General features: G+C 45.0%; 2 long non-coding RNA genes across 2 annotated transcripts; both read right to left on the reverse strand.

Annotated features, from left to right (window-relative positions):
• Positions 1 to 21,221: 21,221 nt before the first annotated feature.
• Positions 21,222 to 24,969, reverse strand: LOC123064254 (uncharacterized). The gene is made up of 3 exons (XR_006430651.1): positions 24,697 to 24,969; positions 21,762 to 21,884; positions 21,222 to 21,270 (listed from the first exon to the last, which is right to left on the reverse strand). It is a non-coding gene; the product is annotated as an uncharacterized lncRNA (long non-coding RNA).
• Positions 24,970 to 56,753: 31,784 nt separating this feature from the next.
• LOC123064255 (uncharacterized) lies at positions 56,754 to 57,306 on the reverse strand. The gene is made up of 3 exons (XR_006430652.1): positions 57,165 to 57,306; positions 56,952 to 57,089; positions 56,754 to 56,859 (listed from the first exon to the last, which is right to left on the reverse strand). It is a non-coding gene; the product is annotated as an uncharacterized lncRNA (long non-coding RNA).
• Positions 57,307 to 72,089: the final 14,783 nt, after the last annotated feature.

Consider the following 72,089-nt stretch of genomic DNA (forward strand, 5'->3'; position numbering starts at 1 on the left):
TTGTCATTAGCGGCTTGGGTTGGCACACGGTCCTAAGCTACTGTAGCATGGACCCAAGCCCCAGAATTCGAAATATTATTATTCTCTCCAACCTTGTCGGTACTGCTCATCTTGCATGTTGTTTTATAATATTTCCTTTATATCAAATTGCACGGTCTCTCTACATTGATATTTAACCTGCTGGCTATCTTTTAATGCTCAAATGGTTGATGATTTCCCTTTTTTTATGTATGCTAGGGATATTCATGTTGTCAACACATTAAAAAACCTTTTCCTATAAGCGTATCCAACACAAAGAAGAAAAAAAAGATAAAAAGATCTTCCCTAGTTAGGAAAAAGATTCATGGTACAGAAGATGCGTCTCGGGAAAGAGCTTCCCTACTTAGAAAACATACAGTTATCAGCTCAAAGATATTCATCAAAATTTCTTGCCTGAACCAGGAAGCAAGACATGCGAATTTACAATGGTGTGTGTTTTCTATACATGCTTTTTGCTATATTTGGTTCCAGACAACCCGAGTGTGGGGCCACTCTAGGGGTGCATAACGAGGCACGTTAAAAAGTTTGCCATGGTATCAATGTACTGGTAGTATTTTATTCCTTGATGAGTCTTCGCATGCAATAGATTTTGTAGAGCTGGGCATGTTTAGCAATTGTTGATGATTCCCGCCGTACTTTGTGAAGGGTAAGTGACACATATCCCAAGAAATGTTATTTGAGATGGACGGTACCAAGTGTAGGTGCGATCGAACCATGATGCTGAGCAACATTTTTGGGGTCAGGACAGGATCGCCATCCTCGTGAAGATGTGAGGTCTCAGATTGGAATTAGGAAGCTGCATAAGAGACGAGGAACAACCCTGACGACGGAACGAGAGTGGCTGCGTGTGTGTGGGCTAACCCTAGCTGCGTGCATGGGCTAGCTTGCTGGCTGTGTGCTCATGGTGGGGGCCCTGCAACTTGGGGACCCGGCCAGCCGCCCCCTGCCCCCCAGCCCATCCCCTCAGGGCCGGCTCTGTGAGTAGGGTGTCCGTGTGTACATTCATGTGGTTGAGTGCATGTGCGTGTATTTTTTTGCATGGTAATACGTGTCTCATTCATATTATAAAGATTAAAGTACAAGTTACGTAAGGACCGACATGATAAAACTGAAAAAATAGCAGAACATCTCTGAACTTGACACCAACACCTGTCACCTGTCTCCGGCACCACCATAGCAGCCACCGAAGAAAACAATAACGGATCACCTCCTCACTCGAGCTGGACGCGGCTCCATCGCTGATATGCAGCTTAGCGGACCTCCAAGGTGGCTCACCAAAAGTGAAGCCATTGCCGTTGAACGAATCAGACCAGGGCAACAACCCGGACACGCCATCAAACTTTAGATCTGGCACCCCACCACGACTAAGACGCCGAAGGAGGAAACCATATCTGCCATCCACAAACCACGAACCCAGCACACGTTCCATCTTCCATATGCCGTCGATGCAGATCACAATCTACATCCGTTCTTGGACTACCTCCCAAGCTCCACAATGACGCTGGAGCAAAGCACCATCGCAACGGCGGAGTCCGGGGACACAGGTCCACCACGAGGATGCCACCGCCGCCACGCCATCCTTGCTTGATCAGGCTGTTTCCAAATTCATCCCCAATCGTAGGACCGATGGCCTTGTCAGGGATGGATCCCCTCCGAAGCCAAGACGATGAACAGCCTAAAACCTAGACTACGAGAGAGTAAAACGATCCAAGACGATGAACAGCCTAAAACCTAGACTACGAGAGAGTAAAACGATCCACATGCGTGGATCCGGCGACCCCCCTCACCACCGACGACCGAAGTCGACGGCGTAAGGGAGCCGCCAGAGGACGGTGCTAGAAGATTGTCCTCCTGGCGGCGGCTAGGGTTCGAGCCGCCAGGACCAAGAGGAAAAGCTACATGTGCGTGTATATAAGCATCAACTTTTGTATTGTGTTCAAAAAATACGTGACTATGTGCCTTGAATTATTCGAATAGAATTAAAATTAATAAGATTTTGATACAAAATACATTGTGAAAATATCTACTAAATTATGAGCCCACCTATTCAGGTTTATAGGAGTACATAAATTCCTCCCTCCGTTAGATGTTGGTTCTCCGGTGAACGTATCCGAGTTTATTATCAAGTTAAAGCATAAGATTTATTTTTGTCTCACGGATTTATGAATGTGACATGCTACAATCAAACCATCTCTCATCACCAGTGAGCCTGTTTATCTGGTTCTATGCTAGTGATTTTCGTCGTTCTTTTGACAAAAAAAATTTAATTGCCAATAGTCAACCCAAACAATAAAAGGAGATGGTTGTCTATTTTGCAGGGCTCGGAATTTCCGGAGATATCGAAGTGAAATTCTGCAGGAAAACAAAATAATAAGAAAGACACTGGCATAGTATTTTGGCGGGACGCTTCGGGACATATTAGTGGGAAATTTTAGCGGGACATTTTCATTTTGTGCATAACTTTCTATTCTAAAAAAGTGTTAGAACACACTTATACCACATATGCTACACAAAACATTACTAGTGGGCATGTATATGGAAATAATATAGTTCACGCCAGTTTTAAGTTCTTTGGTGTTTAATAACTATAAATGTTACTATTAGTTTAATATGAAATACATATATAGTATCCATATGTTGTCCACTTGTTACTGAACCCACTATAACTAATTCTATAGAAGTTTATATAAATATGCTTACCTAATCATATACTAGAAACTACATTTCAAGTATTTATTCGATCATACGCTTTAGATATCTCAACCATGATAAAGAATAGATGAACACACACGCAAACAACAAAATATTCTCCATATAGTTTAGCAATTTTTCAGAAAATATCTCAAAGACGCTTCTCTATTACAAAATACAGTTTAAAGCTGTCATAATGCAAGTGTGCTTAATGATACACATAAAAATCCATGCAAAAAAACAATTGCATAAAAATAGAAATAACTAATATTAAGGAATAAGTTTGCATCATCAAATATGAAAAAAAATGAACTATAGTGATCAATATTTTCGCATAATAGAACTAAGTTATCCAAAAGTATAAAAAATTACTATAATTGTTTTACAATAACCAATTTCAAAATTAACTTCAACAATATAAAATAACAAACTTAAATTACCATATACACAGTACAAATTCTTGTCACATTCATGGGTGGATATCTGGCGAGCCCTCGGCCCTGTCGGGGCAACTTGATGCTATTTTGGTTTGATTTGACTTGAAACACGCGCACGTAGAGGCGGAGGGTATCGACTAAAATGAAATGCTTTTGCACGCCATCCCCCCAAGGATATTCCTCCCTCCAGCCGGTCACGTGCTAGGCAATCCTCCGCCCAAAAGTACACACCCAAAGCCCACACACTTTCTTCCGGTTTCCTTTTAACCGTCCCAAAACTCTACCACCCACCATTTCAAAATAAAGTAAACATCTCTTTACTGTGGACAGGTAGAAGCCAGACCTACGTAGCTTGGCAGTGGTACCCCTTGATTTGATCGACCTCTCGGATTTGAACACTTTACTACAATATATTCAAATACGCCATTTTTCTTGGTTATCAAACCACTCAAATAAAAGAGGGAATATCTCTCACATCTCACGCTTCTCCTGGTGTTGTCGTCTAATGTACAGCAGACGGACCGACAAAACAAGAAAAGCAGGAGCTCTGCAGTAATAAATAGGAGTACAAAGCTAAAGCTGACTTGCTTTTTCTATTGTTTTACTGGAGTTTCCCTTTCTATGCTCCTATATTTGAACTCCTATTTATAACTACCTTGGATCGCTGCGGGAGTAAGAGGAGGGCGCTGGACAGCCCGCCCGCGACGAGGCGCGACACGGAGAGGCGGGGCAGATGAAGGGACACCCTCATGCTCGATGTCCTCGATTTCCAGGAGGTGGACGCCGACGCGGGAGGCCAGGTATGCCTGGAGCGCCACGGACTTGACCTGCTCCCGCGGGAACCGCTGCTGCATCCACGCCTGCTCTGAGTACCTCTGGCTGGGGATGGCGCCATAGCCCAGCACAGCCTCAGTGGTCCTCTCGATGCACGCCTTGCGCAGGCCCATCGCCGCCTTGATGTTGAAGGCGCGCGCGACACAGAGGCGGCAGGTCTCGCGAAGGAGGCACCGGTCGGACACCACGTGATTACCGACGAAGGTGACGGCGGGATGAGCCATGAAGCACCGGAGGCTGTTCGGGAGGAGACCGGCCTTGGCGACCATGAACACGAGGCAGCGATGGACAACCCACAGCTAGACGGTGGCCGGCGGGAGGTGACGTCCCCCATTCCCGTGGCCGCGCGAGGACCTGCTGAGGGCAAGGCTGGCCACGTGGCGGCCAGACTGGACCACCTGATCGTTGAGGAGCTTGGTCCTCCGGATCCACCGCCGTGCGTCACTCCCACTGGCGGTGACGACCATGCTCAGCTCTTTCTCGCCCACGCGCACGGTGCAGCTCTGCCTTGCGGTCGTGGCACGCCAAAGGCTAGCCGTCATGGTGGCGCTACGACCATGATCCTTGGCTGGCTAGCGTTGGACAGAAAGGGGAGAAGAGAGTGGGTCTGTTGTTTCTACGGGGTGGGATTTGGTGGCCTTTTATAGTTCTTGTAGGGAGGAGGGGTGGGTTTGGGTTTGGTCTACGGGAAGGAAGTGCTTTTGCATGCCTTCCCCCGAGGATATCCCTCCCTCCAGCTGGTCACGTGCACGGTGATCCTCCACCCAAAAGTACACACCCAAAGCCCACACACTTTCTTCTGGTTTCCTTTTGACCGTCCCAAAACTCTACCGCTCACCATTTCGAAACAAAGTAAACCTCTCTTTACTGTGGAAGGGTAGAAGCTAGACCTACGTAGCCTGGCAGTGCTACCCCTTGATTTTTGACCGACCTCTCGGATTTGAACACTTTGCTACAATATTTTCAAATCCACCATTTTCCTTAGTTATCAAAAATCACTCAAATAAAAGAGGGAATATCTCTTGCGTCTCATGCTTCTCCTGCTGGTGTCGTCTAATGTACAGCAAACAAACCGACGAAACAAGGAAAGCAGGAGCTCTGTAGTAATAAATAGGAGTACAAAGCTAAAGCTGACTTGCTTTTTCCACTGTTTTACCGGAGTTGCCCTTTCCGTGCTCCTATATTTGAACTCCTATTTATTACTACCTTGGATCGCTGTGGGAGTAAGAGGAGGGCGCTGGACAGCCCGCCCATGATGAGGCGTGATGCGGAGAGGAGGGGCAGAAGACACTAGTAGAAAACAGGGCATTTGTCCCGGTTCGTAAGGGCCTTTAGTCCCGGTTCATGAACCGGGACTAAAGGGTCATTACTAATGCCTCCCCCATTTAGTCCCGGTTCTAACACGAATCAGGACTAAAGGTCGCGGCCACGTGGAGCTCCACCTTTAGTCCCGGGACTAAAGGAAATTTTATGATTATTTTTTTTTGAATTTTTTTTGAAATTTTTTTATTTTCAAATTTCTGAATTATTTTAACCTCTAATCCCTAATCACCACCCCTCATCACTGCTCAATTTATCCTCTAATCTCTAATCACCCATCATCATTCCAAATCATCTAACTTCCCGAACGGTCACCCATCCTCCCACTCCCCCAACCTGAGCACGCTTAACTTCCGGGTTCTATTCTCCCTCGTTTCCAAGTCTGCACTTGTTGTTTTCCTGACAATAGTAAGATGTCAATGCTATTAACCCTCAGGAATTTTGCTTGAGCATGAAGTGACACATTTCACTGTTTGAGTTTGAAACTATTGTTTTAAAAAACAATAATTATTTAGTAACACTAATATTTCTTGAATAATTAGTTTGACCATTGTTTGACCACACTTTGACCAGATTTGACCAAAATTCAAAATAACTAAAATAATTATTTAGTAACACTAATATTCTAGAATAATTAGTTTGACCATTGTTTGACCACAGTTTAAATTTTTTTCGATTTTTTCCACTCTAGATCTTAAAAGCCCCGTAACTTTTTTTCTGTTAGGTTTTTGAGGATTTTGAAAATGTTTAACGGGGTTCCCCCCCTTAAATTTGGATGTAACTTTTCGAGTAGATGATTTTTCATATAAAAAACTTTTTCATCCGAGTTAGTATGCAAAAGTTATGCCCATTTTACTAAATTCTAGAGAGATTTTGCAAATAAAGTCGAGATTCACATTTGCAAATTTTCCCAACAACTAGACCACATATCACATGGGAAACTTATTTTTTTTTATTTTTTTGACATTTTCATCATTTTCTTTTATATTTTTTAAAACTGAAAAGGCGATCCACCGGGGGGTGGAGTTTGAAAATGGGACCTTTAGTACCGGTTCGTGCCATGAACCGGTACTAATGCCTCAAACCCCATTAGTACTGGTTGGTGGCTCAAACCAGGACTAAAGGTCTAACCTTTAGTACCGGTTGGTGCCACGAACCGGTACTAGTGGGCATCGCACCCTTTAGTCCCGGTTCGTGGCACCAACCGGGACTAAAAGGTCCAGACGAACCGGGACGAATGGCCCACGTGGCCCCTGGGCGCACGAACCGGGACTAATGCCCCCATTAGTCCCGGTTCTAGACTGAACCGGGACTAATGGGCTAACCCGACCTGGACCAAAGCCCTCTTTTCTACTAGTGTGAAGGGCCGCCCCCGCTCTCGACGTCATCGATGTCGAGGAGGTGGACGCCGACGCGAGAGGCCAGGTATGCCTGGAGCACCGCAGACTTGACCTGCTCCCGTGGGAACCGCTGCTGCATCCACGCCTCCTCTAAGTACCTCTGCCTGGGGACGGCGCCATAGCCCGGCAGAGCCTCGGCGGTCCTCTCGATGGACGCCTTGCGCAGGCCCATCGCCGCCTTGATGTTGAAGGCGCGCGCGACACGGAGGCAACAGGTCTCGCGAAGGAGGCGTTGGTCGGACACCACGTGATTACCAGGGAAGGTGACGGTGGGATGAGCCATGAAGCGTCGAAGGCTGTTCGGGAGGAACCGGCCTTGGCGACCATGAACACAAGGCAGCGATGGCCAGCGCACAACTGGATGGTGGCCGGTGGGAGGTGACATCCCGCGTCCTCGTGGCCGCGCGGGGGCCTGTTGAGGGCGAGGCCGACCACGAGGCGGCCAGACTGGACCGCCTGGTCGTTGAGGAGCTTGGTCCTCCGGATCCACCACCGGGCGTCACTCCCGCTGGCAGTGACGACAGCGCTCCGCTTGTCCTCACCCATGCACATGTCATAGCTTCGCCTTGTGGTTGTGGCACGCCGGAGGCGAGCCGTGATGGTGGCGCTACGACCATGATCCATGGTTGGCTGGCGTTGGAGAGGAAGGGAAGAAGAGAGCGGGTCTGGGGTTTCTGCGGGGTGGGATTTGGGGGCCTTTTATGGTTCTTGTAGGGAGAAGGAAGAGGGAGGAGGGTGTGGGTTTGGGTTTGGGCTACGGGAAGGAAATGCTTTTGCATGCCTTCCTCCCGAGGATATCCCTCCCTCTAGCCGGTCACATGCACGGCGATCCTCCGTCCAAAAGTACATACCCAAAGCCCACACACTTTCTTCCAGTTTCCTTTTGACCGTCCCAAAACTCTACCGCCCACCATTCCAAAATAAAGTAAACCTCTCTTTACTGTGGACAGGTAGAAGCCAGACCTACGTAGCCTGGCAGTGCTACCCCTTGATTTGACCGACCTCTCGGATTTGAACACTTTGCTACAATATTTTCAACTCCGCAATTTTCCTTAGTTATCAAATCACTTAAATAAAGAGGGGATATCTCTCATGTCTCATGCTTCTCCTGCTGTTAATGTACAGCGGATAGACCGACGAAACAAGTAAAGCAGGAGCTCTGCAGTAATAAATACGAGTATAAAGCTAAATCTGACTTGCTTTTTCCACTGTTTTACTGGAGTTGCCCTTTTCGTGGTCCTATATTTGAACGTGCTCCTCTTGTCAGTTGATAGCTTGGCAGGCGCGAAAAGTAGGGCAACCTCTTGTTGGTTGATAGCTTGCCTGGCACCACAATGGTAGCTTGATGTTTCCACACAAAACTGAAGTGCTCTGAGATCACATAAGATACATAATATAAGATTACAAATATTCATGGCCTGGAGATAATGAACGATTAGATTCACAATTAAAACACTAGTATAATGGAGCAACAACCAGAAAAGGTCTAGCCTACATGGATAAAGAAGAAATAGTTACGTCTGTAGCATTTACTTGACACCTACAAGATATGTTCAGCTACTACTTTTCTTTGAAAGAATATGCATGACCCTGTGCATGTATAACTTTGCATTGTGCATCAGTTCTTCAGCTTGATGCTCAGTTTGTACATACAACTCAAGAAAAACTTTGCACAAAATTGATTACCATGGTCAACATAACCTTCTTAAGCTTGATGGGCAAATCAAAATTCATGTAGTTGCATTTTGCAGGACCCAGGTTGTTAGTTCAAATCAAAGATATAGTGGCAGGCCTCACAAATGGATTCTATATGGAGAGCAAGAGGCAGTGGAAACCACAGTGTAGTCTAATCCATATATCCAGGAAAAAAATAGAGTAAAATGGATTCAACTATAGCCTACAGATAGAAAGGATAGAAGTGTGAACAAAGGGCATGTGCGGCAGTAGGACGACCACACATAATTCTTTTGGCCGGAATTGGCAACACAGATAACCATGGGGCCTCATTTCTAGAAAAATATCAACTATTATAATGCTAGATCTTAGTAGCAACAATGGAATATATACTTCTATATCAGAGACCTAATTTGCTAATTATGAATCAATGCACTTCTAAACTCTTCTAGCCCTTAACAACAGTTTCAGTGGTTGTGCTTTATTGTTTGGAGCATATACATTACTATATATGCTTTTTTAGCAACATAAACAATCAGAGACATGCAACAATGGTACACACACATAATAAAGTAAAAATCCTAAGAAAAGAAAGAAAAATGTGAGGCTCACCTTGCTGATGTAGATTGACGTTACTTGGGAAGGCAGTAGATGCAGGCATGGAGGAGGATGTTGGGATATAATCCTCCAACAACAAAGGCCTATGGAAGATGTGGTGCACTGGCAGAGATCTCATCTTCCTCATTCATCTCTGTCTCTCCTTCCTCCTCTTCCTGCTGGTTGTCAACTGCGGTGGCACATGACAGTCAGCACCACCAAGGAAGTACGCAAAGTAAACACTGGAACTACTGAAAACTGTGGCGGCACATTACAGTTAGCACCACAAAGGTTCCAGGTCTCATAAAAAACACTTCATTATTAATATGATGCTTCAATTTTCTCTTAACTCTCTCACATTACCAAAATGATGACTTGCAGGAGCTGAAAGTATTGAAACTCTTACACCTATGGAAATAGCGCCGCACGAAGGCGAGTCAGGTAGCAGCAAGGAGAAACAAGGCAGCAGTGTAGCGATGTACTCTTCTGGCCTCCCTTGCTCTTCCATAATTTCAAGGCGACCTCCTCAGTTGCCCCTCCCAAGCTACAGGGCACACACATAGATAGAGTTCTTGTGAGGAAACAAAACAGGGATATTACTGCAACATTAAGCCCAACTAAAGTAAGAAATCTTTCTTATATATAAATTAATCCATACTCATTTCTGACACACTTAATCGGGTTTTGAGCTTACTATAATGCAGATGTAAATTAATTATCCTAATGCAGGAGGGAAAATCCTTCTGTTTTGACGACAACAAATATTCTCACATGTAATTTATTATGAACATGAATCATATAAGACAAGACCCTGAAGTGAACTATCCTTGGGCTCATGAAAATAATTGTGAATACTAAATCTGCTGCGCAGTATAAAAGAATCCAGTCATTACTAAGTTTGTTGCAACTCATTTAAGGAAAAATGAAGCCTCAAGTCACATTGTTCTTGCTTGCCTACAATTGTTGTTATCCCTTTCAGCCCTTCAGCTTTATATCCTCACTTGTTGTTACTTCACTAATAAGAATTTAAAGTCGGAACTCTGACCTGGCTGTAGGAAGATTACTCTTGCATGTTCTGTTCGTAGAGGCTGGGGAAAAGTAAATTATACAATTATGGGAAGTTTACAAAAGACCATGCTAAAAGCGGCTTCACAATTTGTGTTGTCAGCATATTTTTTTTGTCAAGCCTGAATAAAACTCACACACCAAATATACATTTTGGACATTAGGGTGATTATAAAAGAAGAAAACAACATTTGGTACATGGTAATGCTTATTACGAAAGAAAAGTAGAAAGATAAATGCACCCCACTTGTAGGATTGAGTTAGCAACTAACCATCACTACGTACCACGAGCTCATACAGTATGTCTTTATACCATGGAAGCCATGCCATCGAAATAAAATTAATTATGACACTTAAGATATTAATCTATTAAAACAAATAGTCTTTGACATAAAGACAACTCAAATCAAAAGAAAGCAGGGTAAATAGTTTCAATACAAAAAGTGATATAAAATATAAAGAAATTTTAGGTTCATTCATGTTATCCGAAGCCAAAATGTCCCAGCCAAAGAGTAGTTGTACCGGCAGAACAAACATACCAGGGTTTCTTTTTTTGGAACAAAGCAGTAAAGTGCCCATGGCTAGGAACCCACAAGAACAAACAACCAAACACAATACTACTATTCATATAGTCGCTATTGCTGCAATAGAATGAGCAAAATTTGTCAATGTTCTTTCTCTTGACGAAAAAACAGGATGTTTGCATTATAGAATAAGATGAAACAGTGATAAATTAGTTGTAGCCCAACTGAGCATAGAGATTCATGCATTGGAGGATAATGCTCCAGAGAAATTGTGTAGTTTCCAGACCAGCAGGCAGAAGACCATGTCTCCGATTGTGCTCGGTGAATCCGGACCTCGGGCAGGTTGTTAATGGACGCCATTGGCATATGCTGTTGGTGGCCTCAATCTCGAAGTGTCCACTGCATTGTTGGAAACGTGACATGCACCCTCACCCATGTGTACAACGAGTTGGGCCGAGTCCTACGGCGCCCGCGCTCCCGCGCACGTCGCCTCCGCCCACCTAGTCACGATCGGCATTATCCTCGGATCAGTTGTAACAGTAGACTAGGACTCCTCGAGGTTTCCCGTGTATATAAACTCTTGTAACCCTGCGATGATGAATACACACAGAGTCCTTCATCCTCTTACTTGGTATCAGCTTCTCTCGATCCTCCCTACTTCCGCCATGAGCATCCGCCGCCCCCTTCGCCGCACTCGTTCGTTCGGGGACGCCGATGCCGTCTTCATCCTGCCGGAAGTCGCCCCCAACCCCGAGCCGGCTGCACCGGCTGCCGCCCAACCGGTGCCGCCCGCCGCTCCGGCGCCCCTGTCGCCGAATGCCCGCGCCATGCGCCGGGCCCATGCTGCTCCCATGGTGCCCCCGGTGGTGCCACCTCTCCACGCCGTGCGTCCTCACTCTGCGGCGCTTGCGCTCCGTCCGCCCTAGGTTCCCCCTGCGCCTCTCCCGTCGATGCATCATATTAACATCGCTTCGTACATCCCCTTCAAGCTTTCGCTCGACTCCGGGAATTATTCCAAGTGGCGTCACCTCTTCTGGTACGTGCTCTGCAAATACCGCGTCGAGGAGCACGTCCTGGAGGAAGCCGAGCCGCTGCACGAGGACGCCACCTGGCGTAACGACGACATCACGATCGTCATGTGGGTGTACGGGACGATCTCCGACGACCTCTACGACACCATCCAGACGCCGGACGCCACGGCGTATCATCTCTGGCAGCAACTCGAGGTGTTCTTCCGCGACAACGCCGCCGGCCGCGCCGTGCACATCGGCGCCGACTTCCGTGCGACGGTGCAGGGCGACATGACAATCGCCCTACTGTCGCCGCCTCCAGCAGCTCGCCTCCGCCATGGCCGACGTGGGCGAACCGGTCACGGACCGGGCACTCACTTTGCAGCTCGTCCGCGGGCTCAGTCACCGTTTCCACGTCATGGCGACGCTCCTGCCGATGCAGCAGCCCTTCCCCACGTTCCTTCAGGCGCGGTCGAGGCTGCTCCTCGAGGAGATCGGCATCGCGGAGCGCGAGCGGGCCACGGGCGCCACTGCCCTCGCCGTCGGCCATGGTGGGTCCTCCTCGTCCGGCGGCGCACCGGGCGGTGATCGCGCGCCCCCTCCCGTGCCGTCCGACAAGGGCAAGTCTCCCGTCCCCAGCGGGGGCTCGGGGAGCCCGTCTGGTGATCGTCAGCGCGGCGGGCGCGGTCGCGGCCGCGGGCGTGGCCGTGGGCATCCCGGGGCGTCCTCCAGCTCCAACGGCGGGCGCGGTCAGCAGGCGCAGCAGCCTAGGATGGGCTACTTTGCGCCCTTCGGTGCCCCGCTGCCAACTCCGCAGCAGTGGCGCGCAACCTGGACGCCGCCCAACGCCACGGGAGTTCTCGGCCCCCGCCCCGGCGCTCCCCACCAAGCCTACCCCGTCGTCGGCTCGTCCTCCTCCGCCCCTCAGTGGGATCAGCAGGCGCTGCTTGCCATCCAGTTCGCCAACATGCACGTGCAGCAGCCGCCCTCCGGGTCCGAGTGGTACATGGACACCGGAGCAACCTCGCACATAGCTGGGACGTCAGGTACCCTCACCACTGTCTCCCCTACATCGCGTTATTGTCCATCTAGCATTACTGTTGGCAATGGTTCTGTGCTTCCTGTCGTTGCATGCGGTTCCACCTCTCTTCCCCCCTTTCATCTCACTGACATACTTATCTCGCCTGGCATTATACAAAACCTTATTTCCATTCGCCGTTTTACCCGTGATAATTGGTGTATTGTGGCTTTTGACCCCTTTGGCTTCTCTGTGAAGGACATGGCAACGGGGAAGGTCCTCATGAGGTCCAGTAGTTTCTTCCGAATAATAATGGCGGCTCTCGGGCGTTCTCTGTTTCAAGCAATGGCGACTTGTGGCACTTACGGCTTGGCCACCCCAGTCGTGTTTCCCTTTCCATTTTAGCTTCAAACTTTCTTGATTCATGTAATAATCACTCTCAAGGTTCTCCTGTGTGTGAATCTTGTAAAATTGGCAAGCAACCACGTTTACCTTTTGCTCGTTCTACTTCTCGTACCACTGCACCCTTCCAGCTTATTCATTGTGATTTATGGACGTCTCCTGTGTGTAGTTTTTCCGGTTATCAGTATTACCTTATTGTGCTTGATGATTACACACATTTTTCTTGGGCTTTTCCTCTACGCAACAAAAGTGATACCGCTGCCACGCTACAACGTTTCTTCTCATACGTCCTCACCCAATATAACCTCTCTATCAAATGTGTGCAGTGCGACAACGGCGGGGAATTTCTTTCCCACTCCCTACGCGACTACTTCTCTCACCTTGGCGTCTCCTTCCGCCTCTCCTGCCCTCATACATCGCCGCAAAACGGCAAGGCCGAACGGCTCTTGCGCACCACTAACGATGTTCTACGCATGCTACTCATCCACGCTCATATGCCGCCTGAGTACTGGGTCGAAGCTCTTCACACTGCTAACCACCTCATCAACCGTCGCCCTTCCTCCGCTGTCAATCAGCTCACGCCATATTTTCTTCTTCATGGTCATCACCCTACCTACGATCATTTGCGTGTGTTCGGGTGCTTGTGTTTCCCCAACCTCACCCACCTAGCTCCCCACAAGCTCGCCCCACGCTCCACTCCCTGCGTGCACCTTGGCTACCCGCTAGAACACAAGGGCTACCGCTGCCTCGACCTCCGTACCCGGCGCGGTTACATCTCACGACACGTCGTCTTCGATGAAGGCAAATTTCCCTTCGCCACCCACGAGCCCACAGCTACGCCAGCCACACCAGATCCCGCTCGCCCCTGCCAAACCCGATCCTACCTACCTCGTACAATCCACCCTATGCAGTTGCGGGATCCGCACCGCCGATTCCTGTGCCGCGCCCCACCCCCGCACCACCTGGCCCCGCGCCTTATCCGCCTCACGCCAACCCCGCCGCACCACCTGGCCCATCCACACCACGCGGTACCCCTCGCTCTGCGCCCCGAATCGCTCATGTCGTTGTCCTGTCTCCTCCTGCGCCGCGCCTCCCCTCGGATCACGCGCCTAGCCCAGCCCCACCACTTCCCACTCCTGCCCGTCCGCCCGGATCTTCCTCGGGCGCCGCGCCAGCCAGTCCCGCCGCGCCAGCTCCACCTCGTCTACCCCCACGGGCCGTCCGGGTACAGCCACCCGAGAACTTGCACCCCATGCACACACGTTCAAAATCCGTTTTTTCTCTCCCAAAGCAGCACGTTAGTCTCTCCGTCACCACGCCCATCAGCCCCATTCCCTCTTCCTACCGCGCTGCACTTAAGGATCCGAACTGGGCCGCTGCTATGCTTGATGAATATAATGCGCTGTTGCGGAATGACACTTGGTCATTGGTCTCTCGTCCTGCAGGTGCTAACGTGGTGAGCGGCAAATGGATTTTTGGGCACAAGTTCAACACGGATGGCTCCTTGGCACGGTACAAGGCGCGCTGGGTGCTTCGCGGCTTCACCCAACAGGCCGGGGTCGACTACGGCGAGACGTTCAGTCCCGTCGTGAAGCCGGCCACTGTTCGCGTCATCCTCAGCCTTGCCACCAGCAGCTCGTGGCCTATACATCAACTCGACGTCAAGAATGCCTTCCTCCATGGGCATCTCGCCGAGACGGTGTACAGCATGCAACCTGCCGGCTTCGTCGACGCGGCGCGCCCCCGAGACGTGTGTCGTCTCCACCGGTCGCTCTACGGGCTCAAGCAAGCCCCGAGGGCGTGGTTCTCGCGGTTCACTTCGTACCTCTCCACCCTCAGGTTCCAGGCCTCCAAGGCAGACTCCTCCCTTTTTTCGCTTCATCGCGGTACTGACACGGCATATCTACTCCTTTACGTAGATGATATTATCCTCACTGCCAGCACTCCCGCCTTTCTCCAGGCCATCATCGCTTCTCTGCACTGTGAGTTTTCTATGACAGACATGGCTTCGCTCCACCACTTCCTCGGCATAAATGTCCACCATACTTCTAGTGGTCTCCACCTCTCCCAGGAGCAGTATGCGCTCGAGATCTTGGATCGCGTCGGCATGCTCAATTGCAAACCTGTCTCCACCCCGTCGACACCACCTCCAAACTATCTGCCACCGACGGGCCCGCTTTCCATGATCCATCCCTCTACTGCAGTCTCGCCGGTGCCCTCCAGTACCTTACACTCTCTCGGCCGGACTTGTCTTATGCCGTGCAACAGTGTTGTCTATTCATGCATGATCCCGGGGATGCTCATTATCAGATGGTGAAGCGGATCCTCCGCTATGTTCGCGGGACAACTCACCTCGGCCTGCACTTCTTCCGCTCCGCCACGACTAACCTGACGGCGTACTCGGATGCGGACTGGGCGGGGTGCCCGGACACCCGCAAGTCCACATCCGGGTTTGCGGTGTACCTCGGCTCCAACCTCGTCAGCTGGTCCTCGAAGCGCCAGACCACCGTCTCCCGGTCCAGCGCGGAGGCCGAGTACAGGGGCATCGCCAACGCTGTCGCCGAGGCGTCCTGGCTGCGCCAACTCCTCGCCGAACTTCGCCGACCGCCATCGCGCGCCACCGTCGTCTACTGCGACAACATCTCCGCCATGTACATGTCGAGCAATCCCGTTCAGCACCAGCGGACGAAGCACATCGAGATCGACCTGCACTTTGTACGGGAGCGTGTCTCTCTCGGCGAGGTGCGTGTCCTGCATGTGCCGACCACGTCGCAGTTCGCCGATGTCTTCACCAAGGGGCTGCCCACGAGCGTGTTCGTCGACTTCCGCTCCAGCCTCAACGTTGGCGAATACCACGCTTCGGCTGCCGGGGGGGGGGGGGGTGTTGGAAACGTGACATGCACACCCATGTGTACAACGAGTTGGGCCGAGTCCTACGGCGCCCGCGCTCCCGCGCACGTCGCCTCCGCCCACGTAGTCACGATTGGCATTATCCTCGGATCAGTTGTAACAGTAGACTAGGACTCCTCGAGGTTTCCCGTGTATATAAACTCTTGTAACCCTGCGATGATGAATACACACAGAGTCCTTCATCCTCTTACTTGCATTCACCTGTGTCCAGAGAGACATGGCACTGTCGGACAAATGCAACAGTGTGTAGGAACCAAAGGCATGTTGGGGAAAGTTCAGCAGACCTCATGCTGCAGCTAAGCGACTTTGTACCGCGGAACAAAACTGCAAAGTGGTGTTGTACCAACCTGGGTTCTGATATTGTGGTCCAAATGAATCAGCAAGGGTCCAATCAGAAGCTAACATCCTTTATAGGTTCCGGTACTGACCACGAAAAGAAAAACTGGAAATTTTACTCCGGCTCAGTATAGTGCCGGGCCATCAACATTTTGCATCAAATAGCAAAGAATCCTATAGATACATATATCAGGAAGTTCTTCTAATCTAGTAACATAATCTAATAATTAACATATTAACAACACTATTGCTTGAAGGGTCCAATCAGAAGCTCCTAATTATTTTAGTCCGCCAGGCAATTTTTCTGTGTTGCAATCTTCAAGCATATTTTGTAACCAGATTATTCATTGATAATGAGAAAGAAGAACTACCTGAGTAGCTGAGAGGAGAGTTTGTATACACTAAAATCCGAATGGCTTACCTACGCAAGAAGAAGTGGTCACTACAAAAGATAGAGGGAGCTCAAGGGGAGCAGCAGAGGCAACTGTGCGCAGTATTATCGAGCGTTAACTATAAAGATAGAGGGAGCTCATGATCTCATCGCCGCGCTTTCTTCTGAAGAGCACGTCGCATGCAATACCTGTTCATCTCTCATCAGGGTAACCAGTAAAATGGAGCGTGAGATGGTATTTTCCTCATCTCTCCGGTCATGACCATATAGGGTCGCATGCCGTGCTCATGATCGCATGCCTCCCTTCGGAAGGGTATGTCTCGTGCAAGACCCTGTTTGCCATCTTGTGAAACCTGTAAAATGGAGCAGGAGACGACATGTTTGTCGTCTCAACGGACATGGCCATATGAGGCTGCTTATTGTGCTCATAATCTCATCGCATCCTCTTACAAGACCTGTTCGTCTCCAGCATATGACCTGTTCATCGGTGGCGATAAAAAAAATACAGGAAATCATATACCTATCAGCACCTTGGGAATGACGTGGAGGAGATTGCCTCCATGAATCTAGAAAAATATTTGTGTGTAGAGGAGGAAGAAGGGCTTAGCAAGATCGAATAGAATGGCTATTGTTTTGGGTACGGGCTAGTGATAGAATTGTGTAGGGCGTGGCCGTCTTGGCCCTCGCTTTCTCCTCTGCGTAGCCCCGGGGGCGGCCGCCGCCGCCGCCGCGCGCGTGTGTGAGCAGCCTGGCGGCCGGCTGTGCGTGTGTGTGCGTGAGCAGCCTGACGGCCGGGTGTGTGCCTGTCCCCTCCTCCCGTAGATGGATGGATGTGTATAGGGATCCTCTAGGGCAAAGCAGCCGAAGGGTTAGATGGAGGCAATCCATCGGCCCGTTGGCGAGCTAGCATCTCCCGTGCGTCAGTTCCTTTCTTTTCGCTGGACTCAGCTACATGCAATGCTTATCCCAACATCCAGCTTTACTTACTTACTAGTAGAGTGCCCGTGCGTTGCCACGGGCTCTTGAAAAAATTTACAAGAGTTACCTGTTAAATTTCACATGCACAAACAATATAACACAAACACAATTACTGAATAATTGAAGTCCATTTTACAATGAAAATTGATACCAAAAAGAAAGACTAACGACATTTATCACATGCCTCGTAGATGGTCTGGAGCAAGCATGCAATATATGTAAGCATTTATCACTTGTAGTCAACATTTAGATTATATATATATATATATATATATATATATATATACGATATTATATTTCGTTGCAATTATTAATTACAAAGTTTATGTAGTTGGTCTTACACCATCATGTAAGAACATATCATCTTTCAAAAGGCATTCCAAATCGTCCGTTGATAATAAGATGTCCACGAACAAGGTTTTCTTGGGGGCAGACATGATTGATTCGATGACTGAAATATCTCTAGGGGTACAAACATAGTCTGTCGACGTCATAAAAAAGTGAGCCAACTTAGACAATAAAATGAGCCAAATTAGTTGAATACAGAAGGCAATTTCACAAAGAAAATATTGATAATAACATCAAAGAAATACCTTGTGCGATAACATTTAAATTGGCATCTTTTTTTGTTTGTTATGAGATATCACCGCTTCGACATCATTATGTTGTAAAAAACTCGATGAATTTATTGTCCCTTTCAGCAACTTCGCATCGGAACCCTCAATGGATTCTTTTTGTGCATATCCAAAGTCCATATCCATGTCTCCTATATTCTGGAGAAACAATAATATACAAAAATATACCTTTCGTATTTGCATGTACAATATACATACCGAGGAAGGTTAGCTATATGCACCTCTTCTCGTGGTGTTTCAGTGCGGTCTGTCATCGTTACATCAGTGCATATGTCGGAACCCATCACTTTGTATTTACGATGAAATATATATGATCAAATATAAATGATATTTTCTACTGCATAATACTCCCTCCTATTTTTTTAGTCTACGCATAACTCACATCACGCATACCAAGGAGACCTACTTGTAAAAAAATTTTGGACGAAATTGCCCCAGTGCTAGTTGAATTGCAGCGACCAGGAAAGCTAGGAAGCTATGATCACCGGAGCCAGTTATTGGCCCGTCCTCCTCGTTTCCTCTGCATGGCTGTTATTGGCCCATTCTCCTTTGCATGCGCCGTATGCGCGGTCAGTAATTAATGCACAGGAGGAAGTAGCGTTGCATGCGGGGCTGAAGTTTAGGATAGACTTGGAAGAAACCGCTACAAATCAGGATCGCGCATAGTATTGCGGAAAAAACAAGAAAAACTTATGCGCAGAGTAAAAGGGATCGGAGGAGTATAATCATATATAATATCTGGAAAAAATAAAAGTGAAACTGACACAACTATTTTCTCTATAAAAAAACATAGTTGACATTATTAAGAAAATATGTTGATTAAATATTTGTACTAACACAAAATTTGGGGAAAACAACAAACTGTAATGTTCATATATAAGTAAATAGTCATATGAAAATTATTTAAATTATTAATATAGGCCATGGAAAATTGTCCAACAAAAGTAAAAAAATATGCAAACAAACCTTCTTCAACCAAGTATATTTGTTTTTTCTCTCAATTTTATTGTGATACCCTTAGTATATGAAAGGTAATTATAAAATATATTTATTTTTATGAACCATATTTTATTTATATATATATATATATATATATACATTTTTGTTTCTGTGAGGTATGTATACTTTTAATATCTATTTTTTGTCATAAATTCCCACACATGCGAGTTTAGAATTTCTATCGTTGAGCAAAATTTTCACACAAGGCCCAAATTAGATATCCCCTAAAAAATAACTATAAAAGAAATTACCTTATCCACAGTATATACTTTTTGAGGGATTACAATATACCTGGACAAATTGGCCGGGCCCGGCCCGGCCAGGATTACACGGGCCAGGCACGACACTTCCCAGCCAGGCACGCGTGCTGGCCTCCCCGGCCCAGGCACGGCAAAGCTGCCTCACGGGCCGGCTCGACGGCCCACCTGGCACTCTGGCCTCTGGGCTCACTGGCCACCCCTCGCCTTTTCCCCTTCCCCCACCGCATCCCAACCCTAACCCCACTCACTCACCACTCTCCCCTCCACTCACTCACTTCCTCTCGCACTTTACCCTCCCCCGCCGCATCGCCGCGTGCCTCGACGAGCCGGCCCGCGTGACTCCGCCCGCCAACCGCCGATCTGTCACATGTCGCGGCAGATATTGGGGCTCACTCACCGGTCCTCTCCACTCACCCACCACCTCTCGCCCTCTCCCCTCCCCCCACCGCATCGCCGCGCGAGTCGCCGAGCCCGCATCTGCGCGACTCCGCCCGCCGACCACCGCATCAGTCCCATGCCGCGGCCGGTCTTATGGCTCATTCACCTCTCTTCTCCACTCTCTCCAACATCTCGGCCATCTCCCCTCCCCCCGCTGCATCGCCGCGTGCGTCAACCGTGCGACTCTGCCCACCGACCAACGCATCGGTGCGGCTAGGGGCTCCGATGAGCTGTGTGCGGCGCGACCAACGAGGACGGGCGCAGCGAGCTTACTGAAACGGGCGTCGGTGCTCGGTCTGGTCCCGTTCCCCTCGCATCCGCGGCGGTGTTCGTCTCCGGCGAGGTGGTAGGTGGATCCGAAGCGCGGAGGGGGGAATCGCTGGGAGGTGGAGGAAGGACGAAAAAAAACCATGATAGGTGGGACAAAAATTAACCGTAGAACGGAAACTACCAACTGAGACATTAGGAGTAGAGATAAACTCTATAAAAATCAATGAAAAAATTAGCGCGTTATAACAACATAGGAGCAGCCTTAAAATACGCTATTAGCATGCTATATCGCACTATGGCATTCTATTAGAGAGGCAGTGTACATTGATTTATGTAGGTAGACAATTCTATAGTGTGCTATTAGCGGTGCTTTTTTCAGTGAAAAATACATTACAAATATATTAGTAGTAGACTCAAGGAAGCATCAATACATTTGTCAACATGCATTCCCTTGAATGGTAGCTTAACAACCCATCACAAAATGGTAGTTACGGAAGATGTATGCAAGAGGAGACGACAACATGTAATCAATTTAAAACACAAGTATAAGAATTATACTCTGCTTTAGTGCAAGCCATTCAAAAAGCATACTTGATTCAAGTTTGGATATGAGAACACCGTGACAAAAAGCATGCGTCGATGCCTCACCGTGCACCTCTCCTAGTCTCCCTTTCCTCCGTACATTTTTCGCATCCTCAATTCCTCCTAGCGTTCCTTCAAACAAGAAAATGAGAAGATATTTTTTTCAAGGGGCATCAACACAGAACCATGACCTTCGCATCTTCTTGAAGACTATTGGCGAGTGAACCTTCATGCGGAGCCATGTTTTCCATTTACAGCGTCCTCCGCCCTGGCCTATATCACAGAAGTTCTTTTCCATCAACCTACAATGCCATATAACAAGATGATTTAAGAATGAACATGTAAGTATTCCTAGCATGAAAAGCATAGCAAATTCGAGTGCCAAAACATAACAGTGAAGTTGTACACTTTCATGCGGAGTTGAGATTCAATACAATGCCAGAGCTCTATCTTCAGCGAACTGGTAATATGAAAATATCGGTACCAAAAATATAATCGTGAAATGGTGAGTACGAACTTAACTTTGGATGTTCAGTGCCAATTATGATGCCCAACTCAGTTGATGTTACCACGGAGAATTATATAACAAGCATTGAGCGTTAAATAGCTTGAAACCTTATACTTAAGGTCACTTGTCTATCTGATTGTAAATGACAGGATGCAATATTACATTATCATTACTTAATTGAAGAATATAATTATATTTGCGATTGTTATTAAAGCAATCTTCATACACAAATTCTAGATCATCAGATTTCTCTTTGTATAGAAGGTCCTAAAATCAGTGAGCGCTAGAAACTTTAGGCAGAAAATTGTCGCGAGGGCATACAAATTGAAGTATAATTTGAAGAATCCACCCGGGAAACTACAACCAGGAACCATTTTATTTCGGCTTCAGTTCCTAATTTTTTTAATATTGACTATCTAGTGTGGAAAAGAGTGATTTATAACCTCTGTGTCCATATCGGTATGTCCCAGTTTCAGTCGTCATCATTTCAGTTACAGTTTCCTCTCGTGCAAGCCCCAAATCAGTAAGCTTCAGCTTCTTACGGTTTGTAGTAAGCAAAAAATTATCTGCCCACACAAAACTTTTATTAGGACATCGTAAAAGCATAAAAAGTGTGACAGAGCAGCTCTGACATAAAGGGAAAAAACAACTACTGGAAGAAGCTACAAGGTAAAGCAAGCAAAACAAAATGGTAAGACTGATAGGGATAAAGAAACAAATCATGAGTGAACCATGAACAGGTACTATAGCAAAGCAGATACCATGGATGTGAAATCAGGAAAATTTTAGATGATTAACGGACCAACTACTGAAAATCAAAGAAGCTGAACCAAAAAGAAGAAACTAAAAACAATACCTTCGCAAGTAGTCATTCATTTTTGAATGTTAGAAGGGAGAGAAAGATTGGTGGAATAGTTGTTGTATTGCTTGAGCCTCGTGGGCATATATATAGGAGTACAAAGACCAACTTGGAGTACAAGACAAGGCAGGACCGAATCCTAGTCTATCCTATACTTCCTAATTATCAATATACTCAACATCCCCCCGCAGTCACAACGATAGCGATGCAGACGGTGAGACTGGAGAAGAATCCGAAGGCAAGCCGACGAACACCCCCCACAGTCGTAACGGTCGACGCATCGCGGAGTCGTGGCTGGAGTGAAAACCGACGAGGTTGCTCAAGCAGGCGGTAGCCCTTTGTGCCGTTTGTCGATGTAGCCGAGAGCGTGTGTGGTGGAGCCGTGGTCGAGGTAGCCGTGCGAAGAATGCCGTGGTCGATGTCGAGTCGGGGTGGCCGGTGTCGAGGAAGTCGCCGTGGAGCCGCGGGCGCAAGGGGGCGCCGAGTTAGTCGTGGGCGCAGTGGTGTCGAAGTAGTGGTGCGCCAGGACGGAGATGATGTTGACGACGCGTCGCGCCGGGGTTGCCAACCCTGGGGACACATCGTAGACGAAGGCACGCGTCGGTGTTGCCAGCACCGGGCATGCGTAGACGGACGAAGACGAAGTTGACGAAGCGCCGCGCCAGGCTTGCCAGGCCCGGGGACACATCGTGGACGAAGGCACGCGACGGTGTTGCCAGTACCGGGCGTGCATAGACTAGGACCTGCACAAGCTGTACGCCATGTCGAAGAAGTCGGAGAGGCCAGCAGAGAAGGACTCGACGACGGTTGCGGCGCCAATCGGCACGGGGCCAATGTCGCCCGCGGTTGTCGGAGTAGATGAAGTGATCGGGGTAGATGACGGCGACGCTGGCGACGAGCTGGTGCTGGACGAAGACGAAGGGGGTGGACGGGCGGCGGCGGCGGCTACGAAGGTAGCGGCGGCGGCGGCCAAAGAAGAGCGGCAGCGGCGGCCTGAAGGCGGCGGCGGCGGCTAGGTTAGCAGTGCGGCGGCGGTGCTCGAAGTAGGCGAAGAACCCTGACAGCGTGACGAAGACCGGCGCGGACGGTGGTGTTCCCGCGCCAAGGGAGACGGCGCGGCGCATACCACGGGAGATCGAGTTGCGGTGACGGCGGAGTGGACCGCGGGCCGCGGCGCTACGATCCAAAGGGGCGACGCAGCGGCGGCAGGCGGATCGGGGCGATGGTGGGAAGACCTCGGGGCGGCAGCGGGGACCGCGGGCCGCGACGCTGCGGCCCGAAGGGGCGACGCAACGGCGGTTCGCGAGTCGGTGCAACCGCAGGGACGGCCTCGGGATGGCGGCGTGGACCACGGGCCGCGGCACTACGGCCCGAAGGGGCGACGCAGCGGTGACGCGGGTCGGTGCAACCGGGAGAAGAACCACGGGGCGGCGGCGCTGCGGCTACGGGGGTAGCGCAGCGGCAGCCCGTTGCTCGATAGACGGAGGGGCGCGCTGAACTCGGAGACGATCTTCACGGGACCTGCCAAGGTGCGCGTAACTGACGGGCCAGGTCGGTCGCGCGGCGTAGATGAGGCGGATCGCGGCGGCGAGCGGGTGATCAAGCCGATCGCGCGCGAGGTCGGGGACACCGCTCGGTGAAGGCGTGGTGGCGGCGGAGTCCGAGATGAAGTCGGCGGCGGCGGGCGGCAGGGCGGCTATGATTGGCCGCCGCATGGCGCGAGGCCGCCGGGTCGGGGTGATGCAGGAGTCCCGGTCGGAGCAGGCGGTGACGGCCGGCGTAGATCGACGGGCGGGCCGGCGCGCGAACGGCGGCGGTGAAGGGCCGCCGCATGACGCGAGGCCGCCGGGTCGGGGCGACCGGCGGGTAGGCCGCCGGGTCGGTGAAGACGTCGGTGTAGTCGATGCCGAAGTCGGAGTAGAGGCGCACGGGGTCGACGGCGGCGGTGGGCGACGCAAACCGGATCACAAAGACCGGAAAACCAAAAAGTAGACGCCGATCAAAGCGACCGGCGAGAGAGAAAACCCGGATCAAAGGATCGGGAAAAAGACTCTCTAGGGCAGCGGGCCAACATGGCCGGCGGACGAACCCTAGGTACGGGCGGCGCGGCCCCCGGCGGCGGTCATGGAGGCCGACCGCCCCGGGGGCGACGCGCGGGTGCGGAAGCGGCGGCGGCTAGGGTTTAGGATCGACTTGCGATAGATACCATGTTAGAAGGGAGAGAAAGATTGGTGGAATAGTTGTTGTATTGCTTGAGCCTCGTGGGCATATATATAGGAGTACAAAGACCAACTTGGAGTACAAGACAAGGCAGGACCGAATCCTAGTCTATCCTATACTTCTTAATTATCAATATACTCAACATTGAAACCAGATGCTATGACGATGAGGTGCAAAAGGTGAAACAAATAGTACCCACACAAATAAGAAAAGAGTGTTCTATTGAAGTGTCGTAAATAGTTAAAAGCAGATGCCTCTAACCCACTTGATTCTACAAGTAAATAAGCAACAGATCTTACTGTTGAATGCAATGGTTGGTATCCAAACGGGAAAAGGGTACATCGTCTTTAACCTGTTGACGCTATGACAGATTTAATCACCATTAGAAACAATCCTGATTAGAAATGCATTAGGATTTCTAATAAACCCCATGATACAGCAAATTGGTATTATGAACCAAAATGTTTAGAAATCATGTAATTCTACCGCAACAAATTTATTATGAATATTGAACATATTAAGGAGAAGTGTCTTGGCAAAAATAGAATAAAGCATTCAGGATAAGAATCTCACCTGCCAATGGAACCTAATACAATAAATATAGGTAAAGATGAATAAAAACTTCCCATGGCAGTGCTCCAAGTCATCATGATTTGCACACAGAGAGTCGGGCCCATTGCCTCCGCGTCTGCTCCCAGCTCCATCACGGACCGCCACCATATCCCGCGGCAACTCCAGCGGCGTCCCTTCCGATCGGGGGCGACCACATCAGCGCCCAGCACAAGCAGCGCACACACGGACGTCCCCGCCACGACGTGCAACAACATCAGGCCATCGGCGGCGGTGCGGGGCCTCCACATTGGCGTGCAGCTCGAGCAGCCCATGCACAACTCGGGCTAAATACCCATGCCTTGCCACTTGATGATAAATAAAGTATGGGTTCTTTAGTTAATATATTTAATCAAATACACCGAGTACAATATATGTTCAGTTTTATCACATCTCATATATACATTATTGATCTCATCAAACATTTTTGAATGTTAACATACATAAACAAAAGGTCATATCGTAACACCGAACATACATACATGAATGTTAGCACTGTCACTGTCCTAGGGGTAAAGAATCTGGGTTGTTTCGTAATGAGTCTCGCCACTTTCGTCTGTTCCTGTGGTTACTCTCATAATCATAGACAATCTATTTTTGGAATGATCGGGACGGTGTTGCAATTACGCATGTCAAGAGAAAGCTGATCAGATGCCATAAGCCCATAATCATGTACGAAGATGAGACTTAGAACGTGCCTTGCACTACAGTGAAAATTTTTACCTCTCATATTTGCAGACCCAATGGGTAATAAGTAATCCCATATGCACCCTTTTTCCAAGACACATCATGGTCGCCAGCACGCTTGCCTTCCTCACGCACACTTCTTAGTTTTGGCTCCACCACTGGCAATATTTAGTGAATACAAAAAACACTAACCTAAAATAGGTAGGCTTGATTCTTCACTGCAGAGAATAATTTGGAGGTATTAGCAAAGACATGTACCCCATAATTTTGCCTGACATAATGGTGTGAGCATTAGAAACATTGAAACAAGAGTCTGTCAATTCAGTAAACTCATAAGACCAAGCAGAATGACATTTCCAGGACGCAGTTTTGTTGTTGCCTTTCCTAGTCAAACTTCCAGGACGCCACAGGCTACTGTACATATAGAGATAGACATTAACCTGCACAACTCAATAGGTATACTCGACATGGCCCCGCACAACTCAATATGTGTGCTCTCAAAATAGAAAAGGAAAGTAAAGACATGTACATGGATTCATTCATGGAGTTGAATAGTCAAAGATAGATATAACTGAACCAAAAAAGAATCAGTAGCAAACCACGACTAATGCAGATCACCAAGTATGAACCAAAACATACCAAAAACCCATCACGAGAATAGTGCATAACTTGCTGGCTTCCCAATTCAACCCACTATGACCAAACTATCACTTGATTTCTGGATTCATTTAATTTGATGTTGAACAAATATGGCGGCAACGGAGACTTGACGACCCAGGGCGGTGTGACGATGGGCTTCCCGAGGTCCTGCTAATGCGTTCCTACGAGAAACAATGTAGGTATATGTAAATGTAACTACCCGCCCTCAGTCCACACAGATTGGAAAAGATGCATAATATTTGAATAAATGAATTAGAAACACTACCATATTAAAAGAACAAATGATAAATGTTGTTCAGCCTTTATGTGAATACCGCAATCGGAAGATGAAAACAAAAAATATTTAGAATTCTTGAGAGCTAACAAAATAGCACAAAAATGTAAACCTAGAATAAGCAAACATACTGGTTGTAATGAATAAGCAAACAATTACATGGGCAACCTTAATTTGGCACATACAAATACACATATTCTGGGAGCCAGGTCATATGATTATTAGCAAGATTTTGTAAAAACACTATCTGTGACTTCTGCATGACCAAGACGTCCGAACGTTTCAGTGGAGGCGGTAGTGAATAATCCTAGAAGATCTGGAAAAAAATTCAAGGCATGGTAGAGAGGGCCAAGAGAATTATAAAATGGGGAGGCTCGCCTTGGTGGCGGGAAGTCTCCGCAAAGCCCCACAGCCTGTGACTTCTCCTGCGATGTTATGCACTGCTCTAGGCATGTCACCGCCGTTGAGCATATCAACAATAGGGAGTTCTCCTATATGGCAGCTGTGATGATGCCCACCTGAAAGTGACATGTTGGGAGGCGATGATAAGTGTGGCGGCAAGGAATCCCTCGAAGAATGATTAGTGAACAATCAGACAACCCAACAGTCACCCAAAAAAGATACAATTCCATCTTTTAAGACGACATTTTATACTGAAAAGAGTATTTTGGCAATTTACTAAAATGCATATTTATATGCTTTTTGCGAGTATAGTTAGATGCTTTGAATGTTCTTTGACATCTGAAAGTATTTTCATTCCTATACCATACAAATCATAACATTTCATTAGGAGATTATAAATAGCAAGTTCTGCGACCACATTGGCAGGCTGGATATCATACATCTAGGTACTCCCTCCGTCCCAAAATTCTTGTCTTAGATCTGTCTAGATACGGATGTATCTAATACTAGAATGTGACTTGATACATCCGTATTTAGACAGATTTAAGACAAGAATTCTGGGACGGAGGGAGTATCATGAACTAATGATAAGTAGATCATACTACAAACCATGCTTGTTCATATAATACTCTGATCTTGTTCAGGGAGGTGTACTGACTATAGACATGAGATATTCACATGTACACCAGAAATTCGCTATCATAAATAAATCGCTTGGTCTACAAATAGAATCAGATAAAAGAGAAGCAAAAAGTTTCGCATGGTTAATAACATTTTGGTGAAAGAATAATAGAAAAAATTGCATATGTACGACAACTTCTGCATCACAAACCTAAGGCACCTCAGCAGACATGGACGATCACATCAGTGTGTGGCAGTAATGCACTAATCCCTACTATCGTACATTGCAAGAAATAAATCTTGTATTTGCACAAACAATTGATGTCATGAAGCACAAGAAATAAAGATTGAAGCTTCAAAAAATATCAATTGATTTAGATCACTAATTCAGTTGACTTAGGACAATTATACGGAACAATATTGACGAGACACAATTATCCATTCAATTAAATAATCAAGCAAATAGGCAAGGAAATACTCATATGCAAGCATTGGCTCCTTTCAACAGTTCATTCAACCTATCCACTTTTAAGTGCAAACTTGCCTGCCATTAGGCACAAGAATGGATCAGAAAATTTGTAGCTTCCCGTATACAATAGTCTGCCAATTAACCCATGTGAAAGCACCATAAAATCAATGGAGCGTGAGATTCAGAGCTAAAGTTAGTAAATCATCTTGGCACATAAGAAGAAAAAATAAAGTTCTAAACCAAATCAATAGATGGATGCAGGATATGCTACTATTAGGAGCAATACACAACTATCAAAGAAACATGACATCAACCAGGATAAGCCATACTTGCAAGATAGTATAACTGCAGATGGATAAAGTACAGGAAATATGCAAATCATGCATGGAGACTCGGTCGAGAGGTCATCAAACTGGAACCCACCTTTGACATCAGTGGCCATGCATAGCAAGACATTGCAGGTGGTGCAATCTGTGCCTTGCAACTAAGACGGCGACGCCTAGTGGCAGCAGTGCCCAACCTAGGAGGTGGCCTGTAGGGTTATGATTTGCTTCTGTTCCTTCCTTGGACCAGCATGGAACCAAACATTACCCATACTCCTTTTTACACTGCTAAAATAAAGAATCAAAGAAAATTCTCAACAACTTCACACAAATAAAAGGGCATATGTAATGAAACACGTCCAGTCAAAAAATTGTTCTCGCTGGAGAGCACACCAATATTAAATGAAAACTATCAATCTACTTTTAAGTTGTACCCGGACTAAGGTGCAGAACACAATCATTTGTCAACCTTTGTTGCCTACTTTGCTGCCCAATCTGGATACCCGCTTGACAAAAAAATAGAATCAGTTGTTACGGGCCGATTTTTTTGTGATTACATATATAATACTTAAAACTTGATGAATTTTTAACCCCTTCGACTGACATCGCCTTGTGACCCTTGTCGATGAATCCTCTTAGTTAAGATTCTTCTGTTTTATTGTGCTACACACATTGACTTACGGTGACTTGCGTTGTACTACCTCCTTCAAGAGGTACCACACGAAGTACGACAATAAGTACAAAGAATCTGTAATCCAAATATAAATATATGTCTTGTAAATAGGAATGATTAGTGGATAAAGCATATGCAAATCCTAAGACACTAATATATGCATGCTCCAACTAAAATACTCTATCAATGAGACACACGAGAAATACATCGACTGGAATAAAAAGCAAGCAATGTTTCTGGACAGGACCGACAATATTCCTCTACCTCCCCTTCAATTTTCAGATTCTGAATTAAGTTCTTGGGCGATGGAATTAGAAGCCATATATTCAAAAATCCTGAGCAATGAATCAAGCTGAATAATATGCATCTTATTTTACAAACTGAAGGCATATAGCAGCATACCCAAATTTGTAGCTAGCTGACCTTGCAGGTACTGAAAATTAAGTAGACAATGTTAGGAGACTCGAAAGAAGGGTTTAGCTAGCCTGTGATCCGTACATTATATGATCATGTGCAGGTTAGTATTTTACTATTTAAATCATTGGGGCTCTCCTCATCTTGTTTTGAAATAGCTCTGTTAAGACTTCTTCTGTCTATGTACATCATTGATGTATGTATGCAAAAACATATACAATAATGATTATGATGTACAATGTGACAATACAACAATCAACACTTTTTTCTTCTAACCTCTTCATAGTCTAAGGAAACAAGGTCAAATAAAGATACTTGTGTTGCACAATAAAATAAAATAATTTGGTAGAACCAGAAATCACATTTGCTTCAGTCAAATTAAAGAGTCATTGCACATAGACTATGAACTACATGGCATCTGAACTCACTGTTTCAATGCTCAAACTTTTGCTCTTTAAGCTTGATGGTTTTTATTACTTCTCTTGACAAATTGTCAAGTTATCCTATGGGGAAAGCATTTGCATCATTTAGTCAAATAAGTGGAGTAACAACATGTACTCTCTCTAGTAGTTTTTAAATAAGTGGAGTAACAACATGTACTCTCTCTGAACTATCATTTGGCTGTAGAACTTTAAAATCAAATCCAATTAATTGGAACTAAAGAAATACAGTAGCAAACAACTTATAGCTAACTATGACCTCTCCATTCAGCTTAAAAAAGAAGTGCCAAATAAGACTTGGATGCATCCACTAACATATCTAAGTAGGTACTATCAGCGCTCTATTAGAAAGAAAAGGAAGAAAAAAGCATGTAGGTGGTGGTGGTGTTTCAAAAAATAGTTTGACCCGCCACAATAGAAGGCAATCCAGTTTATCCTCACCGAATTGACTCGCCTTTATTTCCTAGGATGTACTGTAGGACCTCTTTGAGATGAATAAAAAGTTTTACTAACCTAGAAAAAAAACATAACATTACAATAAGAGTGGATTAGAGAAATTAGCATGTTGTCCTTAATAATAACAGAAAAATAAAGGTTATGGAAACTAAATGTCAAATCTGGATAGCAATATATAGAACAGTCTCACTGTTATAGCACACCAATTTCTACAGTGAATCGTCTAAAAACACAATTTATGCACGGAGAAGTTCATATATAGTGAGTCATATAATGAAGATCTGTATATTTGTAGGTTGTAGCAACCAGTGGCAGTTCAACCAGCTTGTACAACCCATCAAAAGTATTAAGTATAAAAGCGATTCGACACGGCCGCAAAACTGCAACCTGATAAATTTTTCCAACGTTGGTTGCAAACGTTTGGACAGGTTCTAGTTTAGTAAAGCTTACCATGTCGTTAAGACTGCAAATGTGGTGCATACTGCTGTCATTCTCACCACACATTGATCGTTGGTTTGGTCCTGGGAGAACAAAGGAAGAACACTGAAGTTAGGCGGCCGCTTTCACCGATGACCGATCCACACATCGGACTCATAACTGTGTAAGATAAACAGCACAACAAAGTAGTGAAGGCATTAGCATTCAAATTCCGACCCAGCATCCGTGACCTCCCATCCATCTTAATCTTAGTACTTGATATAGACTTGCATTTATTTCAGATGTATGTTTGTGCCAAACAATTTAATATGGATGAAAAAATAAAGAGAAAAGAATGCTAGTTCTTTAGAAAGTAGAAAGAACTGATGGTTACTTCTAACCAAGGGAACTTAATTCTTAATATACAAGCAAGAATCAATACTGAAAGGACCATAATCAGAAGAAAAAAATAGGCCCGTAGTAACATCATTATTCACGTCAACCATAATCAGAAATAAATGTTTGTTTTTGTATGTGCAAGGACGGACTATGATGTTGCACCTACTTCAGGCTCTACATCAGGCCCTATCATGGCCAGGGCTGTTGGGGCCTTCTTCTTGGCCTTCGTGGCGCCTCCATTGATGACAAAAGGACAAGTCGACATGGCATATCTCGGCGAGCCACTTCTTCTCGTTGTTGGTTTCCCTATGGCCGTGATCTAGATCTGTGGGTACGAGATTTGGATCGAGGGAGGGAGAAGGGAGGGGAATTGGGGACTTACATAGGGGAGTCCGCATTGATGGGGATCTTCTCAAGGTCGATCGAGCCGCATGTTTTCGTCCAAGGTCACCATTTTCTTGGGGGCACGCGGCGCTGGTGGAGACCATTGCGGAGGGGAACCAAGCGGCATCGGTGGTGGCGATCCTGGAGACCGATTTCCCCTGCAGCTCACGAGATCGGGAGGGTGAGGGTGGGAGGCGAGAGAGAAGGAGAGGTGGGCACCCTGGACCTGGAGGCCTCGCTCGTTCCTGCCTGCGTGTGGGTCGTGGAGGGTTTTTTCGCTGGTTTTTCTTCAGAGGTTTATTTCCATTTGATTCAGTCGCTTGCGAGAGAACTACGTGAACGTGGTTTTGGTTGGGTTTTTTTTTGGAACTAGGAGGTGGGAGCAGGTACCAAAAAAACCATGGTGGGTGGGAGGTGGGAGCAAGTAACAAAGAAGTACAAAAAAGACCATATTAGGTGGGACGAAAATAAAACCCGGAACATGGACTACCAACTGAGACATTAGGAGTAGAGATCCATGCATTCGTTGGATAAGCTTGGCACTAGGTACACCATATTTGGGACTCACGTGCGACTGAGTAGCGGGTCCATTAAGAGTTATGGCTTTGAATAATTGCTCTAATTAATTAAGGAAGAAACAACCTTGCTACTTATCCATCTGTTAGTCACAACGGCCAGTCCTTAAGGCTGGCCACAGTGGGGGTAACATAAGTAGTATCATGCACTTGGAACTCGCAAACATGCTTATGTTGCAGGCAATTAAAGAAGAGAGAGATGGTTATAGTAACATAGGTAAATACCGTAACATAATAAATGTGATGCTACTATGTGTCATGCATGGCAATGAGACCACCTATGATAGTATGCACTATAGAGGTAGTAACATAGACTAGTAACATATGCATGTTACTAGTCTAAGTTACTCTCCACTATGACCAGCCACACATAGTTAACGGCCATCTGTAGTGAATATCCATGCCACAGAATGCATGCCATAAAAATGATGCCAGACTAGAGCACATGAACCAAATAAGTAATATGAGACATGGAGTAAAGTCACTAGTAGAAAACAGGGCATTTGTCCCGGTTCGTAAGGGCCTTTAGTCCCGATTCTTGAACCGGGACTAATAGGTCGTTACTAATGCCTCCCCCCTTTAGTCCCGGTTCTTACACGAACCGGGATAGATGGGCATACACGTGGCCACTGCGGGCAGCCCAGGCAGGGGGGCCTTTGGTCCCGATTGGTGACGTAAACCGGGACCAAAAGGCATCCACGCATCAGAAGCCGGCTGCAGCTGAGGTTTTTTTTAAGTGGCTGGTTTAGGGGTTTTGGGGTTAATTTAGGTTGTTATTAGCTAGCTAATAGAGAGAAGTGTCCTCTCTTATCTTCGTGCTTGGTTTACCAACGCTACTGCTATGTTCATTTCACCCGCTGATATATAATAACTCTTCATGCTCGCATCATACATCATCATATATAATAACAAGTCCTACTAATCATGCATCATCATAAAACTTCTACTCGTTATTAATAACAAGTCATACGATCATCATACTCATAGTCATCGAACCCAACCCTACATAATTGTTCTTAGCACATCATCAGTATCAGGTAGACCTAAACACACTTAAGATAAAATAGCATAAAACAATATAGACCCTGACTCTCCATTATGAAGAATGGAGATCATCCTGTCTGCAATTCTTGCGCTTCGCTTCCTTTTGCGTCCAAGAAGCTCCTTACGACTGTTCATACATTTTTTCCATTCTTTGATTGTCATGTCTCCACTTCTTTTAGAAATCCGGTATGGACAGTTGAGATTCGTAGGACGACCTGGTTGTATGTTCAAAGCATCAAGGCGACCGTGCGTATACATCAGATGAGGCACACAATCATTCGGGATTATCTGTTAAAAAACATAGTAATAACTTCGTAGTTAGCAATGATGTACTAGTTTTAGAAATATGCAAAAAGATGCACGGATGTCGTAATAGTAAAAAATCTTATCAGGGTATCTCCATGGCAGTTACCGTAGTTCAACACGTGCACTAGTGACACGTATTGACCATAATGTTGAGGAGTTCGATTATAGACATTGTAATTCTCAAGATCAGTACAAAATGCGATCAGATGATTTTTCTCCTTATAAGTTAATTCGGAGCCATCGGTGTAGTGGGTTTTGTCTACCATCTTCCGCACATTTTTTGAAGAATAAAAATAGGTTGTCAATGGAAATAAGCTGCCAACTATTTTGAAATAAACAATATAAATTACTTAATAACTATGTTAAGCTCACATGGGGGAAGAATTGGAGGTGTATCCACAAGGACCCAAATGTCCATATTGTCTTGCTCAATTGTAGGATCACCAAGATCCATGGTGACAAGCATACCCTCATCAAAACCATACATCTTGTAAAGTGCTTCCCAATTTTTGCAACCAAAATGGGTTACACTCTCAGCATTGTACAACTTTACTTCAAAATCCACACCATGATGGGTCCTTAGGTGAATTTTTTTTGGTTTCCATACTTTCATGGTCTTCAAAACCCATCCTCTCCAAGACATAGCGTCTTGCATAGCATGGGATAAGCTAGTCGAATTGGAAAAGATGAAAAATACACGTTAAAATAGTTGATGTCGTGCTTAATTACGAAAAAAAACTATTGTCGTTGTTGCGTACCGTATGAACATCGAAGGTTTCCTCGAGCTTAATGCTGAAGCGCCAATCTTCGTCCAGCTCAAGGAACCTGTCGCACATACCTCGGTCGTCGTGGCACCAGTCGCACTCCCTCGGGTGGTTTTCATCGTCCGAGTACGACATTTCCGGCCTATGTTCATAATTCAAATATTAAACTTGTACAATTAAATATATGTACTAAAAAACCTAAATTAGATCATTATTATTAATCCAAAAGTTGTTCACATGTTTCCAAAAATGTTTGGATTTTAAAAAACTGTGTCACACTTACCAAAACATATTTGTGGAATTTCGTACACTATTTGCGTTTAAGGAAGTATTCGGCATTTCCAACTTGTTCACATTTTCTTTCAAGAAATGTTTCAATTTTTTTAAATGTTTAAATTTATGAACCCTCATGTTTGTTCTTATTGAGGTCGCACTATCTATTGTCATGAGCAGCCTGCAAGGTGAGTTGCTAGTTGTGGGCACTCAATGCGAGATTCCGAGTTCGAGTCCTGTCAAGTACTTTGTTCACTGTATTTTCTGTCGCACGGTAATTTTCTGTCGCTCATAGAACACAAGTGGCTTTGTGTAGTTTAAATAAATGTTGTTGTCATTACGAAAATATGAAGAAAAAATATTATCATTACAAAAATGAAAAACAAAGAAACAGAAAAAGAAAAAGAAATCTAAGCAGCTTGAGCGACTGCGCTAATAGGCCAGCCAGCTTTGTGCTAATGTACAGCCAGCCAGTCAACGATCCAAGGATTTGATTTGCCACATCAGTGAATACCAGCTAAACACCCTCAAGGTTCAAAATAGGCTGGGAACAGAAAGTTTGGTCTGCTGATTTTCCGAAATTACAAATTGAGGATTCAATTTAGGTTTCATCTACATGTTCAAGCTTTATTTTGGACTTTTTCGTGGATAAGATAGGATTAGTGTCAGAATCAGACATGTTATATCCTCATCGTCCTATATAATGTGACTTTACAAGTCATGACGACTAGATAATGGCATGCATGCAGGGCAGCTGGCGGCGTGTGCTGATGCTCGGGCGGCCAATGTTACAATTCCAAGGGGAGTAGAGCACAGAAAGATGAGTTCACCCAACCTCATTAACGAATCTCGCATCTTGCTGTAAATGTATGTTCTTTGATTGATGGACTGTGTGACTATGTGCGAACTGAGCGAGCTCAGATGTTTATCTTCCTTGTGGTGTAACTAACAACCAGGGTTCAAGACCTAAACTTGGCACTGGGGCTCACATTTTCCTTAAACTATTTCAGGCTTTCCCAGCGATGTGCTTTCAGTGGGAGGAGATATTTCCATCGACTATGAAGGCGTCTATGGCGACTTCGTCAATCTCAAGATCTTATACAAGCTTAGTATTTTGGAAGTGTTCATACGAGTAGGCAGGCCCGGTCCTGAGATTTTTGGGGCCCGGGGCGAAACAAAAACTCTAGGCCCCTTAGTATAACCATCATCATAACAACAATAATCAATATATGTGTGTGTACATGTGTATATACTCCATCCATCTATAAATATAAGTCATTTTAGAGATTTCAATAGGAACTACATACGGTAGTATATAGATGTATTTTAGAGTGTAGATTCACTCATTGTGCTTCATATGTAGTCCATATTGGAATGCCTAAAAGGACTTACATTTAGGAACAGAGGGAGTATATATTTATAATTTAAATCTATCCAAAACTAATGTTCATATTAAATAGTTTCTATACACAATTAGATTCAAAAATGAAGAATGCAATTTCTTCCTTTTGATACAATTTATTCCTTTTGATTCGAGTCCAAAAGGTGTGAGAATTTTGTAATTACCAAATAATAATAATATTTCCATTGCAATAATTTATTTAGTTTCTCAACATTAAGGGCATCCTTTAAGCTCGGCTATTTTTCTAGCATTTCGTATTGCCTGATTTGCGTTTAAGGTGAACAATGGAAAAACTATTGATCAAATATATGCAAAGGTAAATTACTCAATTAGCAAATAGCGAACAATAAGATGGGGAATAATAATATGATAACCTTGAATCAGTTGGGTCAGGAGCTCAGCATCGATGTGCAATATGTGAACTGGTAGCATGATGTGTGTGGGTGCTTTCGGTACTTGTAAGCTTGGGGGTGACACGATGTGGATGACACCTCTTGAAGATTGGAGAGAGTGTTTGCCGGTGAAACAATGAATCGCGATCACCGCGGGGGTCCGGACGAGACATGAGATTCAAGATCATGGTCTAGTCGAACCCAAGCTCGGTGTTGTACGATGTAGCATTGCTTCCTTGGGGATATGTGCCATGTTAGCATTCGAAATTCAGAGATTACGTTAATTACTTGTCATTAGCGGCTTGGGTTGGCACACGGTCCTAAGCTACTGTAGCATGGACCCAAGCCCCAGAATTCGAAATATTATTATCCTCTCCAACCTTGTCGGTACTGCTCATCTTGCATGTTGTTTTATAATATTTCCTTTATATCAAATTGCACGGTCTCTCTACATTGATATTTAACCTGCTGGCTATCTTTTAATGCTCAAATGGTTGATGATTTCCCTTTTTTTATGTATGCTAGGGATATTCATGTTGTCAACACATTAAAAAACTTTTTCCTATAAGCGTATCCAACACAAAGAAAAAAAAAGATAAAAAGATCTTCCCTAGTTAGGAAAAAGATTCATGGTACAGAAGATGCATCTCGGGAAAGAGCTTCCCTGGTTAGAAAACATACAGTTATCAGCTCAAAGATATTCATCAAAATTTCTTGCCTGAACCAGCAAGCAAGACATGCGAATTTACAATGGTGTGTGTTTTCTATACATGCTTTTTGCTATATTTGGTTCCAGACAACCCGAGTGTGGGGCCACTCTAGGGGTGCATAACGAGGCACGTTAAAAAGTTTGCCATGGTATCAATGTACTGGTAGTATTTTATTCCTTAATGAGTCTTCGCATGCACTAGATTTTGTAGAGCTGGGCATGTTTAGCAATTGTTGATGATTCCCGCCGTACTTTGTGAAGGGTAAGTGACACATATCCCAAGAAATGTTGTTTGAGATGGACGGTACCAAGTGTAGGTGCGATCGAACCATGATGCTGAGCAACATTTTTGGGGTCAGGACAGGATCGCCATCCTCGTGAAGATGTGAGGTCTCAGATTGGAATTAGGAAGCTGCATAAGAGACGAGGAACAACCCTGACGACGGAACGAGAGTGGCTGCGTGTGTGTGGGCTAACCCTAGCTGCGTGCATGGGCTAGCTTGCTGGTTGTGTGCTCATGGTGGGGGCCCTGCAACTTGGGGACCCGGCCAGCCGCCCCCTGCCCCCCCCCCCCCCACCCCCTCAGGGCCGGCTCTGTGAGTAGGGTGTCCGTGTGTACATTCATGTGGTTGAGTGCATGTGCGTGTATTTTTTTTGCATGGTAATACGTGTCTCATTCATATTATAAAGATTAAAGTACAAGTTACGTAAGGATCGACATGATAAAACTGAAAAAATAGCAGAACATCTCTGAGCTTGACACCAACACCCGTCACCTGTCTCCGGCACCACCATAGCAGCCACCGAAGAAAAGAATGACGGATCACCTCCTCACTCGAGCTCGACGCGGCTCCATCGCTGATATGCAGCTTAGCGGACCTCCAAGGTGGCTCACCAAAAGTGAAGCCATTGCCGTTGAACGAATCAGACCAGGGCAACAACCCGGACACGCCATCAAACTTTAGATCTGGCACCCCACCACGACTAAGACGCCGAAGGAGGAAACCATACCTGTCATCCACAAACCACGAACCCAGCACACGTTCCATCTTCCATATGCCGTCGATGCAGATCACAATCTACATCCGTTCTTGGACTACCTCCCAAGCTCCACAACGACGCTGGAGCAAAGCACCATGGCAACGGCGGAGCCCGGGGACACAGGTCCACCACGAGGATGCCACCGCCGCCACGCCATCCTTGCTTGATCAGGCTATTTCCAAATTCATCCCCAACCGTAGGACCGATGGCCTTGTCAGGGATGGATCCCCGCCGAAGCCAAGACGATGAACAGCCTAAAACCTAGACTACGAGAGAGTAAAACGATCCACATGCGTGGATCCGACGACCCCCCTCACCACCGACGATCGAAGTCGACGGCGTAAGGGAGCCGCCAGAGGACGGTGCTAGAAGATTGTCCTCCTGGCGGCGGCTAGGGTTCGAGCCGCCAGGACCAAGAGGAAAAGCTACATGTGCGTGTATATAAGCATCAACTTTTGTGTTGTGTTCAAAAAATACGTGACTATGTGCCTTGAATTATTCGAATAGAATTAAAATTAATAAGATTTTGATACAAAATACATTGTGAAAATATCTACTAAATTATGAGCCCACCTATTCAGGTTTATAGGAGTACATAAATTCCTCCCTCCGTTAGATGTTGGTTCTCCGGTGAACGTATCCGAGTTTATTATCAAGTTAAAGCATAAGATTTATTTTTGTCTCACGGATTTGTGAATGTGACATGCTACAATCAAACCATCTCTCATCACCAGTGAGCCTGTTTATCTGGTTCTATGCTAGTGATTTTCGTCGTTCTTTTGACAAAAAAAGTTTAATTGCCAATAGTCAACCCAAACAATAAAAGGAGATGGTTGTCTATTTTGCGGCCTCGGAATTTCCCGAGATATCGAAGTGAAATTCTGCAGGAAAACAAAATAATAAGAAAGACACTGGCATAGTATTTTGGCGGGATGCTTCGGGACATATCAGTGGGAAATTTTAGCGGGACATTTTCATTTTGTGCATAACTTTCTATTCTAAAAAAGTGTTAGAACGCACTTATACCACATATGCTACACAAAACATTACTAGTGGGCATGTATATGGAAATAATATAGTTCACGCCAGTTTTAAGTTCTTTGGTGTTTAATAACTATAAATGTTACTATTAGTTTAATATGAAATACATATATAGTATCCATATGTTGTCCACTTGTTACTGAACCCACTATAACTAATTCTTTAGAAGTTTATATAAATATGCTTACCTAATCATATACTAGAAACTACCATTCAAGTATTTATTCGATCATATGCTTTAGATATCTCAACCATGATAAAGAATAGATGAACACACACGCAAACAATAAAATATTCTCCATATAGTTTAGCAATTTTTCAGAAAATATCTCAAAGACGATTCTCTATTACAAAATACAGTTTAAAGCTGTCATAATGCAAGTGTGCTTAATGATACACATAAAAATCCATGCAAAAAAAACAATTGCGTAAAAATAGGAATAACTAATATTAAGGAATAAGTTTGCATCATCAAATATGAAAAAAATGAACTATAGTGATCAATATTTTTGCATAATAGAACTAAGTTATCCAAAAGTATAAAAAATTACTATAATTGTTTTACAATAACCAATTTCAAAATTAACTTCAACAATATAAAATAACAAACTTAAATTACCATATACACAGTACAAATTCTTGTCACATTCATGGGTGGATATCTGGCGAGCCCTCGGCCCTGTCGGGGCAACTTGATGCTATTTTGGTTTGATTTGACTTGAAACACGCGCACGTAGAGGCGGAGGGTATCGACTAAAATGAAATGCTTTTGCACGCCATCCCCCCAAGGATATTCCTCCGTCCAGCCGGTCACGTGCTAGGCAATCCTCCGCCCAAAAGTACACACCCAAAGCCCACACACTTTCTTCCGGTTTCCTTTTAACCGTCCCAAAACTCTACCACCCACCATTTCAAAATAAAGTAAACCTCTCTTTACTGTGGACAGGTAGAAGCCAGACCTACGTAGCTTGGCAGTGGTACCCCTTCATTTGATCGACCTCTCGGATTTGAACACTTTACTACAATATATTCAAATACGCCATTTTTCTTGGTTATCAAACCACTCAAATAAAAGAGGGAATATCTCTCACATCTCATGCTTCTCCTGGTGTTGTCGTCTAATATACAGCAGACGGACCGACAAAACAAGAAAAGCAGGAGCTCTGCAGTAATAAATAGGAGTACAAAGCTAAAGCTGACTTGCTTTTTCTATTGTTTTACTGGAGTTTCCCTTTCTATGCTCCTATATTTGAACTCCTATTTATTACTACCTTGGATCGATGCGTGAGTAAGAGGAGGGCGCTGGACAGCCCCCCGCGATGAGGTGCGACGCGGAGAGGCGGGGCAGATGAAGGGACGCCCTCATGCTCGATGTCCTCGATTTCCAGGAGGTGGACGCCGACGCGGGAGGCCAGGTATGCCTGGAGCGCCGCGGACTTGACCTGCTCCCGCGGCAACCGCTGCTGCATCCTAGCCTGCTCTGAGTACCTCTGGCTGGGGATGGCGCCATAGCCCAGCACAGCCTCAGTGGTCCTCTCGATGCACGCCTTGCGCAGGCCCATCGCCGCCTTGATGTCGAAGGCGCGCGCGACACAGAGGCGGCAGGTCTCGCGAAGGAGGCACCGGTCGGACACCACGTGATTACCGACGAAGGTGACGGCGGGATGAGCCATGAAGCGCCGGAGGCTGTTCGGGAGGAGACCGGCCTTGGCGACCATGAACACGAGGCAGCGATGGCCAACCCACAGCTAGACGGTGGCCGGCGGGAGGTGACGTCCCCCATTCCCGTGGCCGCGCAAAGGCCTGCTGAGGGCAAGGCTGGCCACGTGGCGGCCAGACTGGACCACATGATCGTTGAGGAGCTTGAGGTTGGTCCTCCGGATCCACCTCGTGCGTCACTCCCACTAGCGGTGACGACCGTGCTCAGCTCTTTCTCGCCCACGCGCACGGTGCAGCTCTGCCTTGCGGTCGTGGCACGCCAAAGGCTAGCTGTGATGGTGGCGCTACGACCATGATCCATGGCTGGCTAGCGTTGGACAGAAAGGGGAGAAGAGAGTGGGTCTGTTGTTTCTACGGGGTGGGATTTGGTGGCCTTTTATAGTTCTTGTAGGGAGGAGGGGTGGGTTTGGGTTTGGTCTACGGGAAGGAAGTGCTTTTGCATGCCTTCCCCCGAGGATATCCCTCCCTCCAGCTGGTCACGTGCACGGTGATCCTCCACCCAAAAGTACACACCCAAAGCCCACACACTTTCTTCTGGTTTCCTTTTGACCGTCCCAAAACTCTACCGCCCACCATTTTGAAACAAAGTAAACCTCTCTTTACTGTGGAAGGGTAGAAGCTAGACCTACGTAGCCTGGCAGTGCTACCCCTTGATTTTTGACCGACCTCTCGGATTTGAACAATTTGCTACAATATTTTCAAATCCACCATTTTCCTTAGTTATCAAAAATCACTCAAATAAAAGAGGGAATATCTCTTGCGTCTCACGCTTCTCCTGCTGGTGTCGTCTAATGTACAGCAAACAAACCGACGAAACAAGGAAAGCAGGAGCTCTGTAGTAATAAATAGGAGTACAAAGCTAAAGTTGACTTGCTTTTTCCACTGTTTTACCGGAGTTGCCCTTTCCGTGCTCCTATATTTGAACTCCTATTTATTACTACCTTGGATCGCTGTGGGAGTAAGAGGAGGGCGCTGGACAGCCCGCCCATGATGAGGCGCGATGCGGAGAGGAGGGGCAGATGACACTAGTAGAAAACAGGGCATTTGTCCCGGTACGTAAGGGCCTTTAGTCCCGGTTCATGAACCGGGACTAAAGGGTCGTTACTAATGCCTCCCCCCTTTAGTCCCGGTTCTAACACGAACCGGGACTAAAGGTCGCGGCCACGTGGAGCTCCACCTTCCCGGTTGGTAACACCAACCGGGACTAAAGAAATTTTATGATTGTTTTTTTTGAATTTTTTTTGATATTTTTTTATTTTCAAATTTCTGAATTATTTTAACCTCTAATCCCTAATCACCACCCCTCATCACTGCTCAATTTATCCTCTAATCTCTAATCACCCCTCATCATTCCAAATCATCTAACTTCCCGAACGGTCACCCATCCTCCCACTCCCCCAGCCAGAGCACGCTTAACTTCCGGGTTCTATTCTCCCTCGTTTCCAAGTCTGCACTTGTTGTTTTCCTGACAATACTAAGATGTCAATCCTATTAACCCTCAGCAATTTTGCTTGAGCATGAAGTGACACATTTCACTGTTTGAGTTTGAAACTATTGTTTTAAAAAACAATAATTATTTAGTAACACTAATATTTCTTGAATAATTAGTTTGACCATTGTTTGACCACACTTTGACCAGATTTGACCAAAATTCAAAATAACTAAAATAATTATTTAGTAACACTAATATTCTAGAATAATTAGTTTGACCATTGTTTGACCACGGTTTGAAATTTTTTCGATTTTTTCCACTCTAGATCTTAAAAGCCCCGTAACTTTTTTTCTGTTAGGTTTTTGAGGATTTTGAAAATGTTTAACGAGGTTCCCCCCATTAAATTTGGATGTAACTTTTCGAGTAGATGATTTTTCATATAAAAAACTTTTTCATCCGAGTTAGTATGCAAAAGTTATGCCCATTTTACTAAATTCTAGAGAGATATTGCAAATAAAGTCGAAATTCACATTTGCAAATTTTCCCAACAACTAGACCACATATCACATGGGAAACTTATTTTTTTATTTTTTTGACATTTTCATCATTTTCTTTTATTTTTTTTAAAACTGAAAAGGCGATCCACCGGGGGGTGGAGTTTGAAAATGGGACCTTTAGTACCGGTTCGTGCCATGAACCGGTACTAATGCCTCAAACCCCATTAGTACTGGTTGGTGGCTCAAACCGGGACTAAAGGTCTAACCTTTAGTACCGGTTGGTGCCACGAACCGGTACTAATGGGCATCGCACCCTTTAGTCCCGGTTTGTGGCACCAACCGGGACTAAAAGGTCCGGACAAACCGGGACGAATGGCCCACGTGGCCCCTGGGCGCACAAACCGGGACTAATGCCCCCATTAGTCCCGGTTCTAGACTGAACCGGGACTAATGGGCTAACCCGACCTGGACCAAAGCCCTCTTTTCTACTAGTGTGAAGGGCCGCCCCCGCTCTCGACGTCCTCGATGTCGAGGAGGTGGACGCCGACGCGAGAGGCCAGGTATGCCTGGAGCACCGCAGACTTGACCTGCTCCCGTGGGAACCGCTGCTGCATCCACGCCTCCTCTAAGTACCTCTTCCTGGGGATGGCGCCATAGCCCAGCAGAGCCTCGGCGGTCCTCTCGATGGACGCCTTGCGCAGGCCCATCACCGCCTTGATGTTGAAGGCGCGCGCGACACGGAGGCGACAGGTCTCGCGAAGGAGGCGTTGGTCGGACACCACGTGATTACCAGGGAAGGTGACGGTGGGATGAGCCATGAAGCGTCGAAGGCTGTTCGGGAGGAACCGGCCTTGGCGACCATGAACACAAGGCAGCGATGGCCGACGCACAACTGGATGGTGGCCGGTGGGAGGTGACATCCCGCGTCCCCGTGGCCGCGCGGGGGTCTGTTGAGGGCGAGGCCAACCACGAGGCGTCCAGACTGGACCGCCTGGTCGTTGAGGAGCTTGGTCCTCCGGATCCACCACCGGGCGTCACTCCAGCTGGCAGTGACGACAGCGCTCCGCTTGTCCTCACCCATGCACATGTCGTAGCTTCGCCTTGTGGTTGTGGCATGCCGGAGGCGAGCCGTGATGGTGGCGCTACGACCATGATCCATGGTTGGCTGGCGTTGGAGAGGAAGGGGAGAAGAGAGCGGGTCTAGGGTTTCTGCGGGGTGGGATTTGGGGGCCTTTTATGGTTCTTGTAGGGAGAAGGAAGAGGGAGGAGGGTGTGGGTTTGGGTTTGGGCTACGGGAAGGAAATGCTTTTGCATGCCTTCCCCCCGAGGATATCCCTCCCTCTAGCCGGTCACATGCACGGCGATCCTCCGTCCAAAAGTACATACCCAAAGCCCACACACTTTCTTCCAGTTTCCTTTTGACCGTCCCAAAACTCTACCGCCCAACATTCCAAAATAAAGTAAACCTCTCTTTACTGTGGACAGGTAGAAGCCATACCTACGTAGCCTGGCAATGCTACCCCTTGATTTGACCGACCTCTCGGATTTGAACACTTTGCTATAGTATTTTCAACTCCGCAATTTTCCTTAGTTATCAAATCACTCAAATAAAGAGGGGATATCTCTCATGTCTCACGCTTCTCCTGCTGTTAATGTACAGCGGATAGACCGACGAAACAAGTAAAGCAGGAGCTCTGCAGTAATAAATACGAGTATAAAGCTAAATCTGACTTGCTTTTTCCACTGTTTTACTGGAGTTGCCCTTTCCGTGGTCCTATATTTGAACATGCTCCTCTTGTCAGTTGATAGCTCGGCAGGCGTGAAAAGTAGGGCAATCTCTTGTTGGTTGATAGCTTGCCTGGCACCACAATGGTAGCTTGACGTTTCCACACAAAACTGAAGTGCTCTGAGATCACATAAGATACATAATATAAGATTACAAATATTCATGGCCTGGAGATAACGAACGATTAGATTCACAATTAAAACACTAGTATAATGGAGCAACAACCAGAAAAGGTCTAGCCTACATGGATAAAGAAGAAATAGTTACTTCTGTAGCATTTACTTGACACCTACAAGATATGTTCAGCTACTACTTTTCTTTGAAAGAATATGCATGACCCTGTGCATGTATAACTTTGCATTGTGCATCAGTTCTTCAGCTTGATGCTCAGTTTGTACATACAAATCAAGAAAAACTTTGCACAAAATTGATTACCATGGTCAACATAACCTTCTTAAGCTTGATGGGCAAATCAAAATTCATGTAGTTGCATTTTGCAGGACCCAGGTTGTTAGTTCAAATCAATGATATAGTGGCAGGCCTCACAAATGGATTCTATATGGAGAGCAAGAGGCAGTGGAAACCACAGTGTAGTCTAATCCATATATCCAGGAAAAAAATAGAGTAAAATGGATTCAACTATAGCCTACAGATAGAAAGGATAGAAGTGCGAACAAAGGGCATGTGCGGCAGTAGGACGACCACACATAATTCTTTTGGCCGGAATTGGCAACACAGATAACCATGGGGCCTCATTTCTAGAAAAATATCAACTATTATAATGCTAGATCTTAGTAGCAACAATGGAATATATACTTCTATATCAGAGACCTAATTTGCTAATTATGAATCAATGCACTTCTAAACTCTTCTAGCCCTTAACAACAGTTTCATTGGTTGTGCTTTATTGTTTGGAGCATATACATTACTATATATGCTTTTTTAGCAACATAAACAATCAGAGACATGCAACAATGGTACACACACATAATAAAGTAAAAATCCTAAGAAAAGAAAGAAAAATTTGAGGCTCACCTTGCTGATGTAGATTGACGTTACTTGGGAAGGCAGTAGATGCAGGCATGGAGGAGGATGTTGGGATATAATCCTCCAACAACAAAGGCCTATGGAAGATGTGGTGCACCGGCAGAGATCTCATCTTCCTCATTCATCTCTGTCTCTCCTTCCTCCTCTTCCTGCTGGTTGTCAACTGCGGTGGCACATGATAGTCAGCACCACCAAGGAAGTACGCAAAGTAAACACTGGAACTACTGAAACTGTGGCGGCACATTACAGTTAGCACCACAAAGGTTCCAGGTCTCATAAAAAACACTTCATTATTAATATGATGCTTCAATTTTCTCTTAACTCTCTCACATTACCAAAATGATGACTTGCAGGAGCTGAAAGTATTGAAACTCTTACACCTATGGAAATAGCGCCGCACGAAGGCGAGTCAGGTAGCAGCAAGGAGAAATAGGGCAGCAGTGTAGCGATGTACTCTTCTGGCCTCCCTTGCTCTTCCATAATTTCAAGGCGACCTCCTCAGTTGCCCCTCCCAAGCTACAGGGCACACACGTAGATAGAGTTCTTGCGAGGAAACAAAATAGGGATATTACTGCAACATTAAGCCCAACTAAAGTAAGAAATCTTTCTTATATATAAATTAATCCATACTCATTTCTGACACACTTAATCGGGTTTTGAGCTTACTATAATGCAGATGTAAATTAATTATCCTAATGCAGGAGGGAAAATCCTTCTGTTTTGACGACAACAAATATTCTCACATGTAATTTATTATGAACATGAATCATATAAGACAAGACCCTGAAGTGAACTATCCTTGGGCTCATGAAAATAATTGTGAATACTAAATCTGCTGCGCAGTATAAAAGAATCCAGTCATTACTAAGTTTGTTGCAACTCATTTAAGGAAAAATGAAGCCTCAAGTCACATTGTTCTTGCTTGCCTACAATTGTTGTTATCCCTTTCAGCCCTTCAGCTTTATATCCTCACTTGTTGTTACTTCACTAATAAGAATTTAAAGTCGGAACTCTGACCTGGCTGTAGGAAGATTACTCTTGCATGTTCTGTTCGTAGAGGCTGGGGAAAAGTAAATTATACAATTATGGGAAGTTTACAAAAGACCATGCTAAAAGCGGCTTCACAATTTGTGTTGTCAGCATATTTTTTTGTCAAGCCTGAATAAAACTCACACACCAAATATACATTTTGGACATTAGGGTGATTATAAAAGAAGAAAACAACATTTGGTACATGGTAATGCTTATTACGAAAGAAAAGTAGAAAGATAAATGCACCCCACTTGTAGGATTGAGTTAGCAACTAACCATCACTACGTACCACGAGCTCATACAGTATGTCTTTATACCATGGAAGCCATGCCATCGAAATAAAATTAATTATGACACTTAAGATATTAATCTATTAAAACAAATAGTCTTTGACATAAAGACAACTCAAATCAAAAGAAAGCAGGGTAAATAGTTTCAATACAAAAGGTGATATAAAATATAAAGAAATTTTAGGTTCATTCATGTTATCCCAAGCCAAAATGTCCCAGCCAAAGAGTAGTTGTACCGGCAGAACAAACATACCAGGGTTTCTTTTTTTTGGAACAAAGCAGTAAAGTGCCCATGGCTAGGAACCCACAAGAACAAACAACCAAACACAATACTACTATTCATATAGTCGCTATTGCTGCAATAGAATGAGCAAAATTTGTCAATGTTCTTTCTCTTGATGAAAAAACAGGATGTTTGCATTATAGAATAAGATGAAACAGTGATAAATTAGTTGTAGCCCAACTGAGCATAGAGATTCATGCATTGGAGGATAATGCTGCAGAGAAATTGTGTAGTTTCCAGACCAGCAGGCAGAAGACCATGTCTCCGATTGTGCTCGGTGAATCCGAACCTCGGGCAGGTTGTTAATGGACGCCATTGGCATATGCTGTTGGTGGCCTCAATCTCGAAGTGTCCACTGCATTCACCTGTGTCCAGAGAGACATGGCACTGTGTAGGAACCAAAGGCATGTTGGGGAAAGTTCAGCAGACCTCATGCTGCAGCTAAGCGACTTTGTACCGCGGAACAAAACTGCAAAGTGGTGTTGTACGAACCTGGGTTCTGATACTGTGGTCGAAATGAATCAGCAAGGGTCCAATCAGAAGCTAACATCCTTTATAGGTTCTGGTACTGACCACAAAAAGAAAAACTGGAAATTTTACTCCGGCTCAGTATAGTGCCGGGCCATCAACATTTTGCATCAAATATCAAAGAATCCTATAGATACATATATCAGGAAGTTCTTCTAATCTAGTAACATAATCTAATAATTAACATATTAACAACACTATTGCTTGAAGGGTCCAATCAGAAGCTCCTAATTATTTTAGTCTGCCAGACAATTTTTCTGTGTTGCAATCTTCAAGCATATTTGGTAACCAGATTATTCATTGATAATGAGAAAGAAGAACTACCTGAGCAGCTGAGAGGAGAGTTTGTATACACTAAAATCCGAGTGGCTTACCTACGCAAGAAGAAGTGGTCACTACAAAAGATAGAGGGAGCTCAAGTGGAGCAGCAGAGGCAACTGTCCGCAGTATTATCGAGCGTTAACTACGAAGAGTATTATTTTATAATACTGGTGGGACCTCTTATTTGTTGCATTCCGCAACAGAATGTCGGGGCTTCGCACATGGCAGTCCTTCGACTGGGCCAGCCCACGCGACAGCTACGAGCAGTGTAAAAATCAGAAAAATGAGAAGTGAAAGTTAGGTTTCAAACTCACTATCCCGCTGTTGTAGCCACAGGTTTTTCTTGAGTGGTTTGAAGCCACATGTAGCTAGCCACTACGACTGATTACTATTTCGGAAGAATAGGCAGCTGGAATACTTTAGAACTTGCTACTTTGGCACATCGGACTCTGTTAAAAACTTCAGAGCGCTTTTGAGAAACACACATGAGTTTTGAAAAATTCTGAATAGTTCTCGAATTTTAACCAAATTTTAAAACCGGAACAAAAATTGAAACTTTGAGAAAAAATGAAAATTGAAAAACAGAAGCATTTTTTAAAATTCAACCAATTTTGATAAACGTGAACCAGTTTTTAAAAATTATGAAGAATTTTTTATTTTCCAAACTAAATATAAAAACATAATTTTTTCCAAATTGTGAACAAATCTTGCAAAACCGGAACCTTTTTTAAAATTCCAAACAGTTTTTTAAAATAATAAACAGGTTACGAAAAAAATGTGAACAAATTTTAAAAACAAGGATCATTCTTGGCACAGGTGATCAAATCTTGAAAATGGAACTTTTTAAAATTCCAAGCAAAATTTGACAATCATGAACAACTTTTGAGAAAATATGAACAGTTTTTGAATTTGTTAATTTTTTTAAAAAAACGGGAACATGTTTGAATTTGTGAACAAATATTGAGAACAAGCACATTTAATAATTTGTGAACAAATTTTGAAGACGGAGATATTTTTATAAATTTCAAACACTTTTTGAGAAACCCCAAAATATTAGCTACAAATAATTTTTGAAATTCCAAACATTATTTTTCAAATTAGTGAACATATTTCAAAAGTGTGAACATAATTTCAAAAACAGGAACAAATTTATGAATTCCGAAAAATGTTGGAAATTTCTGTTAAGAAAGTAAAATAAACTTGAAAACTGAAAAGAAAAGAAAAGACAAAAAAAACTATAATCATGACAAAAAAACGTCCCAAAATCTTTAAAGGGGCCGGCCCAGTTGCTTCGCTAGTGAGCCCGCCTGTTCGATGCGGCGACAATTTGCTGCAACGCGCCGCAAATATAGATTTCCAGTACTGGTGGCTAGTGAGCATGGTGATTTAGTGGCCGTGCCACTTCGTACTATTCGGCCCTGCACACTGTATATATAGCTCGTTGTAGCCAGCGTGAACGTTTCAATGACGTGGCACCCGAAACGTTCAATCGGCGTATCTGCTAAGAAGACACGCCGATCAGTTGCACGTTGCAATCTTTCAAGCCTAAACGATAAGTACATTAGATGTCACAGACTTACTGAAACAATAAGAACGGCGCAGCAGAAGCGTGGTAGACCCATAAGCACAGTTCCCAGGATCTAAACCTGGCTCTGGTAATTTTTTAGTTTGCCTTTTTTATTTCCGCTGGCCCATTGTACTTTTGCATACAGTAGGCTTCCATTTTCTGTTCGATCCATTTCTGTTTTCCATAGTTGTCAGGCCCATTTCTTCGATCTCCTACTTACCTTATCAATTTCTAACTGGGCTTCGGATTTTTTGGTACGCCCATCAGTCTTCTGTTTTTGTCTAATTTTCTCTCCCTCTATGTGATACTCCTCAGACTATAGCAGCGTACTTACAACAATCTCAGGCAAAGCTAGCATTCAGTTCGAGGGGTTACCAGTTATGTATCAAACAGTGATGATGTGAGACATATTACGGAGATGGAACCTCTCCGGTGTGTGTGAACTAGCCATGAGGTAGAAGTTGACTATGTCCTTTAATGTAGGTTTCGGCCTTGGTCTCAGTGTCCAACTCAAAAGAGTTGAAAGAGCTTAACCACAAGCTAGACTGGCAGAGAAGGACATGGACCTGCTCAAGAAGCAGATGGAGAAATCTCAAGGTAAATATCGAAAAGTTTCATCATCCTGAAATTGTATTTTAAGTATGACATGGCTGCCGTGAGCTCTAATTCATATGCCAATGAACGTGCAGCTTCCTCCTCGGAGCTCGAAAAGCTCCGGTCCGAGCTGCAAATAGCTCGGCAGGAAGGCGAGCAGCAGAAGGCTGCAGCGAGGCGCTGACCAAAGAAAAGGAGGCTGGAGAGAAGCATGCGGCCCGGGTGGCGGAGGTCGAGGAAGACCTCAAAGGGCTTTACGCTCAGCATGATACCCTTCAGGAAGAGAAGAACAAGCTGGCCTCCAAGCTCGCAACGACGAGGACGGCCTGTAAAGAGGCCAAGACCCAGGCCCGGGCGGATCGCGATGTGCTTTAACAGGTGAAACAGATTGCCGCTTGTAAGCCACTTCTGCGTTTTTGGTGACAGCCGATTTGCTCATCTTACACACTCTTACACAACTCTGGCGTTCTTTAGGGGCCTTTGGAGGCCTACCGCGGAGTGTCTCGCATGCCGGCTCCTACTTCGCTGCTCATCCAGATGCGTCCGAGGAGATGGCCTTCTGAAGGCCATCTCCAAGCGCATGACCACCTGCCTCTATTGAATAACTAGATGAAGCAGCTGGCGGAGCTGTTTCGTGCGGCCCGGCCGGCGATGCAAGACCTCTGCATCAACCTCTGGCCTACCGAGCCGATGCGAACCAGCTTCTTCAACCTGGTGAGCAGGCTTCGAGAGGCCAGCCCCCATTCTCTAGTTGACATGCATGATACTAGCTACTATGATACTCTCATTACAATCGGTGTAAGTGTCTCAACTTTGTACTGAAGTTAAGACACTTATTTTGAGACCGAGCAAGTACTACGTACTATAAGATAAGAAAGAGGTAAGATATAAGACAAGATTTGATTACATGATACATTGTGTCCACTATATTATTCCAGGCCTCATTTTTATAGTAGATCTGTATTTATGTCACCTATAACCTCATACATGCTGTAAAAAGAGTTTTCATAGCAAGGCATGGAGCCATGGACTATCTTCTTTCTGAGCATCCCATGCACCTTTATTTCGTAAGAAAATAAGATAATGCTGAAAAGGGCAAACATATTACACATAGCGTCAAAGCTAGTAGTAGATAACAGTTGACGGCGAGCTTATTTCTTCAGTTCCTCAGCGCGACAGCAGGTAGCGTAGGCTCATCCCAAAGGACTTCGGTACAACCCCCCCCCCCCCCCCCCCCCCAATAAACGTATAAGGGGTAGTATTGTCCATACTAAATTACACGTACACTATACCCGCCGTCCGTCGTAGGGCCGGCCGCCCGTGTACGTCGCGCCCCGTACTCCCGCGCGTCGTACGCGTGCGGTTCGGTAGTGCGATCGGGAAAGGAAAAAAAAAAAGTACGCCCCACCCCGACACCCCAACTCCACGTACGAAACCCTAGCGGCATGAACGCCGCCGTGGTCCACCGCCGTCACGACGTCGGGCGGCGTCCGTAGTCACCCACGCGCCGTGAAACCGACACCCCATCCCCGCCTAGGAAACCCTAGCGGCATCAACGCCGCCGTGGTCCACCGCCGTCACGACGTCGACCCCGACGTGCCCGTCTAGTCGCGAGCAACGACGGCGTCCGTAGTGACCACACGCCGTGTCGCCGGTGAAACGCCCAGCGCTCGCTCGCCGTTCTGTCCTGGTACGCGCCCTCCACAACGTCGGTGGCAGCAACGCATCGGCGTCGACCCCAGGCGAGGACCCCTCGACGGCGCAGAGTAGGTTAGGATGGCTCTTTTTGTTCTTTTTTTGATGATTTTGATTTGTACATTGCATTTTTGTGCATTTTTGTAATGCAAAATGATTCCATAGTTAGTTAAATAAGAGAGGAGAGTAGTGACTTCTTAATGACCTCATAATGATTTTGTATGTTCAAATTTGTATGCATGCCACATAGTCATGTCACTGTTGACGAATTTACTGTATTCGCGATGATTTTTTGTGGAATGTTGGCATTGATCTCACACCTTATTTGTATGTGCATAGATGGAGCAAGTAACCGGATACGCCAGTGATGATTCCGGTAGCGATAATGGATCCTCGTCATTGAATGCGAACCAACCTCCCGGAGATAACTATATGAGTCAGGATGAATCGTACAGTGGTAATGTAAGTACCTTCAACGTTGACAAAAACATATTGAACAAAAACTAGTTATTTGACACTAACATGTCCTTTTAAATTTGTACAGGTATATGGCAATGCTGACGATGAGGAATATGATATAGATGAACAATTTTATGCAGATAGTGTGAGCCAGGTATGTTGAAAAAATTGTAGAGAAATGATTGACATTAAAATTGTATGACCACTTATGTTACTTTACATGTGCACAGATAAATGCTAATGGTGACAATGAGCGTAATAATATAGATGATGACAATGCCGAGAGCGAGGTCCATGCATCTCGTAGTGTGAGCGGTAGTCAAGTAAGTTCTTTACATTAATTTTGGTTAGTAAGAATATAAGAAGAGATTGACATGCAAGGTTATATGTCATATTTTGCAGGGAGGTGTTGATGGTCCTACCGGGAATGATGAGCACAGCAATGATGATCAGTTTGACCTTGACATGTGCTATGATGAATATCAGCAAGAGTCACTTGATAGGCATTGGGCAGTGATGGTAAAGACATTCAGGTCATTAGACGAGGTTTACACGTTCTACAACAAGCACGCGAGAGAACGTGGGTTCAGTATCAGGAAGGACTCGCTAAAATTTTCGAAGGATCGCGCAAGGACTCCACGCTTGAGGAGGTATCTCTGTTCCGCCGCAGGAAAACGACAGGCCAAGTTCTGTACCATGGAAGGCCGGACCCGCAGGCTTAGACTGGAGAGTCGATTCTTATGCGAAGCCCATTTGACAGTTAAGCTTGATAAAAAGCTCAATCTTTGGTATGTCAGCAGTTTCTCCAATGATCACAGCCACACTCTTGCACGACCGGACGAAGTCCCTTTCCTCCGATCTCATAATCAGATGAAAGCATTTGAGAGAGCTGAGATCTTAGCTATGTCTGGAGCTGGGATAAGAAAACATATCATTTTTGACAACATCGTTAGCAGGTATGGGTCATATGCAAAGTCACCATTTCAGAGGACAAAGTTGTACAACATGTGCTATAGGGAGAAGATGAAATTGCTTGCACAAGGTGATGCTGATACTGCCGTAGGAATCATGTTGACCAGAAAGGACAGAGATCCAGACTTCTTCTTTGAGCACACGGTTGACGCTGAAGGCAGGCTCCAAAACCTCTTCTGGTGTGATTCGCAGTCACGCCGGGATTATCTAGACTATGGTGATGTTGTTGTCTTCGATAGCACATACAAGATGAATAGGTATGGAATGCCGTTCATCCCTTTTGTGGGTCTGAACAACCACCGTTGCAGTACTGTATTCGCTTGCGCCATTGTTTCAGACTAGACTGAGGCTACATATGTCTGGTTGCTTAACACGTTCTTGAAAGCTAACTGTCAGAAGAGGCCCAAATCAGTTATTACAGATGGAGATGCAGCGATGATAAGGGCTATTAGGAAGGTGCTTTCTGACGTGTGGCATCGTCTATGTTCATGGCATATTGAAAAGAATATGTAGAAACACCTCAACCACAAGTCATTGAAGGAGTTTAGGGCATTATTGTACTATGCCACTACACATAAGGTTTTTGAGGAGAGATGGGCCGCGTTTGTGCGCAAATGGCAGACGGAGAAAATGAAAACATGGCTCCATAGGATGTACAGGAAGAGGACGCTTTGGGCTGCATCATATTTGTCTGGTGGGTTTTTCCTTGGTATGCGCAGTAATCAGAGGAGTGAGAGTCTGAACTCCAGCCTGCACCTTCATCTTGACTATGGTATGATGATTGTTGACATGATTGTACACTACGAGAATTGTATTGTTCGCCTCCGTGAGAATGAAGCTTATGATGACTACACGGCCTCACAGACTCTTCCAGTAACAGTGACTGAGTGTCAGGCCATTGAGTCGTATGCTGCGAAAGCATTCACGCAGGCAAACTTTTATATGTTGCAACAAGATATGAAGAAGGTACAGGAGCTTGAGGTAATTGATAGACTGACAGGGACCGATAGTCAGAGATTTGTGGTTGCGTGGAAGAATAACAGGGATCACAGATTTAATGTGGACTATACGCCAGGTAACTCGGCAGAAACTATAAAGTGCAGTTGCCGAAGTATGACTCGCAAAGGGCTTCCTTGCAAGCATATTATTCATGTTTTGAATGCACTGAACTTACCTGTGATACCCAAGTGTTGTGTCCTGCGAAGATTCTCAAAAAAAGCACGAGCTGGACTGCCAGTGAAGCGCACCAGCGATTTGTTTGCGTGGGGTTGGTCGAGTGGTGAGGACAGAGCTAGATATAGTGAGTTGACCATCAAATCTTCAGAAGCCTGTCATGTCGCATGCAGTAATCCTTTCTTATTCGACAAGTTGATGGCAGCTCTGGATGATATTATAGTGAATAAGGATATTCAGGGAAATGAAGATGATATTCAGCGAAGCTTCGTGAACAGTAATCTATTTGAGCCTAACCGAGATCATATTCTGGTTCGTGATCCAGTAAAGGTTTCCACCAAGGGCGCACCTAAGCAGAACAGTAGAGGTCGCGGTAAGGGTGGCCCAGATGTGACAAAAAATGAGAGGCCTAAAGCATTTGACGAGAAATCTGGACGAAAATGTAGCATATGCAGCGGCTCAGGTCATAACAGGAGCACATGCAGCAAAAATGAAGAGAATGTCTATTATTTGTTTGTGTCAGTTTTGTTGTTTCATTAACGGTGCATTGATTCTCATATTTTTTTTGTATGCAGCAACTGGGCTTGAAGACTCAAGTGTAGACGATGCGAGTGTTTTACCTCTTCCATTTATATGAAGAACATTTGTAAAATTTATGTTCGTGTTGAGTATTTTATATGTGTGAAACATGATTATTGCGTACGGACCGTTGTCATTTCAGACTTGTTATTTTCTGTCAACTACAATAAAATTACTGTGGTGACAATTGTTATGTTAAGACAACATTGTTGTTGATATAAATATTCACTATTCATTGTTTATTTTATGAATTCTGCATGTATTTACTATAGTCCCGTCGGCTGTCAACTATATCAAAATAGAAGAAGTACTCTGTGAACTGTTGTTGAAAAAAAAGAAAAAAAATGCCCGCCCGTCTCCACAGCGTGACTTAGTAAGCCCGCCGTTATCAAGCCCAACGGGGCAGCATCGACGCGGCACATCGACGGGGTAGTAATCAGAGGAGTTCAATACAACGACGGGAGCTAAGTATATAAACTAGTCGTCGTCGCCTTCGGCCGTCGAGGTGGGACTAAACTTGTGTCGGTTTCACTGGCGCGGCGTCTCAGCGGTGGTAACTGGGCCGGCCCACGGCGCGTCGAGCCGTCGAGAAGACCGCGCCGTCAATTGCCTTTTTGGGCCGGCCCACGTTGCGTCGAGCAGTCGAGAAGACCGCGCCATCCAGTGCCTTTTTGGGCCGGCCCACGTCGCGTCTGGCTGTGTCCAGGTCGCCCCGCGGCCGACGCAAGTTTAGTCTCACCTCGCCGGCCGAAGGGGACGACGACCTGCTTATATACTCAGCTCCCGTCGTTGCATTGAACTCCTCTGATTACTACCCCGTCGATGTGTCGCGTCGATGCTGCCCTGTTGGGCCTGGTTTCCACGGCGTGCTCCGAAACGCCTGTTGTAGTCGCCCGTTGGGCTTGATAACGACGGGCTTACTAAGAAACGCCGTGGAGACGGGCGGGCATTTTTTTATGTAAAATAATTTTTAAGTAAAACGCAGTGTGCTGCCATAGTTTAGTGCACAAAAATTTAACGACGACATGATTACATATAACTATTCGGCAACAAAAAAACATGTAAACAAAAAAAATCATTATATAATATTTATGAAACGAAATATCATGTGGACATAAAAAAACATTTGGAAAAGTGCCGAGTCTATTACATATAACTATTCAAAAGCAGAGTCTATTACATAAAATTTATAAGCAAGTGCGCAAAGCGTTTGGAAAATAAAGTCCTCCAGTACCACCCAATCACATGCAAAACTCCTCCGTGCCGCATCTATTTCTTCTTCTTTGATATCCGAATAACTTTGTTTTTCACTTCATCAAGCTTGTTTCTTTCCGAAAATATAAGTTGCGCAATCATTAACTCTCTCGAATCATCAATTGAGGTCTGAAAAAAAAATGGTGTTAGCACAGCGTTCATTGTACATCGTAGTCCAAACATGACTTGCGTACCTGTGAAAATAAGCCTGTCCATTTGTCACCATCCCAATTTTGAAAGCATCGAAGGAGAAATATTCCACACGAATTCCTAGTGCATACAATTTACGAAGATTAAATATCTATTGTACATACAAGACCAACATTCTGTCGAAGTAAAAACTCACCCATCATGTTGTTTTGGCATGGCATACGTTTGAATAGGCCACTTGGAAACATCCGGATAATTCACAATTCCGGTTGCATTTGCTTCTTGGATATCTTATGCTAGTTGTTTTCTCTAAAGATATAATAAACATGGTGGAAAGCATGTCATTCAGTGTACTAAAGAGAACGAATGTTACCAAATGCACATTTGCAAGTTAAACCTACCAGGTCCTCAACGAGTTCTCTAGTAACAGTGTCAAGTTTTCCGGTCATCAACGAGTCAAGAACCTGAAACTCTCTTTTTCCGCTATGCATGACGACAGTAATCCAGTGATTATTTTGCTTGTTTAGAGGAATGTAAGTCTGCATCACAAGGACCATAAAACACAATCATCACATAATATCGTATGTATGTACCGTGTTAACAATCAAACTTACCTTTGATTTTTTGAAATACTCGTCCTCACATCTGTTCACGGGTCCATTACTATGCGACTCTGCTTCATAATCATTACCGGCGGTCTTCTTTCCGGGTCTAACGTGAAGCAACCAATGTATCCTCCAAGTTGTTAACATGAAACGATGAAGTGAATGCATTCCAGTTGAACTTCCTTATCAACTTAATATTTTGCACTAAGGCATAGTACTTTTTCGGAACGTATTCATGAGACACTGGTGCAATTATAGTTCCTAAGAGAACTAGAAATGTCATCCGAATAAAGTCATCATCAGTGCTCTTATCCTTCACAATCTTTTCTATGAGATCATCAATCATGATCTTACCATTTTTCTTGCTAACAAAACTAACTGGTATTTTTTTGGTTGCTTTTTCTCCTTCAGTACTAAGAAACCCAAAAACATCCACTCCATTGTTTTTCCAACCAAATATGGAGTACACATCATCAGGCCTTAATGAAATAAGACCTTTACATCCAGCAGTACTTCCAGAACTCTCTTGAACCATGAATTTTTTGCTACTCGGATTGTAACTTTGGAGTAAAAAGTGAAGCAAAAAATCACGCATCCTTATCGATGGTATTCTAAACATGCCCTGCATATCCGTTTCATAAAACCTGAATTTCTTACTTGGTGACAGTTTGTCAACTAGGCTAACCCACTTTTGAACAGAACATGGAATCACACCGTCGATGTTCATACTGCATCAAATAGATTTCTGTCACATACCATCATATTGTTATGAGCCTCGTTGTATAAAAGAACTGGAAAAAAAACTTACACGACGGCGACGGTGGGAGAGGCACCGGCGGCGTATAGTGGCGACGGGTGAGGGGACGCAAGCCGGCGCGGGCGCACCGACGGAGTTTGTACGGTGGGGCGACGGTGGGAGAGGCAGCGGCAACGTAAACAAGGCGACGGGTCAGGTCAGGGCAGGCCGGCGCGGCCGCACCGGCGCCGTTTTGGAGTGTGGGGCGACGGGCGGCGTACGGTGGCAGCACGTGCAGATCGCGGCGGCGGCGAGACGGGGTGACGTAGAAGGAAATTTTGCATGCACGTCGGCTAACGACGTCGCCCGAGCGCTGATTGCAGCGTCGTTTGTTAGTGGGACGGCCCCATGCACGCATGCGCGTCGGTTAGCGAGACGGCCGGCGTTTTTTTTGCAGGGCCTCATTTTTTTTACTAGATGAAATAGGCATATTTTTTTAACTGTATCAAAATTTTTTATCTTAACCAATTTTTTAAACTTAATCAAATATGCTCTTTTTTTAACTTAGCCAAACATGCCCAATTTTTTTCCACGTGCTACTGTGGCCTAGCAGGGCACGCACGCAAAAAATTGTCCCGTTTCGAGTCCGTATGCATTTTCTATCATTATCCAGGCAGAAAACCCAAAAAATACTGCCCGGACGTGACACAACGTGCGTTCGTTGTCGGATTTCATTCATTTTGGCCGTGGGGTGCACGGGTGGGGCCCCACACGCGCTCCCAGAAGTTGGGTGCAATCCGTCAAACCGCTCAGGTACTTGCTGTGGAAGGGGGTGGTTTCGGTATGGCCGGAGGGGACCCTGGGTCACACCTCTCTGCTTCGCATCCGCCAAACGTGCCCAATTTTTTTCCACGTGCTACTGTGGCCTAGCAGGGCATGCACGCAAAAAATTATCCCATTTCGAGTCCGTATGCATTTTCTACCATTTTCCAGGCACAAAACCCAGAAAATACTGCCCGGACGTGACGCAACGTGCGTTCGTTGTCGGATTTCGTTCATTTTGGCCGTGGGGTGCCCGGGTGGGGCCCCACACGCGCTCCCAGAAGTTGGGTGCAATCCGTCAAACCGCTCAGGTACTTGCTGTGGAAGGGGGTGGTTTCGGTATGGCCGGAGGGGACCCTGGGTCACACCTCTCCGCTTCGCATCCGCCAAACGTGCCCATTTTTTTTCCACGTGCTACTGTGGCCTAGCAGGGCACGCACGCAAAAAATTATCCCGTTTCGAGTCCGTATGCATTTTCTATCATTTTCCAGGCAGAAAACCCAGAAAATACTGCCCGGACGTGACGCAACGTGCGTTCGTTGTCGGATTTCGTTCATTTTGGCCGTGGGGTGCCCGGGTGGGGCCCCACACGCGCTCCCAGAAGTTGGGTGCAATCCGTCAAACCGCTCAGGTACTTGCTGTGGAAGGGGGTGGTTTCGGTATGGCCGGAGGGGACCCTCGGTCACACCTCTCCGCTTCGCATCCGCCAAACGTGCCCAATTTTTTTCCACGTGCTATTGTGGCCTAGCAGGGCGCGCACACAAAAAATTATCCCGTTTCGAGTCCGTATGCATTTTCTACCATTTTCCAAGTAGAAAACCCAGAAAATACTGCCCCGACGTGACGCAACGTGCGTTCGTTGTCGGATTTCGTTCATTTTGGCCGTGGGGTGCCCGGGTGGGGCCCCACACGCGCTCCCAGAAGTTGGGTGCAATCCGTCAAACCGCTCAGGTACTTGCTGTGGAAGGGGGTGGTTTCGGTATGGCCGGAGGGGACCCTCGGTCACACCTCTCCGCTTCGCATCCGCCAAACGTGCCCAATTAACGCTTCAGAAAATGTTAATGAATTCAAAAATTCTCGGATTCATAAATATTACTGAATTATAAATATTCTCTGGTTCATAAATTTAAATAATTTAAAAACATTTCGGAAAATGTAAATGAATTTAAAAATTCTTGTATTCATTCATATATTTTAATGAATTTAAAACTATTTCAGAAAATGTTAATGAATTCAAAAATTCTCGGATTCATAAATATTAATGAATTATAAATTTTCTCTGGTTCATAAATTTAAATAATTTAAAAATATTTCGGAAAATGTAAATGAATTTAAAAATTCTTGTACTCATTCATATATGTTAATGAATTTAAAAATATTCTCTGATTCATAAATGTTGATGAATTTAATAATATTTTAGAAAATGTTAATGAATTAAAATATCTCAACTTTTTAATTTTTTGTGTTCTTTATTTGCTATATTTTTTATTTCAAAATTTCAATTTTTTCATCCACCGGCTATACTATATGGACATATTTAAACAAAATCTGAACATTTATAAAACACTTTATAAACATTTACATACACTTTTTATTTTTTATTTTATGTGTTTCCGATAATTGCATACCTTATTCTGTGCTATATATATTCGATGCAAATTTTTTAAATATATTACAAACATTTTTATGCATTTTGAGGGAAATTTTCAATTTTTCTCAAAATAAGCGTTCAATATTTAGCTAATTTTTTGAACAAACTTTGAAGACAAATTTCAAAGTAGATTGAACATAAATATATTTTACATAGTCCATTCAACATTACCGAAATCAGACGAGTTTTTTCGAACATAAGCGACACATAGTTCATACTTAGAACATTTAAAAAAAATAACTACTCCTCGTCGTCGCTACCCAACAGATCGATGACCTCCCCGACGTCACCGTCGTCACCCCCGCCCTCGTCGTCGTCGTCGCTATCCTGGGCCAGCCGCTCCCAGTCGATGACGTCGTCGTCCGACGACTCCGGCGGCTCCGCCTCCGCCTGCGGGACCACTGGCGGAATCGCCGCCGCCGCCTGGATCGCTGCCGCCTGCTCAGCGGCCTCCCTTGTAGCCGCCGCCGCCTCTGCAGCCGCCGCTGCAGCCGCCGACGCGCGTAGGGCGACGAGGTAACCCGGCGTATCGTCGGGATCACCGTCCTCCCGAAGAACCAACTGCTCCGGCGGCAGTTCCACCTCCGGCGGGGCGGGGGGATCGGCGGGCGCCGGCGCAGGTGCGGGAGGAGCCCGACGGCCGCGCGCTGCTGGACGGGGGCGCGGGACAAGAAGGCGGCGACGGTCGCCGACGAGGTCAGGCGTGACGCCGGACTCCGCCAGCCGGTACACGCCGATGACGGCGGCGTAGTCTTTGCCGTCCCAGAACGCGTGACGGCCGGCGATGTTGTTGCGGCCGCCGGTCCGCTTCTCCTCGGCGGTGGCGCCGGGCCCGCGCGTCGGGTAGCCATCCTTGTCGAGCTTCCAGTCGTGCGGAAGACGGCAACCCGGCGGCACAAGGAGCCCGAACCGGTGCAGCTCCTCCGTCTCCGGCGTACTCAGGCTCGACGGCCACGCGCTGGGTCCGTCGTCGCCGCCGGTGCCGGAGCTGCTGCCGCGGTGGAACGACATGTCGCCAGCGGGATTTTGGGAGGTGGAGACGGGAGAGGAGCGGTCTTTGCGTCGTCGGGCGGAGAGCGGTGTTTGCGGCGACGGGCGGACGGGGGGTGAGATTTATAGGCAGACGGCGGGGGCAGCGGGCGGTCGGGTCGTCGGGCTATCAATGCGACGGCAGTCGAGGGCGGCGGCGCGGCAAACGAGGGGACGGGGCGGCGGGGCGGCAGGCGAGGGGACGGACGGGACGGGGCGGCGGGGCGGCAGACGAGGCGACGGGACGGGGCGGCGGGCGGTCGGGCCGTCGGGCTATCAATGCGACGGCAGTCGAGGGCGGCGGCGCGGCAGACGAGGGGACGGGGCGGCAGGCGAGGGGACGGACGGGACGGGACGGGGCGGCGGGCCGCAGTTCACGCGCCACGACGCGCTTTCAGCGGGCGACGCGTGGTTTGACCACCGACGCGGTAAAAAAATGTACGTCGCCACACCAAAAAGAAAATGCGTAGACGTACGTACGTCGACGGTACGTCGCGGGGCCGGGACTGGGGGAGGGGCAGGGGCAAAGACCATCCTACCCTTTTTTAAGTTTTCAGGCGAAGGGGTATAGGACGATCTGGACCGTTGATGTTTTTAAGAGGGTTGTACCGAAGAAGAAGTTTCGGCCTTTTCACTCGGCAGATAACAGACGGCGTCCGCGCCCCTGCTGATCCGCGGCAGCAGGTCGGTCTTGCGCGGTTGCCACCACCGGCGTCGGGGGCTGAGGAGCGGCGGGGCCGCACCAAGGGCACCCCGCGTGGACCGGCCGGCCGCCCTGCGGCGACGGAGGCCCATAACGGTAGTACACACCACCTGCATCGCCCGAAAACCAAACGTACGTACTTAGTTTACATGTAGAAAACACGATCGAGAGCAATTATACCGCTGGTGTTATTGTTACTTCGGATGCCCGCCGAGCATGGCATGGGGCAGCAGATGAGTAAGGTGGCCAGGACGACGGCTAGGAGCGCCGGAGAGGAAGACCAAGAGTTGGAGGAGCGACGCGCCATGGTCGTCTCCTCTCTCCGGTCGATGATAATCCTAATTTGATTAGAGCAATGTACAGCTGTGTGAAGCAAGGTTCAAGGGCAGCGCATGTAGTATATACAAGAGTGGTAATGGCGCTTGTTTTATACTTGGAGGCGCTGGCGCTGCCCATTAGTCTCTCTCTCTCTCTCTCTCTCTCTCTCTCTCTCTCTCTCTCTCTCATATGGTGTGACGCAAAGGTCGAATGGTCAAAGTCAATCGGTCTTGAAAAGAAACTGGTCGGCACACACTACATTACACTAAACCAGTCAAGTCCCTGTGCATCTATCAGCACCGTCCATCGTCGATCCCGTGGCTCAGGTTCGTTTCGAATCTCAGGAAGACGAATGCCAGCGCCTTCCTACACCAAGACCGCTCTCTAAGCGATATTGTTTACCAATAACTCTTGACCAAGGCATCGTTCGTCCACCTAGACGCCAAATTGGAGTATATCTATGTATTTGGTAGAATATGATTTTTAATCGTCGCCTACCTTATCTCTAGTAAAAGCCTGTTGCCTATACAAACTGTTCAAGTGGCTCAATACAAAACACATCATATTATGCCGATCATTTCTCCCCTCTAATATTCTTGCATGGTATTTGCCGCGAGATCTTAGACCTAGCTCCACCACTGTTACCGCGCCACGCCGCCCCAGGGAGGTCGATCTCCATGATCTCAGGGGGGCTGCATAACCCGTAGTTAGAGTTCGTCCGCCGATCGTGTTGATCGGCTTCCCTAAAGAGTCCTTTTCCCGATACATTGATTGGGATTTTCTCTCTCGCCATTCGTTTGATCAACGTTTCTTTTTTGGTTTTCCGATTTAAGACCGATTGCATCGTCCACCGCTCGTCGACTCTCCGTGCGCCTCTATTCTGACTTCGGCGACAACTACACCGGCCACCTCTATGACCATGTGACACAGTGAAGCCCGTGGCGCTCCCTCGCCTACGTTACCTCCCCATTGTCCACACGTCGATCTTCGCCGACCATCGTCTCCGCTTTCTCCAATTAGGACGCTGCCAGCCTTGCCGCGTTACCATCAGTTGCATGCACGTGTCTCCGTAGGACCCCGTGAAGATCGTTACCAAGTATGCACGCCTCTCCACTGATCGAGCAACGGGCTATCGCTGCGTCGCCCCTTTAGGCCACATCGTCTCCACCCTGAGGTCTTCCCTGCTGCTGCACCGACACACATGTTGCCGTTGTGTCGCCCCTTCGAACCAAATCGCCGCGACACGCGGTTCACTCTGTCATCCCCTAGGCGTTGACGTCTACTTGATATGCACTGTGCCGCCTCCCTCGACGCAGGATCACCACCGTCGGAGCATGGTCTTTGTCATGCTGTTTGGTTCACCCTCGGTTTCTTTGAGCATCACAAAATTCAGGCGTCGTCATGGAGGATAGCGAAGAAAGCATGCGTGCGTTTGCGTGGAAAATGAATCGAGCAAGCAAAGACGAATCGTCCCAGGTAAGTTAATTAACTAGATGATACCCCGCACACTGCTGCGGGAACTTTTCACAAATAATTTGATATTTAAAACATGAGAAAGTATATGAAACATAATATAAGTAGATGTAAAGAATTTTCTTTGAAAGAAATATTGTTTAGAGTAAGCATTTATAGCAAATTCGATGAAAAGCAAAAATAGGTGTGATTTTTTATTTAATTTATTACCTTAAAAATATATCGGCGAGGCAATATAAGATGAAAACAATGTTCCGTAGAGACAATGGAGACATCTCAACTCTTGGCTAAACCTAAAACAACGATACCAACTACATATGTGCATTCATAAAAAAAGCATAGCTTACGTAGAAAAGTAAAACGCGTGTTCACTCTCAGTTTGATTTTCTATTAAAAGAGTCCACTTATCCAGGTAGCTCATTCACCACAATATACCTAGGTAGCTATAATTATTTTTGTTTGTCTTGTCTCATGCGCAACCATGCATGCTCCCCCATTAGGTGATGAAATTTAGTTTCGTCATAAAAAAATGCCTGATTAACTACTTGATGTATGAAGGGAAATAAAATTGGGATTAAAAGGTTGCATGGGAATAGGAATTCTTTGAAAGAAAAAGTTGATGATCTACCACTGTACGCAATGAAATCAAACTGAGATTAAAGGGTTGCTTGGAAAACTGGAGGTTCCAGGGAATGATGTCATCTAACACGATTCCTTGACATGGACGGTAAAAGAGACATGGACAGAAAGCGCAAGGAAATGAGAATGAGAAATGGCGGTCGTTTGGGTATTCAAAATCAGAAGAACACATTAACAACACATGAGGTCTAACCATATAGTTGGACGGGGACTCGTTTTGTACGTCTGGAGTGGATTAGATGATGTCAACACATATACAAATAGGAAATAAACCTAGGGTGATCTGCCTGCTTGAGAGTGCATGAAATAAAAATAGTTAATGGTTATTTATGGTAGATTGCAGGTGCATGAATAATTAGTGGGAGCATGCACATGAAGAGTTAGTGGGAAAGGATTTTTACATGATGGGCCTACTTGATGCTGTGGATAGCTTGCGTGTAAAGATAAATAAGATAGTGGGGATGAATCTCTTAGGTATATAGGATTGAAATCCTCTCTCTGCTAACCACGAGGAGGATTGGTAATACGCATGCACCTAGCATAGCAACTAGCATATCCAGATCAACGGGGTGTTATCGAGCCTCTTGCGAGAACAGAAGGTGGTGACCGCGGGACGTGGAGGTCATGCTCATACGGGAGCTCGAGATTCTCTTCCCCCTCCGCCACGACAACATCGTGCGACTCGTCGGCTGGTATACGGAGGAGGACCCATCACTAGTAGGAAAAAAAAACCTTATAGGAACAGTGAACGCTGCTAGTGTGGTACATCATGCTAGCGTGCCAGCCATACAGAACTAGCAGCGTTGAGCTGAAACGAATACGTCGCAGGTAGTTCCGGTACTAGCAGCGTTCGGTCTACTCTAGTGCGCTGCTAAGTTTATTATGTGTAAAGATAAGGTATAATCAGTATTTTATATTTAAAAACCCTTGTTATACATGAAGTTATTTTTTTTTGTATTGCACACGAAAACTATCTGTTCATGCAAGTTGGAAAGCAAAATAAAAAATAATGTTTAGTGATTTATCTCCTAAAATACCTAAAGACTACCACCAGTGTTTGCCGAGGGGCGAACGTGGCCAGTGCACGATGTAGCAGTATTTGGTAGGAAGCAAACGTTGCAAATGTTTTTATTATACTTATTATATTGTAAGTGCCCTTTTTATTTAGGAGCCACCTCAAATAAGTTCATAATTGGATATGTAAATGTTAAATGGTGCATATTACTTCTATGGAACTTATTGTTGTCATTTTATCAACACACTGCAAACACCTGCCGAAAAACGGCACACTTATCAATTTCATTTTTGGCTTCACTTCTAAAATTTTACAAAAAAATTGGTATTGATCAAATGTTATGTTAATAAATAGTCAAGTACATACTGAAGGTATTTGTTAATATAAATTGGAAGGCTAAAGACAAATAGTTGACCTTAAACTCCTGCAATGTTGAAATCATCCTAGCAGCGTTTCATATCAACTAAACGTTGCAAGTATCCACATTAGCAGTGATTCCTCTATGCCAAACTCTGCTAAACTAAATATTGTGCTTGTTATATTGTAGGTTGCCTTTTTATTTTTAGAGCAACCTCAAATAAATCCATAATTGGATATGTAAATGTTAAATGGTGCATATTACCTTTATAGAATTTGTTGTTGTCATATGATCGTCAACACACTCCTTGACAACATCGCAATCTGTTGTCGTCAGACACTTGCCAGACAACTTCCATTGGCTTCCCCTTTGAAACTTTCATAAAATTCTTGGCATTTATCAAATATTATGTTAATAAATAGTTGAGTGTGTACTAAAACTATTTGTTGGTATAAATTGGAAGATGGAAGGAAAATGGTTGACCTTAAACTTCTACAATGCTACTAGTAAGATTGCACGTGCAATGCACGTAATCAGTCCATAATAATTTGCTACTCCACGGTCTCATGTGTAAAAATATATCATCTTCGTATTAACAAACGTGTCAAGTTAGAACTTATTTATATTATCACATGCCGCTTCCAAATATGCGAGTTTTTCCTCATGTTGCCCGTAGCCTCATATGTAGAGTTATTATTGCAACTATCACACTTGTTGAAGCAAAACCTCTTACACCGGTCCTTCCACAGTTTAACAACATCCAAGGCATGCGATGCTCAAGGTGAACACTTGCCGTCATCCAACGGATCGCATCGCCTGTGTCAAAATACTAATAAGAATTATCTGGTGTTTAACTGAGATGTTGGTTCTTCTGACATTCATATATATACTACCATATAGCAATGCAGTGTATGGGTGTCGAAAGCAGAATAACAAGAGAATAGAGTGTTCAATTCTCACTCGCATAGTTAACATCAATCTACAAAACATAACATATGTAACTATCTCGGTGCTTCAAACAGGATATGTAAAAATGAACTGTACACAACACAACTATCCTAATGTGATGGACGCTTCTCCATGTCATTTGACATGAACAACCGTCGTGTAAAGTTACATCAGAAGAGTATAAAACACATATCTCTGAAGGAGACAAACAAATGTCTTGCAATGGACGCAAGTACTAATCAAATCCAGTTGCTCCTTGCTTGATGCATTTGAAAGCAAATCTTCATATCAACCTATGTAAATACCTGAAGATTCACAACTTGGTACATAAGTCGCCCAATGACCACACATGTGCCTCAGTTCTTCTGCATATGAAATACTCCCTCCGTCCCACAATATAAGAACGTTTTTCAAGCTAAGATAGTTTGAAAAATGTTATTATATTATGGGACAAAGGGAGTATTTCTCAACATTGAATCCAAAAATTCTATTAATTGAGCATAGTCATCTCGGAATAAGCACATAAAGTGCACTTGGCGATGAATAAGTTTGCTTTTTCAATAATACCATCTGCAGCTACATATTCATGGCTATTTAGATCAAAATTGAAAGAAATACATGTAACAAAAATAAACTCAACTTTTCTCAGCTTTTGGTCAAAGCTCTGACCTACTGCTTGTTCCGCGCTCTTGCAGTCATATCAATTGAGTGACGTCTATATATAAGCATATCATATTCTCAACTTGATGTTTAATTCACCATAGTGAGCAAGGAAAGGTGTAAAGAGTTATACCAATTTCTGATCAACATGGTTAAATCAAGATTATTTGAAAATACCACTGGAGCTAATTAACCAATCATGAAATAGAACATGACGCATAATGAATTTTCAATGATTACCAGATAATTCCACACGCAAAAAGAAGCTCGAAAGATAGCTATGGAAAAAAGATAAAGAGGTCACGAACCTTTAGGGAGACCTGCGTTATTATGGGACAAGCTCGCAACCCACGTTGCACAGATCCTGCACCCACTGAGCAGAGCAGAGATACACATCAACAACCAACAAAAAAGTCAAAAATCAAAATAATAGAATCGACTTGGAGGTAGCTAATAGTGTCTCCAATCCACGATGAAAGCTCATACAGTTTGTCAAGTACCGGCAAATAACAAAGAACCCCCGATGCATCAGTGAGCTACGTCAACACACATCAGATGTCCACCCAGAACTACCTCCTGCTCTGCAAAACATGGATATGGAATTATGTGCTTCACAATGAGAGAGCTTCGTTGGCACACATCAGATCTTCCACGGTCAAAAGAAAGTAAGAAACATGGGGAATGACAAGAAAACTGATTTGAACATGCAGAGCATTGTGTACTCATGCGGAGGAACACAGAAATTCTTGGATGTGGTAACAAACTGCAGCTCATCTGATTACAAGGGAATACATCTATGTACGAGCTAGCTAAACAACCAGACCATTAGTCAACGGGGAGCACCATGAGAAAAGTACACTCTAACTGAAGTAGTTGGTCTTCCTCTTCGTCGATATTTTTCAGATGTGCATTAGGCCATTAGCTCCAACGAAACCAGCTGGTATCCTTGAAAGATAAATAAGAACATAAGATCCAAAGAAATGTAATAGATCTTATGTTCCGGGGCGAACTGACTGGCCTGACTGATGTGCCGGGCGAACTGACTGGCTTGACTGATCTCCAGCATCGTCTCATCCGAGGAGCGTCGCCGGCAGCGACATCCGGTGCCACTGGGTCGCGCCCTCGCCGCCTACAATCTAGATGGGAAGGAGATTGCCCACGTTGAAGAAGAAGAGTAGATTGCGTCTCGTGCGGCATGGGTCATGGGGTAATTGTTGTAAGCAGTAACGCATCACACAAATTAAGGGAATCTAATTCAGTTTCCTATTTTCATGCCGCGCGTGGTTGTAGCGATAGCGGACGTGGCACGGAAGAGTTTTCGTCCGCCCTGGAAAAATGCTAGACGCAGTTTTGGCTGAGACTTAGTGTAATTTTAATGGTTAGATCAAATTAAATGATGCTAATCGTGAGGCTGTAATTGATCTGTGCTGTTATGTGTAGCTTAGGCTGGGTGCACTTAGCGATGAATATGTTTGCTTATTTAATAGTAGTAGAGAAAATCATCACAACAGCGATTGGAGCACCACAAACACTACTAGTGCCCATATTGGCAACGTTTTGTTTGGAGGACACACTTCTTAACTAAGTATTGTACTCATTATATTATAAGTGGCCATTTTATTTAAGAGCAACCTCAAATAAATCCATAATTGGATATGCAAAATGTTAAATGGTGCATATTACGTCTATAGAATTTTTGTTGTCATATAAAAATAAAGTTGTGTGTACTCCTAAATAGCTAAAACAGTGCCAACAATATTCATGCACTGCTCGCACGCACCAAAATGATTACCAGCCATCGCCATCGCTGCTCATGCAAGTTGCTCGCCGTCAAGTCCATGGTGACCGCTATTCATGCAAGTCGCCGAGAGTTGAGTAACCAGAAGTATATGTACACATCGTTCGTCACGATATCTATAGATCGCCCGTCACTATTTCTCTCATTGATGACCTAGTATATATATGGAGACACGAGTCATTGGATCAGATTTTGGATTTGGAGTCGATTACAAGATGGTTTCTATGTGACGGGACAGGAGAGATGAGGGTTTGTGGTTCTCACTATAAACTGGATGGTTGGAACAATGTTTGGATCGGTTTCTATCGATGCCGCATGGACGTGGCCTAGGCGGGCGATCGCAACACTGTATCGCTGACACGGACATGAATAAAGGGCATGGCGTTACTTATTGGTGGCATTTGAGGGTAATCTTCTTGAACTAAGGGGCAATTACATGACGGGCGGGCAGAAGCATTAATCTCTTTATTAGTAGGGGTATAGCTAAGATTTTAATACATGATACATTGAGAAAATACCTACTATATTATGGTCCCACATATTCAGGCCTTGTATTTATAGGAGTACATAAATTCCTCGCTCCGTTAGATGTTGGTGTCCTGTGAACTTGTCTGACTTTGTGATCAAGTAAATTAAACCTAAGTATTATTTTTCCCATGGATTTGTGAATGTGACATGCTACAAGCAGGCCATCTCGTGTCAACAGTGAGCCTGTTTATGTTCTATGCTAGTGCTCTTTGTCGTTCTTTTGACTAAAAATGTTGATTGTCCATAGTCAACGCTAACCATAAAAGGAGATAAATGTCTATTTTGCCGGCCTCGAAATTTCAGGAGATGTCAAAAGGAAATTTCACGAGGACACGAAATAATTCGAAATACACCGGCATAGTATTTTGGCGGGACGCTTCGGGACTTATAGGCAGGAAATTTTAGTGGGACATTTTAATTTCGTGCACAACTTTTTATTCCAAAAGTGTTAGAGCATTAGTATACCACATCAGCTACACAAAACATTACTTGTGAGCATATTCTATGATCAAAAGGCATGTATATGAAAATAATATAGTTCACACCATTTTTAAATTCGTTGGTGATTACTACAAATGTTATTAGTTTAATATGAAATACATAGTATCCACATGTTGTCCACATATTACTGAACCCGCTATAACTAATGCTTTAAAAGTCTATATAAATAGACTGACCTAATCATATGCTAGAAACTACCATTAAAGTATTTATTCGATCATACACTTTTGGTATATCAACCATGATATTTAATACTACAAACAATAGACGAAAAACACGCACACAACAAATTTTTCTCTATATAGTTTAGCTATATTTCAAATATGATTTTCTGTTACAAAATACAATTGAAAGCTATCACAATGCAAGTGTATTTGTAATCATATACATAACAATTGGAAATAGTAATAACTAATATTAAGGAATAAGTTTGCATCATTAAACATGAAAATAATTAGCTATATATAGCGATCAATATTGTTGCATGATGAACCTAAGTTATATAAAAGTATAAAAAAAAGTGTATAATTGTTTTACAGTGACTAATCTCGAAATTAACTTCAATTACATAAAATAATATACTTAAATTACCATATACATAGTACACAATACCTAAAAATTGCCATATTTAGAATGTCATGAGCTCATGACAAATCATTGGTCACCACTAACAATGTTTAGTCATAAAATTACTAAGCAAAGAATTAGAATAATTTAACAACAGGGATATCCGTAATCTAATGGATTAGTAGTCACAACACAACACAACTCACGGGTATTCATCTAATGGTAAAAAGAAATTAATGATATACCAACTTTCACTTTTCTATAATAACGTCTTACCTACTACATATACCACCATATGCTCAGGTCAACGGATTGCAAGATCTAGTGTCACATTTGGCATTTTCATGTTGCAACTATATCTTTGTATAATATCAAATAGGTGAACCTCTCATAAAAATATGTTGATCGTAAGAGACAGGAATATAAGAGTTAAACCCATAGGAATAGGAGGCAATAGGGAGAATGGAAATCCAATGATGACTAAAAGCTAGAATTGAAGTGTCATTAAAGATCTTCCAAGAAGCTCCATTGATGACAAAAAAGACCACTCACAACCTTGCAGTGGGGTTCTTCTTGCTCCAGAATACAAAATGTGGCGAGATCAGATCGAGCGTCATCCACAAATATATTAAACATTGATATCCACGTGAATGCACGTGTTGTGCGGGCATTTCTAGCATTTTCGAACTGCACCTCATAAAATTGGCCTACTAACTCCTTATCTTAGCACTGAAGGAAATATGCCCTAGAGGCAATAATAAAGTTATTATTTATTTCCTTATATCATGATAAATGTTTATTATTCATGCTAGAATTGTATTAACCGGAAACATGATACATGTGTGAATACATAGACAAACTTAATGTCACTAGTATGCCTCTACTTGACTAGCTCATTAATCAAAGATGGTTATGTTTCCTAACCATAGACATGTGTTGTCATTTGATTAACGGGATCACATCATTAGAAGAATGATGTGATTGACTTGACCCATTCCGTTAGCTTAGCACTTGATCGTTTAGTATGTTGCTATTGCTTTCTTCATGACTTATACAAAGTTCCTACAACTATGAGATTGTGCAACTCCCGTTTACCGGAGGAACACTTTGTGTGCTACCAAACGTCACAACGTAACTGGGTGATTATAAAGGTGCTCTACAGGTGTCTCCAAAGGTACATGTTGAGCT

Source organism: Triticum aestivum, chromosome 3B (genome assembly GCF_018294505.1).
Source record: "Triticum aestivum cultivar Chinese Spring chromosome 3B, IWGSC CS RefSeq v2.1, whole genome shotgun sequence".
Taxonomy (NCBI): Eukaryota; Viridiplantae; Streptophyta; class Magnoliopsida; order Poales; family Poaceae; genus Triticum; species Triticum aestivum.